The sequence below is a fragment of the Pelobates fuscus genome, chromosome 4 (assembly GCF_036172605.1).
Source record: "Pelobates fuscus isolate aPelFus1 chromosome 4, aPelFus1.pri, whole genome shotgun sequence".
Classification (NCBI taxonomy): domain Eukaryota; kingdom Metazoa; phylum Chordata; class Amphibia; order Anura; family Pelobatidae; genus Pelobates; species Pelobates fuscus.
In genome coordinates, this window is record NC_086320.1 from 151,756,421 (window position 1) to 151,828,509 (window position 72,089).

Genomic DNA, 72,089 nt, shown 5'->3' on the forward strand with positions numbered 1-72,089 from the left:
TAACAGTAAAGCGGCATATTGTAGCAGACATTAGCACAAAATTTTTGTTTTATATGACATCATCCTCAGTAGGTCGCCCCACTGTGTTTATCAAGGACATGAGTGCTCAGGTTGGAGTGTTTGAAGCATTACAATATCCCTTATGTGGATGGTTGTGAGTGTCTGTGGATGAAGGTGTAACAGGAGTTAAGTTTAATTTATAATATAGTGTGAAAGAGTAGTGGAGACTAGACCCGTGGTCCCTAAGGAACCTATGGCGACGTGCAACCGGTAGATGGGGGTAGCACGGGTCACAATCATCTTGCGGTGCATGAGGGTATACTTGTGTGCCTATGGTGAGGCAAGAGGTTGGCACTCACTTCGGTGAAGTATTATTGCTGCAAGTGGGCGTCAAGTGAGTGGAGGGGTTATGGAGGGAGTGTACTCCCTGTGCCAGCGCGTATATGTCTATGGGGACTAGGACGTGTCCCTGGTGGTATGGTATAAGCTTATTTAAAACTAAACATCAAATAATTAGAAAATTAAAAAGAACAACAAGAAGTATAGCGTGGGGAACTACATTATAACGGTGGCCCATAAAAGGCATAGGCTCCGGTTGCAGTTCGTAGCCGTTCAGGGCACTGCAGTGGTGGCAGGATCACCTCGCAGGGCGGCGGGAACAAACGGGCGGATCCTCTCAGGGTCCCAAGTTCTCTGCTGTGTGTCCGGAGCGGAGATCAGTGCTCCCTCTTGGGTGGTTGGTAGCCCGAGTTTCTGTAGAGTGTTGGGTATTTCTTCAGCCTCCATTACTTTCAATGTCCCGGATTCTTGTGTGATTACGAGGCTCCTCGGTGTGCCCCATTTGTAAGGCACCTGGAACTTTGCAAGTGTTGCCGTCAGGGGTTTCAAGGAACTCCTCCAGTCTAAGGTTGTTCTCGAGAGGTCTGGAAAGAAAGTTAGTTGGTGCTCCTCGAAGGAGTAGGGTGATTTATTTCTCGTGGCTGCCATAAACGCCTGCTTGTCAGGGCCGTTTCGGAAGCGGATTATAACATCCCTTTGCCTGGCTGAGGTACCTGCGGGTGGCGCTGGGAGTCTGTAACTGCTATCTAGCTGCATTATTTTAGCTTGTTTGGCTGAGAATAGGTGGGTCAGAAGCCTCCGGATTAAGTGAGGTAGTTCCGCTGCAGTGACTGTGTCTGATAGGCCGCGGATCTTCACATTTTTCCACCGCCTCCTGTCTTCTGCAGCGGCCATGCGGTGCTGTATTTTAGCTTGTTCGCCCTTCACGGCAGTGAGTTCCCGCTCTAGTGCTGCGAGTCTCGTTTCGTGGGCCGTTGTAATGACCTCCGTGTCATGGAGGCGGGCAGAGACCCCTCTGATTTCGTCCCGGAATGTGGAGATATCTGTGGCAATGTTACGCCGCAGTTCGTCCAGGAGGGCCTTTAAGGCGTTTTCTGTCACCGGTGCCCCATGTTGTCGATCGTCCCTTTTGTCGGTTCTGCTATTGTGCGCTGGTGCTTCCAGGTATCTCAGGTCAGTGAGGGAGGTTTCACTGGATGAGCACGACGGCCCATCTGTGAGAGGCGCCATGTTAGGCCTCATGGATCCCTGGGGCCTCCAAAGGAGATCGCCAATATCTGCGGTTGGCAGGGGCTTGTCCGTCCGGTATTTCTTGGACTTGCGTCCCATCGTGGGTGCAAGCTGTAGCCCGGTTTTGGTCAGGTTTTTTGGGTTAAGATAGCGGTTGTGGGCTAGTTAGGCTGCTTGTGGAGTCAGAGCTCCCGCAGGGCACGTCCGTTCGCTTAGGCAGCTGGCTCCGCCCCCCTTGCTCCCATTTTTTAAGTGCCAGAGGAGTTGATTCTTTTTTTAATAGTCTTCTCAATTCTAAGCACTTAGTTACTAAATTGTTATAGTCTTCCTGTTGGAATAGTTTGCTCAAACGTTATAGCTCTTTAGAAGTGTCCTTTTTCTAATGCATACCACCCTTCTGTTTTAGACTTTTTATTTTGTGTTATTATTGCATGGGTTAGTAATGCAGATTGAGAATATTCCTTTTTAATCGGTATCCCTAAGCCTCCTTTTTCTTTTTTTTTCTTTTTTTAAAGGGATTCCAAACTTAATCTTGCTTTTTTTCCTGCCCAAATAAAACGATTAAAAGCTGATTGTATGAAGTCTAGCCAAGCTGGCGGTACCATTAGGGGTATCATTCTAAAGATATATGTCAGCTTTGGGAGTACGTATGTCTTTACTATGTTTATATTCCCCCACCATGATGTACCTAGGCATTTCCATATCTTCAATGATCTGCTAATTTGTTTAATTAGGAGTAATAGGTTTATCTTCATCCAGTTTTTTGGGTCTAAAGAAATGTTAATTCCCAAATACTTGAGATGTGATTTTGCCCATATAAAACCATACATCCTGTTCAATTGTGTTATTTCTTTTTGTTTTAAATGTTGTGATAATGCAACAGTTTTTACTATATTTAACTTGTAATTTGCTATATTTTGTAATTAGATTCATTGTCTTGAATTGCATTTATTTGAATTGCAGTATCAATAAGATGTTGTCTGCATAAAGTTTAATTTTTTGATGTTCTGAGCCTCTATGTCCTTTAATATCCTTGTTGGCTCTAATCTCTCTAACTAGTGCTTCCAACGACTATATAGGAGGGGAGATAGAGGACACCCCTGCCTTGTTCCATTTTTAATTTGGAACCAGTCAGATTTAACACCTGACCCTACCACTCTTCCTGTTGGCATGGAATATAAGGCCATTATAGCATGAAAAATTCTGCCATTAATCCGAAAAGCCTGCATGGTCTCTCTTATGAAGTCCCAGCTAACCCTGTCAAACGCCTTTTCGGCATCTAATGACAGTGTCAGTTGGGATATCTGTCTTTTCTCTGCATCTTTGTATAAGCTCATTAGACTCCTAATATGGTTTCAAGAGGCTCTCCCATTAATAAAACCTACCTGATCGGTATGAACCAGATCTTTTATATTATTTTTGATCCTTTCGACAATTATGCCTGCATATAGTTTAGAATCTATATTCAATAGTGAAATAGGTCTGTAGTCTACTATGTCAGTAGGGTCTTTCCCTGGTTTAAAAATAGGGGTTATGTTCCTTTTAACATCTCTTCTGGTAAGTCCCCTTTATCTACAATTTCATTGAATGTTTTCATTAAGTGGGGTGCTAACATGGTTTTAAATGTTTTATTTTTAAAAAGGCATTAAAGCCATCTGGTCCAGAGGACTTCTTAATTTTCAGGGTAAAACTGCTGTTTTAGACCAATGGTTCCAGAGAGATATCTGTTTGGTGCAGCCATGCATGCGCAGTAGCCTTCCAATGCTGTCCTACGGCGGAGCTTGATCAAGGAGACAGGCGTAGAGAGGTGAGCTAACTACCTTTTTATCCCTGGTAACGCAGGCTCTGTCACCTAAACAGTGACTAGGGAACTATAGGTTTAGGAATACATATTTTTATTCCTAACGCTATAGTGTTTAACTTTAGTATTTATATTATTATATTAATCAGTTTATGTGATCACTTGAAAAATTGAAATAATTACTGTAGCATTATAATAAAATAAAGCATGTTCAAGATAAGCTTTATGGATTTGTGTGTAAGGTAATTGTTGCAAGAATTGAAATAGAAATAGAAAAGGAACGTCTGGGGTGAATGGAGCTACAAATATCACGAACAGCTCAACGGACGTGCAACAATTCCACTTCAGCATATAGCTAAGGGCAGTCTTGAGATATTTCTTAAATAACGCTTATACGATCCAAAGGATTCCCGGGAACTCCATAACCTTTTTAGAACATTCCATGCAAGATACAATTCTTAAAAATCTACACAGTTCTCTTATTTTGGGTACTGTTAAAGGACCACTCTAGTGCCAGGAAAACATACTCGTTTTCCTGGCACTAGAGTGCCCTGAGGGTGCCCCCACCCTCAGGGACCCACTCCCGCCGGGCTCGGGGGGGAGGAAGGGGTTAAACTTAGCTCTTTCTACAGCGCCGGGCAGGGAGCTTTCCTCCTCCTCTCCTTCTTCTTTGCGACGTCATCGGCTGAATGCGCATGCGCGGCAGGAGCCGCGTTCGCATTCAGCCGGTCGCATAGGAAAGCATTTACAATGCTTTCCTATGGACGCTTGCGTGCTCTCACTGTGATTTTCACAGTGAGAATCACGCAAGCGCCTCTAGCGGCTGTCAGTGAGACAGCCACTAGAGGATTTGGAGGCTGGATTAACCCTCGGTATAAACATAGCAGTTTCTCTGAAACTGCTATGTTTATTAAAAAAAGGGTTAATCCTAGAGGGACCTGGCACCCAGACCACCTCATTAAGCTGAAGTGGTCTGGGTGCCTAGAGTGGTCCTTTAAATATAATTTGTTATTTCTATTACTGTGTTCCTAATTTGTAGCCATTGTTCCTCAAATAGTGTAAACATGAGGAATTTGATAGAATTCAATATAAAAAATAATAAATACAATTATATTCCTAATAACTAGTTAAACAGAATTGAGGCATATTATGTTTTCCTGTAGATTCTCAGGATAAAAGATGTTTTGTTGAATTAATGAAACACTGCAGTTAAAACAAATGAAACGTGGAATCAAATGCAAATAATAGAATCAAACAGTAAAGACTGAGTCATTTTGGAGGCAGAGATTTATGTTTCCCAACCGGTCGTACGCATACCCCAAGTGGTATGTGCACCAAAGTCAGGGGGTATGCCAAGAGCTGACTGCCTGTCCACCATACCGCCCCAAGGAGGCAGCCGGCTGTGTGCTACTGCTAAGTAGGCATCTGCTTTCTGGACGACAAATACCTACTGTGCCCAAATACAGTGTCCGGAGTGAAATGGAGGCAGAAGCAGTGAGGGAGCTGATTCCTTCATGATCTTCCAGAACTGCAGCCCTGCGGTGATGTCAGGAGTCAAGCCAAGCATCACTAAACAGCACACAGGTATACAGTATGATGTCATATCTTGGTGCTCTGTCAGTAAAAAATAAAGATCAGAAATACCCAGCTAAGGAAAACATTGCCAGTAGAGAAACAGATTTCGGTACCTTCACAACTAAAGAAATAGTGGGTAACTAGAGATACACAAAGTATCTGGCTACAAAGGGCACCTCTTTAATTCTGCCCATGTCTGTATGTTTTTCTGCTAAAAATGTATAATAATTTAGATAGCTATTAGAGCATTTTTTAGTATATTTCATTGTGCCCAAGGGTGATGAAAAAAGCAAAACAGTTTAGCATACTGTAACACTATAAGTTTGCTTTAAACTAAGTTCATAGACATACATTGGACATGTTCCACCTACATCTGACCTAGACCATGTCACCTCACAGTTGGTCTTGTGGGCAAGATTTGTCACCTCACCTATATCAAGAAATATGTATTTTAACCCTTTCTTTAAATTTCTTTACTAAAAAATAAATCTACATCACAGTATTTACACACAATATATTACATCAAATAGAGGTATGTGGTAACACTGAATAACACTAGAGGAAAAGTACCACGGGACAGAAAAGTTAGAAGCAGCGTACAATTTTAGGAGATTAAAATGTACGGTGGGGCAGGGGAACTGGATTTTATTATCATAGTTCAACTACATTAACCATGCTTCACTGGTAGAAAGTTAATTTAGCGATATTAAAGTGATACTCTGGTCACCATGACAACCTCATTTCAATTAAGTTGCTATGATGTGTGTAGGTTCATCTTTCTTCTGGAGTTAAGTCATTTCCGAGGGATCCAACCCCAATGTGCCCTCGATGGGGTCCATCCTCTCAGTCGATATGCTTCCTCAATACTCTCAGGTTTCAATAAGGAAGCTCTTCACTTGGGTGGAGGTAATAAGCTGAGAGTGTCAGCTGATGCTCTGAGACTATCATTGACTCTCCATCGGTAGAAATGCTTCAGAACAAAAATTAGATCCTATACATTTCTCAAAAACCTGGTAAACATGTATGGTATTGCTGCCCTCTGGGGATGCAGCAGAATACAAATCTAGGGGCCAATAAAATGAACCATTAATTTTTTGTGAAAAAATATATAGAAACATATACCACTGCTAAATTTGGTAAAAACTGGTTTTAGAAAATGTTATGTTCTATTAAAAATGGTATTGTATAAGTAGGGTAAAGTGCAGTAAAGAGCTACTATTTTGTTCCAAAAGTGACATGTGTTAAATTTGGCATGTCTGTAATTTCACCATTAACTTAAATGTGTTAAAAGTAAATCGGACTACATGGGGAGGTTCTTCTGCTTTTGGAAACAGCAGGATGAACATTGGTAGGACAGTAGTGGGACATGTATGGTATGTAAAATTTCCCATGAAAATGTAACATGTATATGAAAAACACAAGATAGTAAATATAACCATCAAATTTGGCAAAGGTGATAAAATGGTTAAATGAAAAATGCTCTTGTTTAAGTACCCTGATGGTTACAAAATTTTTGAAAAAAATACATACTTTTATGTAGCAGTTTTGGACCACGAGACCACATTTTGCAAAGCTTTAGATTTAGATATACTTTACGCATTGCAATATTTGCCCTACAACGTAAATAAATAATACTTTGAATTATGAAAACATGGGGCATTTTAATAATCAAGAACAATAAACCTATTTTGAGCTCTTTTTTTTAGTTGCATTATTTGCTTATACATTATTATTATAAGCAAAAACGATAAATTATATAGTGTTTTTTAACATTACATATAAATAAATAATAAATGACATAAATAATATAAATTCTATATATCACATAGCATATGTAATAGTACATAGCAAATGTACTAAAAAGGCCTTTGTCACAAAGACATGTTTTTTTTTTGTTTTTTTTTTAGAAAAGCCTGTGTGATTAAAGGGTTACATATTTAACTGTGTCTTGATCACTCTAACAGCCTTGGTAGCCTCTGTAACCCAAATGCAGCTACTCAATATCTCCAAGTGACTGCGGTGTGCTGGAGTGGTGACTCATGAGGTCGTCAGGCGGTGTTATTTGAGGTAACATAACTGTGTCTGTAATGAGACAACCAGTGCTACAGCCAGCTTGTCAGTGACCAGGTGTCTCACAATCACCCATGAGACAGTCAGGGACTAGACTGCTGGTCTCTAATCACATATACAAGTTATTATGACTGAGACTCATATATAATGAATGAGTGACTGCTCTCTAATAAATCACTAGACGGTTTCTAATCGCATAGACTGTGCTTTAATCAATCACCAGGGCGGACGTAGTATATTGCGAGAGGAACATAATGTAAGTATGTGGATGCTGGCTCGAACTGTGAGGTTGTATGTGCCTCTTTTCAAAATGCTGTAACATCTTATCACTCTCAGTCAGGTGAAGCCACATACCAGCCCTAATAACTGTTACATATACAGAACAGAGTACATTCTACAATGTTACACAGCTACATGTACAGCAGTGTATTCCAAGATGTAACAATACAAGTCACTATAGCTTTTCAATGTGACAATAATACAGAATCACTCTAATGACAGCTACGTTTTCAAGCTAATGCTTAAACTTACTCAGGACTGCAAAATATATGTATAATGTGATCTGCCATGTTGTCATACCTTGCATTAAAAAACTTATTTCATGGTGTGACAGACAATGTGTACTAGAGGGCCATGCCCCAGGCAGGACATACATGTCCGATGACGTCCAACATTAATGGAAATTACATTAATTCAGTCCCACTCCAGAAACTGGCATGTCAGAAGAAGAGCAGAGACAAATACAGAGCAAGTACATTATTCCTAACATATCTCCCAATATGAGATTGGGACAAAGGGTTATCGGGGGTGGCCAGTACTATGCTAAAAAGGCCTTGATTTAATATTTTTGGATAACCTTTCAAAATGATTTAATACTTCTGGATACATTTTAAAAATATATATATTTTTAAACATATTAAAATATCAAATTATATATTTCATCCAAAAATATTAAATAATTTCAAAAGCTTATCCAACAATATCAAATCCAGACCTAAAAACACCTCTAAAACAGATATGGAGCTCTGTTATACACGCAGAGAAAATTAGGATGGAAAAAAGGGACAGAGGGACTTGAACCCAAAATAGGGACTGTCCGTCTTAAATAGGGACACTTAGGAGATATGTATTGAAAAGAACTCCACTCTAGTTGAGAAGTTGAGAAGCTCTAGTTGAGAAAAGGGAATAATTACTTTGTGGACATTTTTTGTAATTTTACAAATTTTGAAAAAAAAATCTGATCTTTATAATGGCCAGGCTGAAAACTGGGAAGTGCAAAGCTTTTGATGGACTTTTCAAGAACAATTGATTGAAGGAAGGCATTTTAGTCCAAGACGATAAGGTGCTACCCAAAAAATTACATGAAATTGTGAGTGCCCCGAGAAAAGGGCAATGACTTAGATGCCCCAATAAAAACTACATGCACTTGAGAAGACAAAACCAGTGTGGAGCACATTGGAAAAGCAATGAGCATTACTGATTAAAAAAAGAAATGCCCTAACAATCAGCAGTTTGGTGTGCATGTGTGTTGGGCTAATTAACCCCTTAGTGACCAGACCGTTTTTTACATTTTCTTACCGTTAAGGACCAGGGCTGTTTTTACATTTCTGAAGTGTTTGTGTTTGTGTTTAGCTGCAATTTTCCTCTTACTCATTTACTTTACCCACACATATTATATACAGTTTTTCCATTAAATGGTCTTTCTAAAGATACCATGATTTCCATCATATCATATCATATAATTTGATAAAAATGTTAAAAAAAACACACTTTTTCTAACTTTGACCCCCAAAATCGGCCACACATCTACAACCACCAAAAAACACCCGTGCATAGTTTAAAAATGTTGTCCTGAGTTTAGAAATACCCAATGTTAACATGTTTTTGCAGGTTATATGGCTATTTGTACAAGTAGGACATTGCTGTTTCAAAATTTATATATATTTTTTTAATGTATCAATAGTGACATTGTAACACTGTTATCTGTCATAAATCTCTAAATCACACCTCACATGTACATATTTTTTTTTTTTAAGTAGACAACCCAGGGTATACAATATGGGGTATGTCCAGTCTTTTTAGTAGCCATTTTAGTCACAAACACTGGCCAAATTTAGCATTCATATTTGTTTGTGTGTAAAAAATGCAAAAAACTATTTTGAACGCTAATTTTGGCCAGTGTTTGTGACTAAATGGCTACTAAAAGACTGGACATACCCCATTTAAAATACCTTTGGTTGTCTACTTTTGCAAATGGTTTGCCATCATGGGGCTAATTCTCATTCCTGGCCTACCATATGGTCTCAAAGGCAATTACCAATTTGGTAAATTTCAATGTAAAAAAAAGGAAATGCAAGCCTTATATTTGACTCTGTAACTTTTGAAAACGCCATAAATCCTGTACATGGGGGGTTTGGTTTTACTCGCGAGACTCTGCGGAACACAAATATTAGTGTTTCAAAACAGTAAAACGTATCACAACAATTATATTGTCAGTCAATGTGCCGTTTGTCTGTGAAAAACGGCAATTTCACTGACGATATCATTGTTGTGATATGTTTTACTGTTTTGAAACCCTAATATTAGTGTCCAGCGAAGTCTCGGGAAGTTACAATAAAATAAATATAGGGCTTGTGAACCATATTATCTGGACTTTCTGCCTGGGTTGTCAGGCAGGTCCCTCAAATTGTAATTAATAAAATGACTTAATTATGTAGTAATATTATATAAATATATTTGTAGAATTTAAATATTTATATATATATTTTAAATGATTTTTATTTATATATAGCTATATATATATATATATATATATATATATATATATATATATAGATACTTATATGTATTATATGTATTTATAACGTCATTCTAAATGTATTAAATAAAATTTTATTTTTTTAATGTATTTTTTTCCATTATTTCAATGTATTTATTATTTACATTTTTTATATATATATATATATATATATATATATATATATATATATAATATTAATGTCATTCTAAGTGTTTTTTAATATTAATATATATAATGATATATATATTAAAATACATTTAGAATAATGGGTTGTGTATGTGTATATGCATATAAAAGTATAAATATATATATGATCTAAGTCTTTTATTTACTTTATGAAATTAAACAACTTTATTTTAACTTTAAAAACTTTTTTGTAGGCATGATGGGGACAGCCTGAGAGCTCAGGCACTCCCCCTGCAGGCAGTACACAAGACGGCAATTCCGAGCATGTGATTGCGAGGGCCCCACGATCACAAACAGCCGCAGGGGGATTGCCTGGAATGCCAGCAAGTCCCCACATCGCAATCACAGGCGGGGGATCGCCAGCGATCAGGTAAGTGGATACAATAGGGTGTACAGATGTGCTGGGAGATATGTCACAGTTCATGGGGCAAATCTACAGGATATCCCACCATCCATGCCTCATACAACAATTGTTTCCAGGAAAAAAGCTAAATACTTAGGCTCTACCACTTTTACATGCAGCATATTTTCCACTTCTCTCCTTTTTTCCTTGGTATTTTAAAAAACGTTTGCTTGGCTTTCAATCACCCAAAAGAGAAACTAGAATAAACTGATTATCTTATTCTACTGTCAGTACTTTATAGGTAAAAGCCTGAACTCTTTGAAACACTGCTTATATAACATACATGAATATTTTCTTCTTTAAAATGTTTAGTTTTAAGCAGCTTCCACGCCACCATCTAAAATGACAAAAGCCAGAATTCTGAAAATTCTTCATTAAATTTAAACAGAAGATTTAGCTCTACAAGGTAGCAAATATGTTTACATTAAAATATCCTCAGAGAGTGGAGAGCTACTTAAATATACTTAGCTCCGCACTCTTAAGGCATCAGTGAGCTATTATATATCCCTGCTGGAATATAAACTTTCCCAAAGTCCTGTTAATTAATTTTTATATATTTTTTTGCATCTGGCATGCCTCCTGTGTAATCCCTGAGCTACTTCAGTCCAAGTTAATATAACAGTCTTAAATAAAATTAGCATCAATAATACATTTTGCTTTGTTTCAATGGAAATATTGTGCCTGGATTGCTACTTCAAAACAGAAAATATTGAGCTATGCTTTGTAATATGGATTTCCAACCTATAATAACCTATAATATGGATTTCCAACCAAGAGGTTGTTGGACAACAACTGGCAAATATTTAAAGTAAAAAGTCCAATGCCAAGTTTGGATGCTCCAGCTCTTTGTGCATCCATAGTATATTTCTACAACCATATCACAGGACCTCTTACATATAAACATATATGGGAACATAAAAAACCTAATCAAGAAGTTGAGCGATATTTAGGTGACAAGCCCCATACCACATGCATATAAAGTGAGAATAAAAAAAGCAATTATACGTATACTCCCAGTAGCTGGAAATCACAGAGCCAGGGCAGTATGATACATGGAAAAGAGAAAATGAGAAATGATAATAGTGCAGATCTGTATGGATAATTGGTTGCACTTATATACATTGTACTATAAACACATTCAATATGCTCATTAATAGCATTGATGGTAAAAAGTAACAATTTATTCACAAACAGTAGGTTAAAAAAGGTCACTCAAACAGAATAAAATCTTAAAAGTAACAAATATTTAGGCAACCAGGTTGCTGCTTACAGGAATAAGTGGTGAGTATAACGGTGTGTGTACTTGTTACTCACAAACACGCTTTTCCACATTGGGGGTCTCCCATGCAGAGATTGTAATTCCGGCAAGGTGAGTTGTGGTGGAGTCCCAAATTCAGGCTGTATAGCTGCCGTTTGTACTTCCAGGCTGTGCTTTGCTCCGCCCACCTGGATGCGTAATGACGTCACGTCTACACATTTCGCCATACACAGACGGCTTCGTCAGGATGTTGGAAGCTGAAACAGACCTTGCTTCTAAGGGCTTATATAAGAGCAAATGTCCATTTTTCATTGGGTACACACACTGTTATACTCACCACTTACTGGGAGTATAATTGCTATTTTTATTCACATTTTATATGCATGTGGTATGGGGCTTGTCACCTAAATATCGCTCCACTTCTTGATTAGTTTTTTTAGTTGTATTTGAGATGTGGTAAAGGGTATACAGCGAAGTGTTGTAGCTGGAGTAGCATAACTCCCCCAAATTTGGTGTTCATTAATTCTAAGAGACAAACTACAAGCTCCCCGGGCATCTGTAAATAGTCTATTTTGTCCTTTACCGCTCCGATATTTCAAGAAAGATAAGCCAGGTTTCAGGTCCAGTAAGGACAACGTTCCTCAACCGGAGTACTCTGGTGAATATTGCAAGGATGCACCCGTGGCTAGAGCGGCATCCTAATTGACGGGTTTTTTTTTCGACAGGTTTTCATCCGGTTTTTGGATTTCCTTTATTTATTCTAAGTTGCTGTTGTTTGCAGTGAATTTGCGTTGGGTTTCGATTAAGGAGGAGATCTTGGCAAACAAACTGGAAAAGGAGGTTAGTTTGGGGCGTGTGGTGGGCCCTTTCGACAATCTTCCCTTTCATAACTTGCGGGTGTCCCCCTTGGGTCTAGTCCTTAACAAGGAGCCCAGGGTCTTACCCACCTGGCAGGTTGGTGAATTATGATATTGATAAGGAGATTTGGAGGGTACGCTATGCCTCCTTTGACAGGGCTCTGGTATTGGTTCGGGAGGCTGGGTCGGGGGCACTTATAGCAAGTTGGACATCAAGTCTGAGTTTCGCTTGCTTATGGTTCACCCGGACTGCAACCACCTGCTAGGCTGTCAGTTTCGGGGATGCTATTTCTTTGGTGGTATCACAGGTGTTGGGTTTTTCGTCCTTGACCCACTACCTGGACGATTTTCTTTTTTTATCAATCCCCGGGATACGAAGGTCTGCTCTAAGTTGTTGGAGTCATTTCAGCAGATTACATCGGAGTTTGGAGTCCCAGTAGCAGAGGTAAGACGGTAGAGCCGACACATAAGCTGGTTTATCTTGGCATTGAAATAGACTCAGGCGAGATGGTATTTCGACTGCCGGAAGATAAGCTTGGGCAGTTACTGCGGATGGTTGATCTGGTCAAGGGTTCAAAATAGGTCCAGTTACATCAATTACAGTCGTTGTTGGGACATTTTAACTTTGCTTGTAGGGTTCTTTCTATGGGTAGAGCTTTCTGTCGAGGCTTGTCCCTGTCCATGGTCGGTGTTAAGCAGGCGTTCCACTTTAAACGCATTACAAAACAGCACAGGGAAGATCTTCAGGTCTGGAGTGCCTTTTTGGGTGCATATAATGGGCAGTCTTGCTGGTCGCATTCAGCGGTGGCTAACAGCGAGTTAGATCTGATGCCTCGGGGTCGATTCGGTTTAGTGCTGCGGCGTGGCCCTCCAAGTGGAGAGGCTCCGAGTTAATGGATAACCTTGCGTTTTTGGAGTTGTTCCCCATTGTGGTTGAGCTCGATTTGTGGGGTTTGTATTTTGCAAACAGAAAAGTGATTGTTCACATGCACAACATGTGATCAATCGTTCTACGTCGGGGCACACTCCGGTCTTGGCATTGCGCAGGCGTCTACTGCTACTTAGCCTAAAATGTAATGTGTGGATTGTAGCTCGGCATGTTCTGGGTGTTGTCAATGTCATTGCTGACTCTCTTTCTAGTTTCAGTGGGGCCGGTTTCGGGAGGCTGCTCAGATGAAAACCCCTTGCCTGACTTATTTATGGAACCTGGTTTCAGACATCTGAGGTGCTTGATCTGGGGGTCCTTGTTGGAGTCTACGTGGAAGGCAAATAGTGTGGCCTGAGGTAATTAGGGGGCCCTGAGTAGGAACCAGGATGTTTCGTGGGATTCTGATAGATTGTCGACTATGCTTTCCTTATTGGAATCTTTGCATGATGCAGGTAAGCCTGCTGTGATGGCCAAACAGTGCTTGTCTGCTCTCCTTTGCTTCGTTTTGTAGGATGGTCTGATGTTACTAAGGCATTTTGCATTGTCCGGGTTTTAAAAGGATGGAAAAAAGGTTGTTATCCAGCTGTTGGAGTTCCTGCCGCAGGTTTGCTTTTTTGATTACGAGATTTTACTGTTTCATTTTCTCTGTGCTTTTTTTGTGCCCTTCGGATAGGGTAACTGGTAGTGCCTAGGGCTAGTTCTTCAGCTGCGCTGCTGCTCTCCGACGTCTCGGTATCCTCGGATGTTGGTTCATCAGAATGGCTCGTCATTTAGCCGTTTAAAATTTTCCAGCATCCTGCGAAAATGTATTCTAGGGACGGGTGGGGACCCCATGCAATATTCCACGCATTCGTTTAGGATAGGAGCAGATACTCAGGCCAGCTTGCTGGGACTCCCGTCAGAACCTCTAAAGCGATTGGGTCGCTGGGAATCGGGCCGTTTTCAGCTCTATGTTCGTCCACACTTGATGTAATGTTCTGTATGTATATATGAATGTTCTAACAGATGTAATTTGTCTCATAGGCGATGTCCCCCGTCATGTATGGATTTTGGGTCATTCATATGTGTACTGGGCAACTAGGAGGGCGGAAGATAAAGCCTATGGCCGCAATTTGGGGTTTCTGTATCAAGCGGGGTTTATGTGGGTTGTGTTGGGATCAATTTTATTCAGAGTGCACGCATCTTGGTTGCTGCATTTTAAGACCAGTTACATTAAATTTGCATGCGGGCGGGAATTATATCGTGCAACGGAGGGAGGTCGATCTCATTCATGCAATGCATCATGATATAGTGCACTGTTTCGCGACCTGACTCTGATCTGGTCTGAAATAGTGCCTCGCCCTGTTTGGAGATTAGGTGGGCATGGCAAGGCTCTGGAGCACTGCAGGCATAAGATCAATATGACCATTTCGCGCTTTGTCAAGAGGCTTGGCGGCAGCATAGTTAGGCACTTAAAACTGGAAGGCGAGAACTTGAATGTTGTGCAACAGGATGGGGTACATTTAATGCCCATTGGACTGGATATCTTTAATGTTAGATTGCAGTCTGGCATTGAAGCTGCGCTGTCAGCAGGGGGGGAGCGATAGGGCAGCATCGCGGTAGTCGGGTTCCCTGTACAGCAAAGTCAAAGGAAGGAGTATGATGCAGTGTCACCTTGGGGAGACTACAGTCGGCACACGGCTGATGGCTAGTGACGGCTGTGTTGGGCTTTTGGAGAGTATATGGAGAACTGTCTGTTGGACTTACCAGTCAGCAGGATCAGTTGAGGGCCACTGACTGAGATTCCCACCCTCCCTCCCTGGTTTCTTGGTGTGTTTGTGTGGTCTCTCTTTGTTTTCTTTATTGTCACAGCTGGCGGGTTCCCTGGACAGCTGCCAGGTTTTAACAATATTGTGTTATGGTTTTGTAAAGCTGTGGCCGTTGCCCTTATCCACTTAAGAAGGTGTCCAGTGTGTTATTGAGGGGGGGACGGTTGGATATGGGTCAGCAGTCATGAGTTTCTCTAAATTATTTCTGTGGAGAATAGAGGCAAAGCCAAACGCTGCCCTGGCTAATCAGCATCTCCTCATAGAGAGGCATTAAATCAATGCATCTCTATGAGGAAAGTACAGTGTCTCCATGCAGAGGGTGGAGATGCTGAATGTCAGTGCTGCACAGTCTGAAGCAATGACCCAGGAAGTACCTTTAGCGTCCGTCAGAGGAGTGGCCACTGGAGGTATCCCTAGACTGTAATGTATTGTGTCTGAAAAGGCAGTGTTTACATGAAAATGCTTGCAGGGACTGTCTATACTCAATAAGCTGTAGTTGCTGTGGTGACTATAGTGTCCCTTTATATACAGTTGCAAAAAAAGGATGTGAACCCTTTTAGCTTGAACCATTGTTCATGTATAATTTCAGTTTAAAATATAATGTATTCATACTTGATTGTATAAGTAATCTAAGATCATATTAAATAAGCACCCTCAACTGCCACTATTAAAAATTGTGGGGAAAAAAAACTTTATATGGAATGCAAGCTCAATTCAAATATTTAAACATGAATTTCTGTAATAACAACAAATGCAACAGTGCGAAAAAATTGTTTAGCATTGCAAAATAATTAATTTGGTACTGCTTTATAGCACAAATTTTCATTTTATTTGACACAGGATACTAGCCATACTACTAGAAATGCATTGCTTAAAAATGATTTCTACATTAGTTTACACTCCAGACTTTACTGCTTTCCAAAAATCTTAGCGGTAAACTATTACGAATATGGAACTGGCTGTGTGTACAATTCCTGGGTCCTCAAATGACAAGCCTCATCCCAAAATGCAAAGAGTTCTACTTTGCACTGAGTATTGTAGGATACATCATGTGATTTTGCAGTGTAGCCATTGCACAAGTAGCAACTTTTGCAGTAGCCATGTTTGACGAGAACAAAATCATCAACAAGAAAGAACATTTATTTAAAACATCTGTTGCCAGCTTTGAAATGTACCTCAAAATACCTGAAAGTGAACACGCATTTTGTACATGATAAGTTCACCTTTAGTTTAATATTACTATTAATTTGTTTTAACCTGTCAAAATTTGACATGGCGCTGCACAATTTATAAAATAGGCAGATGTAATGTGGCAAAACAAGTTTGGCTTACAAGAAAATTTAATGAAGATCTCACTCAATGAGCATGACCAAAAAATTAAAAGTGTACTGGATCACAAAGGGACGGGACATTGTGTGTTGTGCCAACAATGTTATTTATTAAAGGACTGGTAACCGGGGCAAGTCAGAAAAGATGAGGAATGGTATTACACTAGAAACCCAAAGAAGATTTCTAAGCAAGAATCGGGGGGTAAGATCGTGAATAAAGAACAGATGACGGTCACTGGCACAGAAATTGAATTTGCTGTTTAGTGAGGATAAGTAGATTTAAGCTTAAAGGATATAAGAAGTCAGTGTAAAGACAAAAGGGCGATGTGTGAGAAAAGCTGAAAAAAAGGAGATAAGCTTGGCAGGAGCATTTATTGTGGACTGTAATGAGATAATCTGGGTATATGTAAAATCAATGAAAAGTGGGTTGCACTAGTCAAGGAGATATTGAGGACCTGGACAAGTGTTTAGATTGCATCTAACGTTAAAAAGGGACAAATACAAGCTATAATTTTAAGATGAAAGTGTTCTCAGACTGGATGGCTGGAAGAGTGAACATGGTCAGAATTAAAAAAAAATACACAGATGCAGAGATCTTGGGAATAAAGGTTGATTGTAGCACAATTGGCATGAAGGGAGACTAACTTATTTTGAAAAGAGATAAGAAGTTCTGTTCTACAAAGATATAGTTTCCTGAATTGTGCACATGTCCAGTTAAAAATGGAGCAGGTGAGTTAGCATTAGAAGAGGGCAATCCAATGGACTCCCAAGAGAGAGTAAACAAAGAAAGGAGACACTTAAATGTGAATTTGAAGTACCCAAATGAAAGAGGTAATGAGGAACAAAAGTTGTAGAAGTGCGAAGAAATAAATTGTTCACAGTCTCAAAACTGGTAAACAAAAAAAAAAGTCAAGAAGAAATAGCAGAGAGTAGCAGCATTGATGATGCATCACGATATATATATATATATATATATATATATATATATATATATATGTATATATATATATATATATATATATATATATATATATATATATATATATACAGTAGTAGAGAAGTAGAGGCTGCACTCACGGTCTTTAAATTCAAAATTGAAAAATAGGTTTTAATTCCATGTGTCACAATCAACGTTTCGGTCCACACAGGGACCTTCCTCAGGATAGAGATTCACTCTATCCTGAGGAAGGTCCCTGTGTGGACCGAAACGTTGATTGTGACACATGGAATAAAACCTATTTTTCAATTTAGAATTTAAAGACCGTGAGTGCAGCCTCTACTTATCTACTACTGTATACAACTTCTTAATCCCTATAGGGACGGGCACCCGGCAATTTAACCCACTGGATACCAGTAAGGGATTCTACAAGCGTGAGTGCAAGGAAATTGTTTAATGTGGATATATATATATATATATACATATACATATTCTCTTGTGATACATCATCTTGCTGCTTTTTGCTTATTCTTCTACTTCTACCATCGACATGTATGTGTAAGTATACATTTTGATATTAGTTAGTCTGCTGGTGCCTGACCCTCATTCTTGGACCTTTTAAAGAGGCATTGCCAGTGATGCAACTTGCATTAATGGTGACACCCATAATGGACGAGCTCATCTAGGAGGTGAGTGTGCCCACCCACTGAAGGGGCATGTCAGCTTGGCATTACGCACATCAGGCTGACTCAGTGTAAGACCATTGCTGTGGTAATCTGCCGCAACTGATACTTCAAGTTGCTGGAGCATGCAAAACCTCCATGGTCTGCATCCAGTGGAGCTGTAGACAGGATAGCAAGGCCACTGGTCCACCAGGGAGGGAGACCACTGGACTACCATGGAATTGATTACTGCAGGAAAAAAAATATTTCAGTGTAGGGAGACTGGTCACTAAAACACAGCCTCTCCACACAATATCAGCAATCCCACACACGTTGTCACCCCTACACGCACTGTCCCCACCTCCCACAGATCATCACCGTGCACAGAGTCACCATCTGCACACTGTCACCCCCACATTCTGTCATCCCCCCCCAACACCACCCCACACACTGTCACCCTCATACACACACACACACACGCTGTCACCCTCACTGGGGCAGCGTAATAGCAAAGAGATGCTGAAAGCAGAGCGACATCACAGAGATGCTTTAGGCAGAGAGATGGCACTGGCAGGTTGTTTGGGGGCACAGATGGCACTAACAAGCTTTTTGGTGGCACATATGGCTCATTGGAATGACATACAAATGTTATGAATGTACTGCTCTTTGGCATGATATATAGGGCTTATGCATTTACTGTTTATTGGCATGATATATCAGGTTTATGCATTTACTGCTGTTTGGCATGATATACCAGGTTTATGCATTTAATGTTAATTGACATGATGTACCAAGTTTATGGATTTACTTTTCATTGGCATAATATATTAAGTTTATGTATGTATTGCTCATCAGCATGATATATCAAGTCAATGCATGTACTGCTCATTGAGTTTATTTACCAGGTTTATGAATTTAATGCATTAATAGCATTCCCTTGCTGGAAAATCCTTCAGAGCTCCAATTACTAGATGTTTGCCTGGTTGGGAAGATCCTAATTGATTAGTGATGTCCAAGTGTCTAGTGGGCAGGGCAGGTGCTCCCCAGGATGCTCTCTAACAGCTTTTCACATCTAAATGCCCAAGTGCTTATCACTTTAATTCTTTCTATTCAGTTATCATGTATGTCTATCAACACATCTATTTTCTTTGTGTACTTGTGTCCATCGCTGATGTTAATGTGTGGGTTGGTAAAATTGCACTATAGGCTACTAAATTGTTTTTGCCCCCCAGGGTGTGACTCTGTTGCTGTGCTTGTGTGTGCATGCATAACAGTGGGTGAGGGGGCAGCATTTAAGTATTGGACCCAGGCAGGATAATGTCTTGGGCCAGCCCTGTGTGGAGTCGGAAACATATGAGTGAGAACTGGTTACTAAAATGTTTGAATCCCACTACTGGATAGAATGCACCCGAATGTTACATTTTACCAGCTTATTTTGTAACTCAGAATAAAAACAACAATCAATGAAAATGAGCAGAGAGGCCAAAATAAAAAAAATAAAAATCCATTAGGTTAAATATGAGATTCATAAAATGATGTGGTTTTGATTGTTGCAGACAAACACATTTCCTAGATTATACCTATAATTGTAACAACTGAAATTCACATGTCTTTGTAAAAATCACACTGTATAGTGCTGCAGATCAAGTTAGCACTTTAGTAATCAATAATGAAATAACTTGTGTGACCGTAACATATCGCAAAACTAGAAAATGTACAGATCTATACTTAGAAAGTATAATGTACTTTTTTTTCTCAATGACTTGCATTGAGAAATCACAAAGTACTCCCAGTGTGATGTTCATTTATTCATAAAATTCCAGTGCAGAAGCACAACATTCTACCAGGACAGAGTACATTCTCCTTACAGACTTACATTAAAAAACTACAAACAACTACAAGGAAAAAAGATATTTCCCTTACACAGACATGTACAAAGTCCCAGTTTTGAGTCTGATACCGAGCCCTATAACCCTAGAGCTCTCACAGAGTTAGGCTTTTCCCAGGGCAATTTCAATTTAGTAGTTCTCTGTGAATGGGCAGCCCTGTTAGCTTCCAGGCATGTATGTCATCTTGGCAAGCATGTGTGGTGGGTCCCAGAGAGTTTGGACGTCTACAGCCAATTAACATCTGCAATCTTTTGAGTAGCTCCCAGCTTTCCAGTGTCCAGGAAATAACACATGCTTCTACTTTGTACTATGTGGAATAGCAACTATGCCAAAGGAAATAAAAGGGTTACCTAGAACTATTTTACTCTACACTGACCAGATATATATATTTTTTTAAATGAAAAACACAGGTGTATACAGTTCTTATGGTGCTCTCTGATGTCACATGTACTAGCATTTAAAATGTCCACTTGCCACTAGCAATTGGCCATTGAAAATGTAGCCCTGGCAAGTAGAAACTCACCGCTTGTGGGGATGCCATGGACCCTCCAGGCTTGCAGTGGAAAGTTAATTTAAGGCCTGGCTACAAACATAGGGCTTGAAATTTTAGGCACTGCATATACAATGTATGATTATTTGGATACTTACAAGTAGTGTGAATCAACTTTGGGAAAAATCGTTTTTGCTTCAATTAAAGACAAATGAACTACAAAGACACCAGAAGTTGCCAGCACTAATTGAAATAGTTAACAATAAAAATATAGAAAGGTATTGGAATGAAGGCCACATATTGGCCTCACAATCTGCCATGGTTTCTCTCAAAGTCTACATAAAGAGAGCCCAATATCCAACATGCGGTAGTAACACTGGAAGAAGGAAAAAAGCAAAATCACAACGTTCCTCTACGAGAAAATATCTTCTCCGCATAGACTTATAATGAGAATGCACAATACTTGACATTCGTCCATAGATTATATAACAACACTCCACCGCTTTCACTGATAAAGCACCACTTTCACCCATCTGCCTACACAGCCATATAGTTTTTATCCAACATCAAGCTATTTTGTTTCACCCATACACCCGTACCTAATTATCACCCATACCTAATTATCAATTCATATGCATACCCAATTATCAATTTATATGTATTGCATCGGTAAGAAGAACCTTTACTATGAGGGATGGAAATCTGAAAAATAACAGTGTTGTCTGGTTGTATTGCCATACCTCACATTCAGCAAAGAGAGCAATATGTGGGGAATTTTCTCCTTTCAACATGCATCGTGATATGTAAATGCTGTACTGCAATTTATTGTAGAACCATTGTTATTATTAGCATCAACATCTGCTTTTATAGCTGTTATATATATTACAAACAATCTCTGTTAGAGGCATTCTGATATAATGCACATATAGAACATATTGATCAGGGCTGTCCAACATTGGTCTCCAGCTGATACTGGACTACATTTCCTATAATTCTCTGCCAGTCGGTCCTGATTAGTATGCATAGCACACACTCCCTTTGCCTGGCCTGCATTGTATTCTTTATTACACAGGTCTACTGAACTCTACAATGTGACTATGTTGGGTCAATATACAAATAACTCTGAATATAAAACACTGCATGCAAGGACTACAAGAATAAAAATCATATAGAAACTATACGCAGCATAAAAAAATGTATGCCCTACACATATACATCATGACATCATTAATATGTCTGTTTCAGTATGTGTGTGTGTGTATATATATATATATATATATATATATATATATATATATCCAGTTTACTATAGCAGAGTCATGAGGAAAACCCTTTGGGAGGAACTGCCGCTTGTTCTGTAAATCGCCATCTGTTGGCAGACAAACTGTACAGCAGACAGCAGTTCGTTGAATGTTACGAGTATCTGTCAACACTCCCCAGAGAGTAGCCAGTCCGTCATTCAGCATCTCCTTCAATTTATGATAACCGTCCCCTGAAAAGGAAATTTGTGTATAACCAAAAACTAGTGCTTTAATTAACTGGTATTGCTTGTTTGCCTGCTATTAAGAAAAGAATGATAATTACCTATAGATACTCCATTTTTATATGTGTTTTGCAAACATAGAGGATCTTTTTATATCACATTTTATTGCACCTACTGTATGGCAAAAACAGTATTTCTGCTTCTGTGCTAATATTACTATAGACTATAATATTTTTTAATTAACTTTTAAAATTCTTTAATATTTTTGGATAAACTTTTAAAATTAACTATCTACAGAAGTGTCCATTAAAGTCCAAGGGAATTTTTGTAGATACAATATTTGAAAAATGTGTAAACAAATATTAAATAATTTCAAAAGCTTATTCAAAAATATTAGATCAAGGTCTATGTCTGAAATATTACAGGATAAGGGATACCATCTAATCTCTAAAACATTTTCTCACACAATATTTATTTGAAAAGATGAACAATTACATTTTTAAATGTATGCTCGTAGAGCAGGGCTGCCCAACAGATAGATCCCCAGATGTTGTAGAACTACAACTCCCATGGTGCATTGTCATTCTCAAAGCATTCTAAAGGCATGCAAAGCATCATGGGAGTTGTAGTTCTACAATATCTGTGAATCTACATGTTGGGCAGCCCTGTCGTAGAGTAATCTACCTACAAAAACACTGGCTTACCTTATTTTTGTAGCTTGAGTAGCTACTAAGTTTCTAAATTCATAAATAGTCACCAAATCTACAGTTTGTTTTGCCAAATTACAATTGTAATTGTGGATTCTCAGTGCTCAAACCCAAGTTGTCCATCCTATCTCAGGAGGGTATCACGGTAAAGGAGTAGGTTCTGACAGATGCTCAGGCCGTAGCTACCATGTGAGTCTCCAAAATGACATTTCCAATAGGACATACCAGAAATATTTTTATTAAATTCTTGTTCAGACAAGATTGTCTTGAAGACCAGTGTCATGTTAATAATATTTAGAGAACACACATATTGTGCAGTGCTTTAGCATGGTCAGACATAATTTACAATAATTTCACAAATGAATCAGAAGTAACTTATCAGGTTTGAGTTTAAGTGCCTTATAAATGAATATTTCCTGTGGTCTCCAAGGCTTTCTTTTTTCATATGCAACGTTACAAATTTATAGAGACAAGCTACAAGAGATGTTCTGCAGTCTTCAAACAAAGTAAAGAGAACTGACAGCATGATATGAAATAAAAGTGATCCTTAAACATAGCAGCCTTTTCTACTATTTAAGGAAATAGATGACATATTGTGAAGCAAATGCACTTCATGTGTTAAGACAATTTTGGAAGGCAATGGTGACATATTAGGTAATATTCACTTGTTTGGCATATTAAGGTACATCAAAATGCAATTAATAAGTCTGGGAACAATGGAAATATTTTGGAAACATATGACATCCAAGGTATATAATTGTATTTATTATATAGCATATTATAATACTTTATCTTCCTAACCAATATTTTCATTACTTAGCAAATCCATTTATAATACTGAAGCTAATATTATGACTGCATTAATTCAAGTGGGTTTCTAATTCACCTAGCTTATATTTTGTTTGGATCATATATTTTACCAAATAAGGAAGATTTGAATGGAACTATACTTGAATGGTATTGTCTACAGACTCTGTCACAGATCTATCTATGGGTAATTCTATATCCCAGTATGGTACAAAACATCTTTGTCTCTTGACCACATACTCGAATGTTTACATAATTTGAGCTTGCTGGGCAGGCTACTGGCTAATGAAATGCACCAGGCATACGACTGTGATGTTATTAACACATTGCCAATTCAAAATAAACACATAATACAGAAACTGTTGTTACCTGAGAAGCAGAAGTGCCAATCAAATTTCTGTTTTCCAAGAATGAGGCAAGATCACATTAAAATTGCTCTCTAGTCCATCAGTGTCAAAACCTCTCAGCTTATCCCAATATCAATTAAAAATATGCACTGAAAATTTACCTTGATGGCAAAAAATATATATTTTTTACATGAGAAAATAGTGTTCCCTGATTAAAGGAAAACTGAATATAAGCCAATTTTTTTTAATAAGTGTATCTACTCCTTCATAAAACCTCGACAGAAGCAGAAATTGTTATGGCTACGGCATATGTCCAGGTAGAAGACAAAGTGATCTTTACGGGTTCCACAATGTCAGACATTATTTTTGGACATTATTAACGAGTGTCTCTCTCCACTGCTTAAACAGGGTGTTTAGCATTGATTTTGATCATATAACACGGGCCTTAAAGCTGATATTCTTTGTTCATCCAAAATAATTTTAATATGCCAATTAACAAACGAATGCTGACTCATGTCTATTTTAAATCATTTGATTTCTAGATTTCACCATTTAAAAATAAATTCAATGTCTTCAAAATATAAAATGAAATATGAAACCAGAAACTTAACATATTGTAGAAGACATCTTACATACAGTCTGCACTGTTCAAGCCTAGATTGTGTGTAGCACGTTAGAAGTTACTGTATCATGATGTGTTTAGAGGACTCCAGAGGGTAAATAAGTCCATGATACTTATTTTGTGAACCTTAAAAGAGATAACACAAACACTGATTAATAGTGTGATTAATTTTAATTTTCAATACTCAGGGTTTTTGAAAAAGAAACAAAAAAACTGAAGAAGGTCAGTGAATATGCAAGTCCATCAATGGCCTGAATTTTGTTGGGAAATGTATTAGATGCCCTTGATTGTATTTTCTTATCTCCACTAATAAAAAGTTTCTATATGTGTCACTTGTAATGTGAGTTGTTGTGTGCAGAGACTAGTTAATACCCAAGAAGTATCAGAAAATACTCTGCCAGAATATATTAGGAAAATCACATCTACTGTTGCATACAGATTTGCCACCTAGTGATTCAGGCCTTGTGTGGCACACAATACCTCTGAAATCCCTCACTGTGGCAAGGCAGTCCATTGGCATAATGGGGCTTTCTCTCTCCCTCACATTAATGCATTGAGTCTAAAAAGAGTGTCAGAAAGGCAACAAAGGACAGAGAGTTCTAGAAAAGAATGATGGACGTCTTTTCTAACAAAGGATGAATGTGCAACCCATATACTGGAATTTAAAGTTATATTTGCCAGGCAAAGTTATTCCATAAGACAATTTTTTTTTTTAGCTTTCATTGTTTAATTATATCTGAGGAATGTTTCCATAACCCGCACGGTAGTTACGGATTAGCATGAAACGTGCCTCAATGTCTCCTGAATCTTTGGAGAAACCAGGGTTAAATGAACGCTCACTGGCATTTTATGGATAAATGAATTGTCAACAATTCAAAGTGCAAATATTTTGTTTGAAAAGTTTTTGTCCATGCTTACATTTAAAAAAAAAAAAGAAAAAAAAATTATATGGATATTGATGATTCTTTTAACCAATTTTAATCCATTTTTTAATTATTTATCTTCTATGCTAGAGATATTCACACATTTTGCTAAATTTAATTCCAAATCACCTTAAATCTGTGTATATACATATATATGCTTATACATATATACTACAATATTGTATTTCAATGCTCAACATGAATTTTATTGTTATGGGTTATTATATTAAACCTATTTCTTTAGTGGCATTGTGTCAAAAAGTAGCCATTGCTTCTGTAGATAACTTAATAAATACAATCATAATGGCATTGTACCTTGCCTATAAAACAGATCAAGAAATTGTCAAAAGGCTTCTCCTATTAATACGTATGTATCCTGAAATAATACAGTTACTTCAATCTCAACACATAAACATTTCTAATAAAATAAATAGGCTCATCAGCTCATTAATAAGACTTCATATAGGCTATTGCACTCCATTTGGAAGTAATCTGGAAGAGGCATTAACAAGTAATGCTGAATATTGGGATATGATCCAATAATATAGCCATGGATAATTTGAGTGGCATAAACTGTTATAACAGACATCAGGAATGGGGGCATTAACTAATCAAACACTCCCTGTGATTCTGAATTGGTATGACTCCAAAAAAGACAAACACATGCAGAAATTAAGTATAATTCAAACAACAGTCTTCATGTATTTATTGTAAATATACCTTTGCACTTGCAATACATACAATTATGGGGTATTACAGTATAATGTTATGAGTAAAAGCTTTTATTGGCAAAAACAAGCAAGCTTTTGTGAGTTTTTATCTTTGTGAAGAAGTATATATATGAAGAAGTATATATATACATATATATATATATATTTATATATATATATATATATATATATATATATATATATCAGAAATAATGAGAGAATTAGCAGAAATTCATCAAAGAATGAAAGAGCATGTTTCAGGACGAAAGAAAGAGAGAACGCCCTGGGTGATGTGAAAATAAATCACTATAAAGAAAGGATGGCAGGTACATTAAATGTCCTCACAGTAAACGTGATCAAGAACAATGCTGTAATTAAATTAAAATTATGCATGTGATGCACTTAAGGCTAAGTACAACATGAAAGAAAGCCCAAACTTATAGAGGGATTAAAGTCCCATGGCTTTAATACGTGTGCAAAACTAGTGCACACTAATTACGCCACATGATTCAAAAGGAAATAAGCCATTATTTGGTTTCTATGGAATTATATTTCTTTAATAGACATAGTTTGGTTTTACCTTGTAGCATCCATAATAGGGTTATGTATCAGAGTGGATATATCATGCAAAAGAAACTGTAAAATGTATTATGTAAATATAAATTTCAACAGAACTGATTTGTATTCTGTTGCCCAGAGATGTTTTATTTGACTTTAATTTTTTAAAAGTCCATATTCCATATGGCATTACTCAATTGCAAGTCCTTCATTCCAAGTCCCCTGTGTCTTAGCTGTCATCACCACGATCAGGTGCTGAGTGGAGCCTGTGTGACATCACAATCATCTCCTCAAAAGATAAATATGGTGTCGCCAATGCCAAGTGACACTGGGGACCTGTTTAGCTGGTGAATGACATCAGTGGGAGTAGGAAGGAAAAAACTAAAAAATACAGAAAAAAACATCTCCTAGCAACATAATATAGTTAAGCTTCAACAATTCTGTATCCGAGAAAGGCGTGTGATTTGTCATATATCTTTAGATACTCATGCATTGTCCTTACTTGTATTAAGAAAATTATGTTATCTACTAAAATCTATAGAGGTCTCAGGCAGGCCAAGGCCCAAGAAAGATCATTCAACGTGCACAAATTAAGCAGCACTTCGACACGGTATGAAATATTGGTACACAGACATTAAAATTGTTTAAATTTAACTTTTCATAAAATCTGAACTGCAAATAAGATGTCAGCACCACCAGTGATAGGCAGCCACTGTCGTAACCCCTTGAGCACTAATGAAATGCTAAGACCATCACAAACAATAGAGGAACTGTTAGGCATTTTTCCAAGTGCAACACATTTTCTAAATTAGCCACTCTTTGTGTTTGTTGCTTTTTAAACCATTCATATCAGAAGACATGTCATAGTGGTCATGATGTAAATGGATGTGGACCAGTGGACCAGCGATGGTTGGGTGACACTCTGGGATTATTATCTGTTCAGGAGGGCAGTAAAGCGGTTTGGTGCTGATGTTCTAGCACTAATCTTCAAAGGCCACCAACACTCCAGGATTTAGCATTATATCCACTGGTCGTCTTGAGAAACACTGAAAAACTGGATTTCTGAATGCTCCAGGACAACAGGAATCATAACACAGCAATACCTAGCATTAACACACAAGCATTTACTATTTCACTGAATCAGGTGTATATCCACACACGTTACAAAGCAAATGTCACTTGAAAACATATTTGCCTGTTTTCTATGCCTCCCACTACATATTGTAATCATGAGCCAGAGAAACACAGACAAGTATTAGTGGAGAATTACCTGGATCTAGACTTCAAAGCAGCACTCATGGCACCAGGGAAAATTTAATGCATATTTAAACAAATTGTAAATTATCTTACATAGCTTCAAATGCATGTTCATATTCTCCAGATTTTGATAGCCAAATCTACAAAACATAGCACTTCCAATCTCCACCCTTCTTGTCTCACAAATCTAAAGTGAAGTTAGCAATTTGGATCACACATTTGGTCATTTGTCCCATTCAAGAAACCATTACACTCTAGTTCTTCAGAGTAATCAACGTAATGCCACATGCAATACAACAAAACCTAGAGTGGCATCTCATTCACTGAAAACAAAAATAAAAGGAAATACTTGTATAATTGATTGGAAGCTGGCTGTTCGTTTTCAATGATATGCCACACATAGCTGTGTTCCATTTGCATTGAATTACATTTCTGGAAGAAATTAGTGAGCTCGAGCACATGATCACTGATTGTCTCCTGGGAAGCTAAGGGTGGCCATGGATTGGCTGGGAGATCTCAGCTAGTAACTAAATTCATTGAATATAAGAGGAGGCCAAAGAAAGCTTTTGTAAGATGGAAAAATTGGTTTATATACAAAATATTGAATCGTAAAGACTATGCAACTGGCTTAAACATCTAGTTGGATAGTTGGAAAAAGGATTTGATTTTAATTCTGCTATGAGGAACCAAGATTTACAAGTTGATTGTCAACCTATCACCATGTGGAGTTGGGTAAAAAAATAAAACTTAGCTTAACTAGAGATTACTTTGTACAATTTCAACACATTGGCCCACAATTTGAACGTTGACTGGCAAACAACCAGTTTGACAAATGCAACTTTAGCGAAAAATAATAATGTTTTGTTTAAACTATATTAAAACTGGATGGTAAACTCCATGTGCTTATTACATAATTAATAAGTAGTAGTAATAGAAGTAATGTTGTCAATTACTATGTTGCATTATACAATTCAGAAGCATTATGGTAGAGAAAAAGAATAGGTTTTTGGTATTGCCTGCATGACCTCCAGAATAGTAAGGATATAACAATTTGAAACAATATAAAAACATCTGCAATGAGTAATTTGAATTGGTAGACTGTGTAACTGGCCAGAAATTAAACAGGTTTTTAAAGAATGGCTTTGCATTTGCACACCATACGTTTTGTCCCTGTAATTCTCCAAAAACATAAGAAGACTAGGCATTGGCTCACTGCTCATTTGAAGGATTAGCTGAAAATAAATTCATTTCAGGAAAAATGTTTTTATTTTAATCATCACTCTTTATTAATTATATGAAATAAAGCACTGCATGCATATGGGGCATCACAAGAAAAACCATAAACAATATATAATATGTGCGGGTACACTAAATAAGATTGAAAGAAATTAAGTTTGAACAAACATAAGGATCTATCCACAAAAAAACGAGTTATGTAAAATTGACTTTCAAAATAAGGTTAAAAGAGAAGATTGGGATAATAATCTGCAATACAGTCCATTGGGACGTATGTTTCTTGCTATATTTGCTGTATCTTGCAAGTCTGATCATCACACCCTGTTTTTAGAATAGATGACAAAGCTAAAATGTCATATTAATTTTTTAGCGTACAAAATAGCAGTTTCTTATAGGGTTACATGACGAGAAAGTCAGATTTTGGAACTTGTTTTAGATAATATTAAACATTCAGGTAATTTGATACATTCAGAACAAAGGAATATGGCATCTCCAAGATTCCTTATTGTAAATTATATTGAAAGGTAAGCATGATATGATGCAGGAGGTGGAATTGCTGGACCTCATTGAGTTACCTATAGATTCACTTATGGACAAAGCTAGCAAATAAACCTCTTTATAGCAGAGAAAAATAACTGGAAAAAAAACCCTCAAATGCATTAGACAACGTTTATATAATACACTTGAACACATACTCTAAAACAATAAAACAAAACATAATGTATGTTCTTATTTTTATTTACCCTATATCTAACTTCTAATTCTCTAGAAGAGGGTAAGCTTCTTTGTGTCCTGTCGTTGGCAGCTATCAAGGCCTTCTTTTTGTCACTATAACGCCTGTGTGTTCCACAGACCATCTGTTCCTTCTGAGTGTACATAGAGAACTGCTCCTTTGATCGGCCATGGTTGTGTAGGCTTTTACCATCTCAAAATACTCCCAACAATGTATAATATCATAGGGGATAAAAATAAATAATAAGAACAAACTGCAACGTGCTCTTATTATTCTACATTCAAATATTTTTGTATGATTTTTATATCATTATGAACATATTATATGTGAATTCATGCAGGAACCCAGATTTAGCTTTTTGGGTTTCACACAAAGGCATTTATTGCATTCTCTTCAGTTTTAGCCAGGTCCATTTGAATTGCTAATAGAGCCTTCATTCATCCTCAATTATGACAGGTTTGTAATTAAAAAGGTAAACAATGAAAGTAATATTTCCATTCAATAAAACCAATACGTTTTCCATTGTTAACAAAATCACTTATAGTATAGTCCTTATACTTGAATACGTGTTATTCTTTTGTCATCTCACTTTTTTGTTATATTACTGTTTTTTTTTAATTTGTTAAAAATCTATTGCCCATATCATTCTGTGTATTTGTGATATAATATAGAGAACATTTAAGTGGTAATCAACGTAAGATAAGAGCATGGATATGCCAACAGTAAGTGCATTTACAAACAGGTACGCATCCACAGAAGACTACGATTGGAAGCAATGCGTATTGTGATAACAATATATACACCTTGAAACAGAAGGTGGAAAAAGGTGCTTCTTGTTCAAAGCTAGTAAAACTAAATTAAGGAATCCACATCTCTATAAACCCGATTTTCTAAACACCGCAAACAAATTATCTAACATTACTGAGAGCATTCTAGGACACTTCTTCTACAGTTTGATTAGTGAGTTAAAAGAAAGAAGCAAGAAGAAAAAACAGTGCGGCCATTCACATACAGTACAAAAGCGGGTTGCATTTTACATAACTGTAGAAACACAAAAGCTAAGTGGTGTGCAGACTTAGGCATTGGTTCTTTCAAACTCATTCAAAATAGCATCTTTTAAAATAGGGGAAAGTCATTTGTAATGCCGCCTGCTTGGTATATAATTCTACGGCATTCCTAGAAGGAATTTAGGTAAAAGGTGATGAAAATATTGGCTGATGTATTAAAAACGCATTGTTGGTATGAGATTGGCACAGCGTGCCTTATATTCAGTTAAAAAGATAAACAAAAAAAGCCATGAAAAGCCATAACGGTCAAACAAAGAGCATTCCGTAGAGAACATTATTTTATGTAGTGCCAAATTTTATGGTAAGATCGGTTGCCCTTTATATGAACAGAAGAAAAACCAAATTGCACATAACTACAGTTGCAGAAAGCCCCATGCAATGCTTGTTATATAGAAACGGTGCCAAAAAAGGCTTGCCACATTTTTTCGCTGAGTAATGATGTGGGAAAAAACTCATACAATTGCTGGTTGACAATAAGAAAAAAAAAAAAAATCACTTCGCTCAGTTAACTCTCCATGTGCTATAGACACAATACTTTAAGATGCCAAGGGTTAAAAATATTTCATTACAAATAGGAAAAAAGGATCAAGATATATATTAGAATGCCTATTTCAGTTATATTGCAAAAAAAAAAATCATGACACAGCATTATACATTTACCCAGTTCTTTTTTATTTATTAAATAACACACACATACTGTAACGAATCTTGTCTCACCTATTCTAGATATAAGCCTATAGAAACACCTAAATGAGCTATAGGGGCAATCAGCCAGTTAGTCAATTATTCAGTTCTTCATTCAATGAAATGAGGTTAGATATAAGTGAAACCTATGGTTTCGACATTATAACTACGGAGTTTAAACATCTACCCAATACCTTTTGATCCATTTTGCTATAACACCATCGTGAATTATATTGTAGATCTAAAATATTGTCGACTTTGTGTATTTGGCAACTGTGAAAACTGTCATTGCTCAACATTCTATTTATTTTACAGGTTCTGAGTCTTCTATTGAAAAGACCATTGTGAAAATCCTTCCGTCGTGAATGAAAAATAAACATAGTGCATTGTTGTCTCTTGCAAATTTATCTCTGCATTTAATCCAAATTTTTGGCATACTACCTTCTCTGATAGGCTTGCATCATGGATGGAATTACTGATGCACAGTTACAAGGGTTTTTGCTCCACCCATGTGTTCTTCTTTATTAATTATCTTATTCTGAGTATCGTCTTAGAACAATTATCGTTTGTGATCTAATGAGGTGTTTCTCAGACAGAGCTTTGTAGCCATTATACAAAACAACTGAGAAGGAGTAGCGATATATACTGCTTCAGAATTTACTGCACATCGAAAATTCCTCTTCAGACAAATGAAAGATTCTGTTAAGGAGAAGTATCTCATGGCATCCATCAGCCTTAGATCTGCTACTAACAATTTAAGGTTGTTTCCACAAATAAAAAGGGACAAGGCTAGAACGGAAGAGGAAAATGTTTTCAACACAAAAGGGCTAGTGTCTTTGCATCGCACTTAATGTGACCAACAAAAATATGTTTCAGTTCCTCATTGCCTGCTATTAATATTATTTCTATATATAGTAATACAATTACCATTTTCCTGTATATTATGTAATCCATGGCTAGTGAGTCACCAAAAGCTAATCAAACAGAAGGATGCATTCTGTCCACAATATCACTAGGCAGTGTAAGGCACAAACACAGTTTAGAGGCAGAAAACAGTCTAGGGCAAACAGCTTCTGTAAAGCACCCAGCAAGCACCCTGTAAAGCTTCTGTAAAGCACCCATCAACCAGAATCTAAAATTAGTTCAGGTTTTTCAATTCATTTTCGAAGCACAAACTGCCAATAGCTGTCTGGCTGAGCATTTTGGGAAATGTGGTACAAAAGAGCTAGATTGGCAAAGATTAGCAATGAACACTCATTGAAGAACTATCAGTAGAAAATGTATGGCCACTTGACTATCCAAAGTCAGCATAGATTAAAAGGCAGTGTAGAATAAATGATTGGTGGGGTACACAAGGGTGGAATAATGCTGGGCCAAGTGGGATTGTCATTTCACTGTCTTAGGCGGCAGTGGTGTCTCCATTGCGGCATACAGGGGATAAAACATAGTCCAGGCAGAACCGCCAGGGGGCACACTATTTATTGGCAAGAATAAAACAGTTATATATGTATAACAGCATTTGAGTGCATAAAAACATACATAAATATGTTGGGAGGGATTCCCCCTGTTTAAACCTGCCCCTTCTGCTACATACAGTTTGTGAAGAACACAAAGCTAATCTAAAATATGAAAGGAGATGAAAACGTGGTCCGTGTAGGCTAGTCTGTCAGTTAGGAATAAATGTCCTGTCTTGAATGTGCCTTCACTGTAGAATATTAATGAACACGAAGATGCACCCTCAATGCAGAATTAGAGAGACTCTAGAACGTACAGATTTTTAACAATACACTAATTCAGGACACATACACAGTCATATTGTCCTGCACAAGTTTTGAAGAGGATGCACAGCAAGTATAATGAGCATAATTCAAAGCAATTCTGCAAAACCCAAGCTGATCACAAAAGGTGATCGTATTTGACCACAGACCAACTAACAATGGTACAAATGAAATCAAAGATGCCTGATGTTTAACCCGTGAAGGACCAATGGGATTTTATGCAATCAAAGATATATTTTCTGTAACGTTCCCATTCCAAAATCAAATACCCCACCAATTTAGTGTCATGAGTGTTGTATGGAAATATGTTAAGCAGGATATAATGTATTGGCATCAGGCCCAGAAAGGCTCCACTTTGATGACGGCAAGGAATACCATTGGTTCTTAAGGGGTTAAAGGTGGAAAGCAGCAATATTATATTAAGAAACCATGGTACAGCCATAGTACAGCCATAAATTCACGTTTATGAGTAACCAGAAACATTGTCATACTAAAAGTCAAGGTTTCCACACACTTAGCATTTCTAATTAATGAAACCCTGAATTAAAAAAAAAAAAATAAAACTGAAATTACGTATTCACTTTCTAAAAAGATCCAGTATATAATACGAATTATTCAACTTCCATGTTGCTGGTGGAATTATGCTAAATATATTAAGATAAACTATTCCCAAATCTTCAATAAAGACATTTTTATTAATTGATGATGTCTCACCTACAGTAGAAAATAAATACAAAATGAAAACTATTTGGTAAAATGTTAGGAAAAATGTAATTAACCATTATTCAGTTACCTTTACGTTGTATCATAGATGTGACGATATGGTCTTTCATTAATTCCATTAATTGTTATTGATGTTCTTCAAAACTCCCCAAAAATAACAATTTTGTAAATCCAAATATTCTCGCAAAAAAGTTTAATCCGAAAGTGATAGGGCATGAAAATATAAAAAATAGCATGGTAAAAGTATGTTATCCGAGGAATTGTCCCTTCGTTTATCAAATCTTTGCGTTAAACCCCAAACTGCGAATCCCATTTCCATAATAAGTGTATCCATTATAATTACACTATATTAAAAAAACAAATAAAAAAATGCAAGTTACAAACAAAATCATCGGAGGCAGTAATTGTGTAAACATACTGGGTTATACAAATTATATTAGCACTTTTTGCTTCGTTTTTTTTAAGTATATATCTTCTATTTTAAACAATTGGAAATATTTCTAAATTTTTTAACCATTTACTTTGAACATCTTTTTACTTATACTTTAAGAAAGAAAAATAAACATAAATGAATGGTGCAAGTGTATAACAGCAGAGCTGCATTAAACATATACCCAAAATAAGATTATTTAAAAAAAAAAAAGAGACCGTCTATATCTCCACCTTGATATAACCGCATTAGGGAAGATAAAAAAATGAATAAGTAAAAATAGTTATTGCTATGCTTGATACATGTGCTTTAGAGGTGCATAATACTGAAGTTGATATAAGAATAAATTAGCTCAAAACTTTCAGCCAATAGCATTTCATTGTCTGCCGTATCCACTGGTGCCATTTCAAAGACTGGTAGAAATTCCACATACGGAATTAAGAAGTAACCACTGAGGATGCATATATAATTAAATGGTGTCTGGAAAATATTAGAACACTTCATTGTAATGTGTACACTGTTATTAGTTATAAAAAAAAAATGTTCTCTTGGTCAGATATATTTTATTGAGATGGTTGAATACATGTGCTTTTGTTGAACTCAACAGTCTTCACATGTAACATCTGGAGAGGTTCCTTTAATGTGGTATCAAAAACTCTGAACCACAAAGATGATGTCCAAATATAATACCTACATGCAAAAATAAATAAAAAAAAAACGTTCACAGCCAAAAATTTAGATTTTTAACTATTTCCGTGTTCCTCTTCAAAAACAATAGAGATCTCGCCCTATAAAAGGACTGTTGTAACTTTCTGACCTAAGTGCGTCAATCACTGAGAACAATGGGATCTATTAAGAGATATATTGGTATATACAGTCAACAGGGACCTTGTTTGCCTCTTTAACTTATTCACTATGGCAGATTTAGAGTTTCCCATCTGGCAACTGAGAGCTCTCACAGTTACTATATTAACTTATTTTTTAATTAAGAAAAAAAAATATTTAAAAAAAAAACCAAAAAAAAACTATTGTGATACACAATAAGTGATTTATTTCTTATTACGAAACTTTTCAAATGTTTTTGTTAAGAATTTACCACTTTGTCAAAATCTTAGGTCAACTTTTCAAAAGATAATTTCCATAAAAACCAAAAAAATAAATAATAAAAAAAAAAAGTATGGTGCTAAAAGTACAAGTGCGCACAAAGGAAAATATTTTAATAGAAACAAAATGCAAAAAGAAATTCAGAAAATTCATAGTCACTCTGCGCATAACAAAAGCTTACAGGAAGGTCAAACTTTAACAAAAGTTTATGAACTTTACATACTCTCAAACCAATATTGAGACAATGTAATATATATATATATATATATATATATATATATATATATATATAAATAAATTAATATATATATATGTTTTCTTTTAACCCCCCCCCCCCAGCTATTGTTTCTAGACAATGCATAGATTTCAGAGTTAATTTCATATATCCCTCATAAGATCTATCCTCAGTGTGTATGTCAGTCCAATGTAACCTTAAATACCCTAGAAAGTTTTTAAACATACTGTAAACCCCATTCATTGCAATGTAAACAGACAAAGCATGCAGGCATTTTACTAGCAAAAAAAAAGGCTCCGATCCACAAGCCCCCTGTTACCTTTCACACATCCACCTGATCTCATCCCACACCCACATCCCACTTTTCAAAAATTGCAACTTACCTCGGAAAAGGAAAACTTGCAAAACCTTTGTTTGTGACTTATCCAGGTAACAATGAGCCTGGGGTGTGAGAGCTGCTGGGGTTCCTGAAAAAGACGAGCACAGCAAAGCATGTGAGAGATGGAGTGACTGTTAGATATGCAGATAAAGAGTTCTTCAGAGTTTTCCTTTTGTTCAACTTCTCGGAGCAGACAAAGAGCTGGAGAACTGCAGGTTTCTCCCTGTGCTCCCTCCCTCGCCCTCCTCCCTTGTCTCCTCCAAACAGAAGCACACAACATCACCCACCAATTGCACTGCTGTCCCTTCTACTTCAGAACACTCAACTTTTTGCCCCATTCCAGAAACAACTCCATCTTAACACTGCAAACTAAAATAATATTAATAATGGAAAATCATTGGTAATAATAATAATACAACTTTACTAAATCTAGCTGGAGCTCTGATGACTCACTCACTCTGTAGCTGCCCTTTGTCTGCCTACTCATCTTCTGGACTGTCCTACCCCATTGTTGACCTTGATCCACCCCTAGTAAATATATGCCTAGGGCTTATGACAAGGAGATTAGTACATAAAGGCAGCACAGCGTGATGGAGATGTTAGTTAAGGTGTGATAGAGGCAGTCACCCTACTGTCCCGTCCCTCCCCTCTCACAGATCACTGTGCTTGGACCTAAGTTCACAAACAAAGGGATGATCTGGGCGGTCCACCCTCCTACCTGTTGCACAAACGGCAGCAGCCTCAGCAGCAGCTGCATGAGTGGGGACCCTCAGGAGAGAAGGTGCTCCCTTAAGCCCAGCGAAGTTTCCCTCACTCACTCCAAAGAACAACTATTTAAAAACAAAAACAGGCACCTCCCACTAAACTAGAAGTGCTGGGCAATGATGAGGATGGGTATCCACAGCAACTGTGCACTTTTCCATTTTCACTGTACTTTGCTCTGTTTAGCTACACACGCCATCTGCATCATGCAAGGTGAAGGACAGGGTTTAACCTCAGGTAGGACAGAGGACCAAAAATACAAAGTTGCTTTTGCTTTTGGTAGTGAGCTTGTGGAGTCCTTTCTGCTTACAAACTGCACGTTCCAGCACTAGAGAGAGAGGAGGAGTGAATTCAAAACAAACACTCAGCCTTTAAAGGCATAGCCCTTAAACTACAGTTCCTGTGGTCCCTCTGGCTTTTGTTTCATCCTAAAAGTAATACAGCCATAGCAGGAATAGGGTCTGTGGTGTTTTCTTTTAAGTCATATTATTTATTGTTACTTGATACCTACTTTGTTTGTTTAAAGTACTAGAGAGATTGGAGCTAAGAAGTTTGTATTCACTTTTGAACTTTTTTTTTAAAAATGAACTTGGCATTTTACTTTGTTGACTATATATTTAATACAGACAGTTTGAGTTGTTTGTTATGTTTCTGATTAAAAAATATATATTATACATCTAGATTTGAATACATATAGTTTATGTTCTGTGAAAATAACCCGCTTAGATCACACAAGGAACATAGCACTAAAATGAAACAATGGAAGACAACAAAGAAGAGAATTGTGTCACTTACCTAAAACAAGCTGGATGGTGATCTTTTTTTTTTCCTGGTGGCTTTTTTTCTTCTTAAGAAATATTTTGGACTGGTAACAGACACGAAGCTCTAAAGTTAACAAGTTATTCTCAAACTGAGATCAGTGCTCTACTATCATCACTTTGGAGAGAGTTATAAAGACTGTAAGTCCTGCAGGTACCCAATGGGGCTGCAACCTCCAGCGCTGAAGGAGTTCATTGTTGGCTCATGTCCTCTCCCTCCCTTTCTCTTTGGGCTCTTCCCAGCAGAACAAAGAAACTAAGCTCACAGCTTGGTTTGCAAGTTTAACACATGCTGACGTACAGAGCAAAAGCTACTTCACAACTTTGCAAACTACAACTCTTTAAGGATGTGAGCTAAATGATAATAAGGCAATGTTTTCTAATGATTAGAGCCACAAAACACCCATTTCTTTGTAGACTACTCCCTCGCTGTCTCTGTGGGTAAGAGTAATCACTCCACACAAAGCAGCACTCTGGTCAGTTCTGGAGGGAGAATTGGACAGGGATTTTTTTTTTTTTTTTCAGGGACCGTTGGCGATTTTGTATTTCTCAAATGTTCGCTTGTAGCAAGCATTAATTTAACAAGTAAAAAGAAAAAACAGTTCCTGACAATTTTTTATACAATACAAAGTTTGTTAGAAGTTAAAAAGCAATAATAATGTTTGTCTAAAGTGCATTGTGATTAGCACTAACGTGTTTGAAATCACAGCATTTTCTAAGAGCAGCATTTGTGAGAGTACATGAAATATAATTTAACTTATACAAAGTATGTGATGTGCTGCTCTATTATACTAAGTGCATACTGTGGCACTTATGGCCAATAATGGTAGGTCATATAGGTCCTAACGTAAAACGGTAGATGGTTAAATTAAGATCGTTCTTTCATATCCAACATTTATTTTCCCCCCAAATATAACATATCACCGAAGGCAAAAAGTTCTACCTTTGGCTTTCCTCTCCAGAGACCATTATCCCCGAAGGCTTGAAGATAATCTATGGGCTTTTTACAAAACTCTAAATGGACAGCATTTTTCATTTTTAGAGAGCAGTGGGTCTCCATCTATTATCTCCTGAAGTTATAACAAATTATAGTTACTTAGCACTTACATTGCTTCGCAGCTGGATATGAAGTTCAAGGGTGCAGAAAATAAACAACAGTCCAGTACAGAATGAATGCAAAAAAAAAAAAAAAAAAATTATAAAAACCAAAGTCCATGAAACTGGAAAATAAAATTGACCAACATCCATTCAATAATGTATACGAAGACATTATTAGCTATGTGATCTTTAACGTTATGTTTCATTTTGATCTCCAATTATTGAGAATGCCAAAGGAGTTATGTAAAAGTTACATTTAATTCACAGAATCGTTGAAAGTGTAAATAAAGAGGGTACAGCATCCCATCTTAACAAATGTTATCTCTATCTGTGTTCAAAATTACCACAGAAAGTAAAAAAATAGTGATGACTCCTCCTGTTGTAACCTTTGTAGAGTCATAGCCAAATGGAGTCTCAAGTATAAAGTTAATATCTTCAATTGCTAAAGACAAAAGGTTGTCATACTTCCATAATAATCTTCTATTTTCTTTTTATATTGCCGCTATTGGTATCCTCATAATTTCCTTTGAGTTTGAGTGTTGTCTATTTACTGACAACACCCAGGTTTACCACTACAAGTCTGAACTCTCTCCTGCCCATTTGGAACGTGTCATTAGTTCTGTCTCTAAATAGATATCTTCTGTCTATAAATAGACGTGTACCCAATTTCTTAATTTTAATTCTCCAAAAAAAAGAGTATCTTATCTTCTCAATTGTGAATGCTAACCCTTCTTTGTCTCTCTTCCCGTGGGCCAATAGTAGGCCCATTAACTTGACTTTGCAAGTTTTGCAAGTTGTCTCAGTGTCCTTTGTTCTCTAGCCTATATTCTGTCTCCAAATCCTTTTATTTAATGTCCCTGAAAAAACTGTTCATATTAGTCCCTTTCTAAAGCAAGATGAAACCAAAGCACATCTTCATTGTTCATTTCCTGCCTCTACTACTGTAACTCACTTCTAATTCTTTTTTCTTTTCAAAGCCCATGCTACAGACTATTATAATTACTGCTGTCAGATCAATCTTGCTTGTCAGTTACTCTTCACAAACTTCATCATTTTCCAATCCTTATATTGGCTTTCTAATCCCATCCCAATTCAAAACACCAATCTTCCAAGCTCTTAACAACTGTACACCTCATTATATTGCCTCAGTAATTCACATGAACACGCATTGGCTATACACTCCGCCAATGACCTTCTATTGTCCACTCTTAACATCCACACTACAAATCTTTGTATGCGGCATATTTGTAGGCAGCACCTTTCCTATGCACTAATCATCATTTTGGGCAAGCTTATCAACTCCCTGGATATCCTTAATGGAGCCTGTTCTGTTAGTACAAACAGTCAGTTGTCTCGTACAGCTGTAATGCTGATAAAGCATGAGGAGAGATGTAGTCCAAAACATCCGGAGTACCGAAGATTGCCTACCCCTGATCTAGGAGTCAGTCAGGAGCGGAAGCAGTAACATGATAGAAACACACAGGGAATATGATAGAGTGTTATATTTCCTGTGTGTACCTCTATCACTGCTCTTCTTCTACTTCTGAGATGTTCTCTCTTTAATTGTACAAGTAAGTAAAAACTATTTTGAGACCTGAGCAAGGATTTACAGAAGGGCAAGCTACGGAGTTTCTCTAGGCTTTTGTCCGTTGTCAGAGTTCTTGTATTCTTTGTTTTTGTTGCAATGCATTAACTTAGCTCTCCCCAAGTTAAATGGGTAATCCAGACGTGGAGCCTGTGCTCACTGTGCCTATAGGCATATCAGATACACCTCACTAATGAGGCCCAAATGATTCCCAAAGAAGGCCAAAACGATCGTCTGGGGTTTCTGTATCTCTCGTGCAGTGAGAACTCACTGGCATTGTGGTTCTCGAATGCCCTTACGGGTGGGATTAGTCTGATATGCTTTAAATATATTCTTTCTGTAATGGCACAAGTGAGCAAAACAATATTTTGAGATCTGAGTGGAGATTTACTGAAGAGCAAGCTACTGAGTTTCTCTAAGCTTTTGTCCCTTCTCAGAGTTCTCATATTCTTTGTCTGTGTTCCACTCACCGCTGAGTCTCACTGAGGTGACCAGTGTAGGCAGGGAGAGAAGAGCGGCAGCATGAGGAGCATATGAGATGACTGGCAGGCAATGAAATGCTGAGCTGGCGGCTCCTGAATGCTCTCCCAACAGTGGGCTTGTGACCAGCTGAAATAGTGATTTTGAGGGCAGGGTACAGAAACATCCTTTTATTGTGTACAGTATATAAATATGTATAAATGCTTGTGTGTATGTCTGTTTGTGCCTTTCTGTGTCTCTGTGTTCCTGTCTATGCTTGACAGTAACTATGTGTACCTGTATTTGCTTGTTCTGTATGTGTGTGGCTGTGTGTGCCTGCCTGTGTCTGTATGTGAATGTGTGCACCTGACTGTGTCTGTCTATGTCATCTCTCTGTGACTGTGTGTGCCTGTCTGTGCTTGTATGTGCCTGTGTGTGCCTGTGTGTGCCTGTGTGTACCTTTCTGTACCTCTATGTGCCTGTCATGCCTGTGTATGCTTGTGCATGTCTTTGTGTATGTATATGTATTAGCATGTGTATATAAGTAGCTGTGAGTTATCCAAGAGGCATATTAAGTGGTGAAATTGGGGAGGAACAGGGGTGAGGCTTTAGGTAGGTGTCATCAATTTATTATTGTGTGTGACACCATACTCACAGTCAAACACTGACACTCAGTAACAAACATACAGACACCAAACTCTCAGCCAAACAAGGCCACTCACTCTCACTTACAATCACACACAGACTCTCACACACAGATACACAGATATGCACAGAAACACAGATACACATATATAAACACACATTCACATGTATACACGGCACACATTTCATAAAGTCTGGATCTGGATCTCATGTTTTAGTTTAGATGAGGAGTTGTACCAAGCAAGCAGCAGACCCCTGGTAAGAAGTCAAACTATCCTACGATGGTTAGACTACTTAGATTGGGAGTGGGATGGGGGCAGCAAGTGGTAGTGGTTATGGTGCTTGAAGTATTCCTTTAAATCTACTATTAATTAATAAATTAATCTTGATTTTGAGAAAACATATATATAGTTAACAAAATAACATAGTAATTTAAGTTTAAAAAAGACTTGTGTTCATCTAGTTCAAGGATAGGCAACCTATGACACTGCAGATTCTTCCATAATTCTTCCATAATTTACTTACATCCATAATGCTGGCAATGCAACAGGGGAGATGAAGTCCACAACATCTGGAGTGCCAACGATTGCCTACCCGTTAAACATTTTGCATATCTTTGTATGTTGTCATAGATCTCCCTCACTGGTCCGCAGGCACATTGCTGGGCAGCCGGCACAGGAGGGAGAGGAGAGCCGGGAGCTCTAGCTTGCGAGCACGGAGTGTTGCCGCAGTTACCATGGCAATGCTCTGTTCTTGCGAGAGTGAACTCTAGCCTCAGGAGCTGCCTCCCCACTAGAACCGCCAGGGATTCCACCGGACCACCAGGGATTCACAATCCCCCCTCCCTGGGCAAAGGTAAGAAGGGAGGGGGGAAATAAAGAATATTTTTTTTTATTTAAAAAAAAACACATTTGTTTTAATCTGCCCTCAACACACATTGTCCCCATAGTCCCCCATATACACACATCCCCCCATATACACACTGCCCCACAGCCCCCCATATACACACTGCCCCCCATATACACACTGCCCCCATATACAGACAGCCCCATATACAAACTGCCTCCACATCCCCCCATATACACACAGCTCCCCATATACACACTGCCTCCACAGCCCCCCATATACACACTGCCCCCTATATACAGACAACCCCCATATACACACTGCCCCCACAGCCCCCCATATACACACGGCCTTCCATATGCACACTGCCCCCATTTACAGACAGACCACCATATACACACTGCCCCCATAGCCTCCCATCTACACACTGCCCCCCATAGACACAATGCCCCCACAACCCCCCATATACACACTGCCCCACCACACACACTGGCCCCACTGCACCCCCATACATAATCTATCACACACTGCCCCCCACTGCACCCACATACACACACTTCTCCTCCATACACACGCTGCCCCTATTGTACCCCCATACACACATTGCACCCCCACACACACTTCTCCCCCATACACACAGTGCTCCCCCATACCAACACTGCACCCCCACACACACTTCCCCCCCCACACACACTACACCCCTATACACACAGTGCTCCCTCACACAAACACTGCACCCCCATACACAAAGTGCTCCCACTGCACCCCACATATACATACTGCACTCCCATGCACACACTACACCCGTCATACAAACACACACTGCCCCTCCTACACACAGTGCTCCCACTGCACCCCCAGACACACACTGTACCACATACACACACTGCACCCCTCGCACATGCACTGCTTCCTGTACATACACACACTCTCTACACCCCTCACACACACTGCCTCCCATACCCACCCTGCATCCCTCACAGACTGAATGCCTTCCGTACACATACACACACAAACACACACACACACTTAACTAGAGGCCCTATCCCCTACGTCAGCCCCTATCTTGGCAGACCCCAGGTAAATTGTCAAGCAGTTTGACTATCTACTCTGGGAGGGGTCCACGGCACTCCTGGCACCATAACCACTACAGAGAGCTGTAGTGGTTATTGTGCCTAGATTGTTTCTTTAGATAATGTGTGCCCCACCCAAAATAAGGCTCTGGATCCGCCAGTGGCACACACAAACTATATATTTGTTTCATTTATTCAAAGACATTCATGATCTTAAAGAAATAGTCAAGTACCGGCTTCAGTATAGCCCGCTGCCGTAGTTATGAGGCTTGAGTGCCCTGGTGTCCTTCCAGTATTTTGCACAGGCTGCTTGAAAGCCTAAGGCTGGCCTCCAATCTGATAGGGCTGTGCTTCCTCTTAGGGTACCCCCAGGTCTCAAGCCACTAAGTCCAGCCTAGTCGAGCCAATAAATAATCTGGGTCATTGCTTATTTTAATACAGCTCACACTATGAGCTGGGATGGTTGCAGTTATGGGGTTTTGGGAGACAGTGGAGGGATTGGTAGGTAATTATGCCAAGCACAGACTTTTCCTAATCTAGCAATAGTTGAGCAGATAGTTGAATTCGACTAAGTGGGATTCTGTGCCCTTTCCTATTAGGATCCTACGACATATCTGCATTATTGAATTTTCACTTTAAGGTTTACTGGTTACTTGTGTTGCACTTGCAACACTGTATTCATATCTCTCTATATATGTGCTTTTGCTTAATTGCCCCTGTATCAAATACTAGATGTTGATATCCCTGTTTGTATGTTGGGATTGGGAGGAAGTTCTTCTCTTGGGCACTAAGGGGTTAACAGCATTCTTTAGAACGTTATCTAGTGATTATATTACGTTGTATTATTTGATTAGTTGGGCCTAAAACATCATGTTCCCTGTAATTTCTATTTTGTGTTGGTATGAAATTGTACCACAGTGCATTCAGTCATATAGTGAATGGTGGAAGGTAAAGGAACAGGGCAGGAAAACGCATTGATTGAGCAGATCTGTGCTCCCTGTTCTACCGATGTTTTAGATTTGTAGTGGCAGGAGGTTTGTTTCTATTTGTTTTTGCTATTGTTATTAAACCCTTAAGGAGGAAGCCAATTGTACAAGTTATGAACTAAAACAAACCCTAGAATTTGTCTGTTTAACCATAATTTACCTCTTTCATGTCACCCACACTTATATATCATGTAAGTTCAGGAGAAACTGGGATTACGTTTTACATCAAATATTTATATATTAAATATAATTTGATGTGAATAAAATCTAACAAAATGTTGTGATATTAAGAAATATTATTTTTTCAAGTTCTGCATGGCTTTTTTAAAATTTATTTTTTATATTCTTTATTTTTGCAGCGCACACATACATGTATGTCATGCCACAAGAGAATGACTGGCAATTGAGTACTCAAAGGTGTAACATTGTAGGCAAGAATAAACAGGCACTATTTTACAATATGGTGGTAGCATCACGTTAAACTGGCATATCTAGAAAGACATTTCTTATTGGTTCCTTGATTTAAGCATACTATTTATGCATGTAGAGTGAGCGAGGAAAAACATAAAGGGTCAAGCTAGGCATACACGTTAAAATGAAAGGTCCAAAATTAAGCGTGTGGACCATGAGCGTCCTCCAGATAAGCATGAGAGTAATTGAATGTAAGGGGAGTTCGGCTTGCCGAACCAATACTGGCACAACAGCTGGGTAACAAGAAATACACATAATCCCACAAGAAGGCACGTTTAAATATCAGGCTAGGCAATGGCACTGCCGGACATGGTGATTAATAGATCATGAAAATTGCTTGACAACATGCTAGGACAAATTAAGGAGAATTATACCACTGGTACCTAAGCTAGTTAGAGTCATGTAGAGACATACAGTAAAAAGTAACTGGTTGCATGTGTTACTCAATGGATATATCCTCTTCAAATGGCTGACATAGAAAAGGGCATTTAGGGAGAACATGCTCAATTTTTAGGTGTATAACGAAAGGCATAAGACCATGCAAAGAAAACAAAAGACATAAAACATTTCTAGCTAAGCTTAGTGATGATAAGAGAGGCAACCAACATTTGGATCAAGCATCTCGCAGAAGTAAGTAGCAGCTGTGGGAGTTCATATGCGTTGTTGTAGGTCCCTTCAGCCAATGCCCATGAGTGGGGGGTCAGTGATCCGGTAGTACAAGAGTATCGGGTGTAGTGGCCCTTGCTTGAACCAGTGTAGCTGGCTGGGGAGGTGGAGAAGCGGAACAGGTGGTTGCATACCTTGCTCCTCTGGGCCTGCAGTGCTGGGCCCACACGCATGGAGGTTAGTAGGTTTCTTTAGCCCCTTGGTCCGCTGTCTGTTTCTTGCGCAGTTCGGTCGTGGAGGCCAACGCTGAGTCGCAGCATATCGGTGGGGTAGGCTCAGGCGTACTCGCGGAGCTTCTGCAGGGGCTCGGCGTATCGGCAGTGGTGGTGATTTCTGCCTTGCTGCTCGGGGCTCCCCTTGGCTTTGCCTGCTTGTAGCATCCTGTGTGGGGAATGCTTGTGGTGTACCAGAAGGGGAGTCAGGGCTTTGTATTTTCACCGTCTCGGAGTTCCCCTGCTTCCACGTTGGAGAGGGGGTAGCCGGGTGTCCCAGCTGGATCTGAAAGGAAACCAGAGTCCGTGATTTTGTTTTGTCCGGTGTCGGTGCAGGAGGCTTCAGAATCGCCTGCATATGGCGTAGAATTTTGCCTTAAAAGCCGCTGCCCAGTCGCTTGCATTTTGTTGCTTATTGAGAGCTGCGGTGCTGTCGGCTATCTTGCCGTCGGCCTCGTGGCTCCTGGTCCGAGATGCACCCTGGAGCGTCTCATAGGTGAGTGCTCTCTGTGTGAAGGCAAACCGGGATAACCCCACCGGTCCGGGGGGGGAGAAGAATGTAGACCCATGTATGCAGAGTCGGCTTAGTGTGGAGTTGGGAAAGCGACCGTTTGACCTTTACCGAGTGGATTTTGCTCGTAATGTTGCTTGGGTGGTATCATATTGTTCCTCTCTGTGTCATGTTTGGTGGCTTTTTGTCACAATTGTTTGCAGTTTTGGCTGTGAAAATCTGCTTTATTCTTTGATAGCTGCCGGAGCTGCTGAGGCTAGCGTCCTCTCAGCTCTGCGGTCAGGCCCCGTCCCCCTGCATGGATTTTTAACTGTGACTGTCATAATACTGTTAGTTTTTACTGCAACAAAATACACATATTTGCACAAGTACAACAGTACCCCCATATACAGATTTTATGGAAAGTTACAGGGTTAAATATAAGACCTGCCCATTTCTGTTTTTCCACATTGAAATTTGCCTGATTGGTAATGTTGCCTTTGAGACTGTATGGCAGCCCAAGCATGATAATTACCCCCATCATGGCAAACCATTTGAAAATGTAGCCAACCCAGGATATTAGAAATGGGGCATGTCCAGTCTTTTTTAGAATCCATTTTGTCACAAACGCTGGCCAGAGTTAGCGTTCATATTTGTTTTTTGCATTTTTCACAGAAAAACTGAACTTTCACTGATTGTATCATCATTGTGATATGTTTTCATGTTTTAAAAGCTAAAATTTGTGTTCAGTGAAGTCTCCCAAGTACAACAGTATCCCCCATGTACAAGTTGTCTGATGTTTTGGAAAGTTACAGGGTTAAATATAGGGTTTGCTAATTAAATTCTCTGGACTTTCTGCCTAGGTTGTCAAGCAGGTTCCTCAAATTGTAGTTAATATAATTACATAATTATGTAAAAAGATTACATAAATATACACGTAGAATTAAATTATATATATATATATATATATATATATATATATATATATATCTATTTAAATTCAGCAAATTCTATAAATTCTACATAGTAATTGATTATTTCTCTCTATTTATATATAAATAAATATATATAGAGAGAGAGACAGAGATAGAGCGAGAGAGAGATACAGAATTTAATATATATATATATATATATATAAATTTTTTTTATTTTTTATGTGTATATATAGTAATATAAAAATACATTATAGTACATTCCGAGGGAGCCAGAGGGAATAGAGGAAGTTAGTTAGATGGTAACACATTCCATTGGTGACTCCACCCTTTTTTAATTTTTGCACCACTTTTTAGATCAGATCTGTTTGAGAAATACACCCCAATAAGTATGTGAAAATTGGAAGCAATTTGTGTATTTCATTAGTACATGCATTCAGAGATAGATGTATTTTTTTTTCCACAAGAGACTACTGAATGAAATGAGAACCTTAATGCAGGTGGTATAATTAATATATACAATAGCTTAATACAGGTAGTGTAAATAATATCTAAATTTATACCATAGCTAGATATTTGGCAAGCCCAGTACATATATTAAACACTGAGCACATGAAAGTGAGACTTATAAGAAAGTTATTTTAAGGATCATTGGTTATACTCTTGGAAGATAGAGAATGTTCAGTATGTCATATTCAATAAGACTAGATATTTAAAAATACTGTATACTATGGGAATTATTTTTTGCCAAAGAGAATGAAAAGAAACCTGAAATATGATCATTTTTTTTATCCACATCAGGTACTTGAGTTTTAGTATGTCTCTGTCTCATTAGCTTTTCAGTAGTATATACCTCATCTTTGTGTAATGTTTTAATAGAGGGAAACACTTATAGTTCAGTTTCATTTGGTGCACTGAATTGTATTTTAAAGTAATACAATAATTATAAATGGAATAAATCAAGAATCAGTTATTAACAGATGCAACATTATCAACATATTGGTGTACAAATTTAGGGGTGTTGCTGGGTGACTGACAGGAGCTTGAATCCAAAGTGGGGTCCTGAAAAGCCCCAGGTCTAATTTTGTTACAATTTCATTGCTAACCCTAGCCTCCTGAAATATGGAGAGAGAAGTAATATCATTAATGACAGTGCTACTTAAATGCACCATATTTGGAGTTAATTATGTGGCACATTGTGCACATATAGCTATGGTGTCTTAATATAGTGGGGTTGAAGGGTTAATACAGTTTAACTTCGGGTTAAAAGAGCAGATGTGGAGTTTAGTAACACAGGTTCATGTAATACTCTCAATTTTCTATTACAGAATTCTATAAAATTCTACAAATATTATAATTCTGATATATAGAACACAGTATTTAGCCCTAGTCTTGGTGTGTGGTAGAAGGCTCATTTTAGGAGGGGCTCAAGTCAATATATATGGGAGTGGCTACAAAATTTACCCTTGGACTAAAGCCCCTGGTCTTTTTGCCACTTAGAAACCTAGAAATGCAATGGAACAATTTAATTTACCATATTGTATGAAATAATTAAAAAATGCTGTTGAACGTATATGCTTAACTTTCTGTAAAATTACAATAAAAAAATATTTATAAAAAAAAAAGAAACTCCTATAATAAAACTAAAGATACAAAATATAATCTTGTGCAATAATGTACAATATATGATGTTTTAAAACACAGATTAGCATATAAAAAATAACCAAATTTGTGATCCTCTGCTAGTGCTAACATACAGATCAATCAGATGCTTAAGTTCAGATAACCAGCGTGTGCCTGATCTTTGACTTCTTTGAGTTTATTCAGTGTCATTCTCTAATATAGAAATGATCAGGAATTCACTTTTAATTCATGATGAACGATCCTGGAAATTGCAATTTGTCAGGGATCTAAAATGAATTCATTGAGTGAATCTAAACAATTTGGTGAAAACAGGCAAATTGAAAATTAATCTTCACAAGATGAATGTTTCCAGTTCAGTTAATTTGTCCTAAAAATTGAAGTTCACTTTGAATTCCTAACAGTTCACTTAGGAATTCAATGTGAATTTCAAAGTTAGGGACAAATTAACTGAAGTGGAAACATGACTATTTTATCCTTACATTTGAAATTCACTTTGAATTCACAATTCTTTTCACTTTAGTAAATAACCCTAAATAACTGGAAAGAGCTCTTTAAATCTAAAGACTTAAATTTTGACCTTTATTAGGATATGATGTTTAATGATAGAAATAAAAATCGCCTACTTAAAAGATAGCATAGACTTTTACTGTTGATAAACCCAAATCCTTTATGAGGACTTGGCTCATGGCAGAGAGAATTGAAGATCGAGGTGGAATTAGATGCTTGTAGAAGTAGGTGGTTTTAAGTTGGGAAAACAACTAATTGTCTTAATTTTCAGGAATTACATTTTAAAGTACTAAATAGATGGTATTTAGTTCCCCTTACAATATCTAAATCTGCTATTAAATTTCCATCAATTTGATGAGGCAATAAAGACCAGGAGAGATCCTTTTTATACATATGGTGGTCTTGCAGTGTGATTGGTAACGTGGCAGAAACTGTTTGTATTTTGAAACATACTTAAACGGAGGTCTCTTCCAAGGTGGAAAGAGCTCTTCTTCATTTCGTCTTAGACATGCTGTCGTCTAAAAGTAGAGATAAAAATTATCATTGCCTGGAAATAGAAGCAAGACGTCGAAATATTGTGGACTGAGGTTATTAATCAGATTGGTTATAAATCCTTAATAAAAAAAAGGGATATTATACCGCAAACCAAATAATGGATACATTTTGGTTGATTTGGACACCCTGGCTGGAAACCAACTCTAGAGTTGAGAGTATTTAAACAATTATCTGAATAATTATCAAATGAAGAATACTGTTAGAATAGGTGCCATGTAAGCGGAGATTTAGGCACCATAAATGTGATGCTTTGTGTTTGTGTTTCATGTATTTGAGGATTGTATTGTAAATTACAAGTAAATACTGTCATTTTGTATAATGAAGAAAAAGTAACAATAAAAAAAACAAAAAACTTTACAAAGAACAAGAAACAGAAGAAGAAATGTCCAGTCCATGTACACTGCAACATATGTAAGTAAGGCTTCAGCAAACCGTCCTTATTATAAACATCAGCGTTAAAAATCACTCCATGCATTGACATCTACTAAACTGAGAAGGGGCTACCATTATCTGCATAAAAGTAATCCTCAAATTTGAGATCAATAGCAAAACATGCCAATTGATCTCTTTGTTCTAGCCATATGGTACTTGGAAATAGGTTTCTGCAACATTGAACTATTTCCGCAGAACCGCAAAATAGGATAATGTAATTCGACAAGGTCATATTCAATCACCTGTGGGCTGAAACTTCTATTCCGTCTGTTGGCATATACGTTCACCAAATGGCTTGGAAAAAGAAAGGAATATGAAAGGAAAGGAAAGGAATATGAAACAAATTCTAGTCAAGTGTCCTACTTCACGATACTTTATATCGTCATTATTAGAAGTTGTAGCCTGGTGCAGGATTTGGCTGGGGGACAGGAATAATTACTAAGAGTTAAGAAGATGAGCTCTAGAGGCTGATTTGGACAGATTTTTTTGTAAGTATTGGCTTTAGCTGCTGCCGTTGTGAAAACATCTTTAAGTATTTACCAACTTTAAGTCTATTAAGTCCCTGGAATGCTGAATACCATATTGTCAGCAATCTATATCGTTTCACGGCATGTGGGCTGCATATGAACTATCCCAGCTTAACATTGTGCATGATTCTAGTTAACTTTTCCAGGACGATAGAATTTCCATGTGAAATGTAGGCTGTTAGCCAAGTAACCAATATCGCAAATCACAGTCTTGTCTAACACTGGAGTTTTATTTATTGCTAATAATGGAGAATGAGCACATATTAAAGTATCGATCTTTCTTAAGCCTTGAACGTAGAAAGTGTGTTGTAATTTGGCTAACAAATATGAATGTAGAGTGACATGTAGAAAAATGCAGGTCTCAAGATTTGGAATGGCAAATGATGGTGAAATTACATTTGTTTGGGCAAATGCATGTGTAACAGGGTTTTTATTTGGATAAATGTTCTGAGTGAATAAACGTTTCCTCCAATCTTTCTTCAATGTGTTTCAATTGGGGCATCTGCAATAAATGTATTAAAGGAGCACTCCAACCACCATAACCACTACAGTACATTTGACCTCTTACCTGGGGTGTGTCGGACACTGCTCTTCGCCACCCTGCAAGTTGAAGTGAGAGCCAGAAGCTCATGTTAGGAGTTTCACTTTCAGCCAACGAGCTAAGCCCTGCACTACAAGGCTTTGCTTGCTTTAAAGGAACACTATAGGGTCAGGAACACACACATGTATTCCTGATCCTACAGTTTTAAAACCAACATCTAGCCCCCGTGATCTCCCTTGCCTCCCTAAAAATATTAAAATCTAGACATGTGCACCAGTGAAATTTTTGTTTCGTACAAATGAATTCGTACTAAATAAAATGTAATTCATCCATTCTGATTTTCGTCCGTAAAACATTCGTTTTTGGACGAGATTCAGTAAAAAATATATTTTTTTCTAAAATAACATGTGCATGTGCAAAAAAACAAAAAGCAAGAAGGGAGCCGGCAGCACTACCAGCTCCCTCCTTGTAATTAAAAATATTAACAATTCCTACCCCCCCTTCCCCCGCATTGAAACCTATGGGGGTCACTGTGACCTCCATATTAATAAAAGGGAGTTAAATCCTCCCACATGCCCCTACTCGCGGCATGTTGCCCACTAGCTACACATTGTCATTTAATACTACGAGTGACTGGGCAGCTATTGCTGTCCAGTTGCTAGTGCAATAAGGGGGGACCTGGCACAGTCCTCCCTGTTCCCCCATGGTGGGGAACCCAAATAACTAAAATTGGGGGGAGCTATTGTCTGCTAATGGGTGGGGGCCAAAGTGAGAGAGAGACAATAGGTCCCCCGCCTATTGATACTTAGGGCCCCCACCCGCCACGCATGGGTGGGGGCCGGGGGGAGACAATAGTTTCCCCCCCTTTGTTACTCAGGGCCCCCACCCGCCGCTCATGGGTGGGGGCCGGGAGGAGACAATAGGTCCCCCCCTATTAATACTTAGGGCCCTCACCTGCCACTCATGGGTGGGGGCCAAAGGGAGTGAAGACAATAGGTTCCCCCCTTTTGTTACTTAGGGCCCTCACCCACCGTTCATTGGTGAAGGCCGAGGGGAGACAATAGGTCCCCCCATTGATACTTAGGGCCCCCACCCTCCGCTCATAGATTGGGGCCAGGAGGGAGAGACAATAGGTCACCCCCCTTTTGTTACTTAGGGCCCCCACCCACCGCTCATGGATTGGGGCCAAAAGGGGGGAGACATAGGTCCCCCCTTTTGTTACTAAGGGCCCCCACCCGCCGCTCATGGGTAGAGGCAGTGGGAGACATTAGGTCCCCCCCTATTGACACTTAGGGCAGCCACCAGCCGCTCATGGATGGGGGCCAAAGGGGGGGGAAGACAATAGGTCCCTTTTGTTACTTAGGGCCCCTACCTGCCGCTCATGGGTGGGGGCCGGGGGAGGCAGTATGCCTCCCCTCTTTTGTTCTTTAGGGAAGCAGATCAGGGGCAGAGCCAGCACAAGTCAAACATGAAGAAAGTTCAGTGTCTGCATGCAGAGGGTGGAGACAGTGTGCGGCACTGCCGCAGGAAGCACCACCATCTGAGGAGTGGCCATTGGAGTTATCACTAGGTTGTAATGTAAACACTGCATTTTCTCTGAAAAGACAATGTTTACTGCAAAAAGCCTGAAGGGAATGATTCTACTCACCAGAACAAGTACAATAAGCTGTAGTTGTTCTGGTGACTATAATGTCCCTTTAACTATTTAGAATTGGGGGGAGCACCAGGGCACTCTAGGCACGGTAACCACTACAGCACGTGCTAGTGGTTATCATGCTTGGACTTTTTCTTAAAGACTTGGGAACTGGGAATTGTCTGGCCCTTTTTTATGGGGATTGTCACTTAATTTAAGACAGTCATAATACCATTTACCCCTACCTCAACTGCACCAAGGAAATGGTGGTTGTAAAATGAATGCCTAGTATGTTACCCAGTGGTGTATCTTGGATTTGTGCTGCCCTAGGCATAATGGAACTCGGGCACCCCCTAATTTGAATTTGCCCCAACCCTTCCTGTCAATACCGCACCTCTTCCTGTTGACACACTTTGACTAACAGACACAAACTGACACACACACACACACACACACACTGACAGGCACACACTCACAGATACACTAACATACACACACACTCACTGATTTGACACAATCTGACAGACACACTAACTCACTGACAGGCACACGCACACACACTCACTAATAGACACACACTGACATACACACGCAATCACTCAGACACACACATTCATTGACAGACACACACACTCAGACACACATACACACACTCACAGACACACAATCACTGACAGACACACACATCACTCAGACACACACACTCACTCACGGACACACACTGACAGACAAACACTAACTCACTCACAGACACCCACCCACCCACATTTTCTGACAGACACACACTCACTCACTCACTCACTCAAAAGACACCCACTAATAAGCATTCACACTGCAACGGAGCTTCCTGTACCCCGGTCGGGTACCTCTGCCGCCGGATGCTCCTAGTGATGACTGAGGAATCAGAGCACTCCTCCAGACACCATAAGCATTGCAGACCCCACAACCACCGCAGTTTGGTTGGGGTCTTGCCGTCTCCTACCCACCCTAGACCTACGATAAGGCTACAGGTTCCAGTGGGTGAACCTCTCTTCCTCCAGAGAGTCAAGCAGGAATAGCTCTTACAAGAGCTCAGAGAATCCAAGGGAGTATAATGATTATAGCAATCCCTTGTAATGATGATATAGCTGTCCCCTCCACACAAGAGACAAGACTCAAGTTAAGGGTGAAGAAGAACTCAATTTTAATGGTGCCACACTGGCCTTTTATGCAAGTTTCCCAACAAGGGGGACACCCACGTGGACCTTGTTGGGCACAGGGACACAAGTTAACAAACCAATGAAAACAGCGTTATACAGTGAGACACTCCCATACAGTATACACAATCCCTCCCCTCTGCCTGGGAGATAAATAAGGAAGATAATGCATTAACTTAATTATCTCCAGGCAGAAAAAAACACATGTTTTTAAAAAGTCCCATAAGTACCCCAAAATACAACATATCCCCATAAACAACCCCTGATAGCCCTGATCTGTGTGAACAACATATCCAAAAATCACCCAGATCAGATCAGGGGTTCAGAAATGTTATAGTGTTGCCCAAGCAGGCATGGTCCCATGCCCAAAACAGTTCCATAGAATAGCGGCTAAGTGCTGCTGGAAGACTGACCGGGAACCACAAGGTTTTCATGATGAAAATAGTTCCAGGGCATTCGCGGCTAAGTCCCAATGAAGTCTATTTGCGGTTTTGGTCCATGCGAACAAGATGTGAATGTCGAATGGCTGCCAATTCGACTGTTCGGGAGTTTGAAGTGCCACTTCGACTGTTCAGGAGCTTGAAGTGCCACTTCGAAAGTTCAAACTGTGGCCACAAAAATCCAAAAAGACACGAACAGTGATTTAAACCAAGTTTTATGACAGGGGCCATAGTCACAGGGTACGAGGCTGACAAGTATGCCCCTCCAAGAACCAGTGGCGAAGTTGCTTTTGTCACACATTTTCCCTCCCAGGGGGAGACTAACCAGGTACCTGACCTCCTGACATTCACTAACTGACTCAATCACAGACACATTGACAGATACACACACACATTCACTGACAGACAGACACACTCACTGACAGACACACGCTGACAGACACACACACATTCACTGACAGACACACACTCACTCACAGACACACACTAACAGACACACACATTAACTAACAGACTCACTCACAGACACACTGACAGATATACACACACACATTCACTGACAGACAGACACACACTCACTGACTGACACACACACTGACACAGACACACACAAATTCACTGACAGACACACACACTCACAGATACACACACTAACTCACAGACACACACTGGCAGATACACTTACTGACAAATGCACTCAAAGACACAGACACACTCATTGACAGATACACTTACTGACAGACACACACATCACTCAGACACACACACTCACTCACAGACACACACTGACAGTGTTTGGCCAGGGTGTTGGGCTGCTGGGCAAGCAGAGGGCAGTGATGCCTTGAGCTGGAGTGATGTCATATTCCGGCTCCCGGCATCACTTCGAGGGAGCTGAGCAGGGAGAGCTCACAAATCAGTGCTGCCTTGCAGAAGACCTGGAACATGAATAGCTGCCCTCCACAGGGGGGGGGGGGGGGGGGCAAAGGTGGCCAGCTACTGGCCCCCCAGAAAACAATGCTAACAAGGCGTTTGCCTGAGCATATAGGGACAGTGTTTTTTGCCATCCCCTGGAAAGTGCTGCCCAAGGCAAATGCCTTGTTAGCCTCACAGTAAAGAATTGATTTTACCCCAAAACGCATACACAGGTGAAGGAAAGACAACCAGTTAACCCTTGTTAACTATTAGATTCTTGGCACTCCCCCCCTCCCCCCCTTGATTTCCATGGTTCTCTCTACTACTGGTATACTTGCCAACATTTGAAAAAATGTTTCAGGGACACTTTTCACATGACATTTTTATGTCTATTTTAAGTGAATATCTGGTGCAATGATAAAATCTGTATGTTTTTTCATATTTTCCTTCTTTTTCACCATAACAGTCAGTTTTGAGTATATGCCATTTTTTTTACATAACAGGTCTATACATTTTTCACCTGGTGAATCCTTACCCATAGCCACAATATTTCTCCAGTACGTTTCTCCCACAGCAACATTATTGCCCCAGTACATCCTGCCCCACAACCACTTTCTTTCCCTGGTACTTCCTGCCTCACAACTACCATTTCCACAATACATCCCTTCCCACAAACACATTTTTCCCAGCACACGTCTCCCAGCAGCAACAGTCTTCCCCAATACACACCATTCCACAATCACATTTGTCCGCAGTACACATCTCTAAACAGCCAGATTCTTCTGTCTCTACAGTTTACAGAAGACAGCGCAGGATCTTAACTGTTCTTGGGCCTGCAGCTCTTTCATCCAAGCCATTCAATTCACTTTTATTCACTGAGGGAGAGAAAAAGTTATAAAATGCCAGTCCTATCACATTTCTGTTGGTATTTCTATTTAGTGGTGTAACTAATGAACAGTGGATCCAGGTGCAAGAGTGGGCAAAAGGTAGAGTTTTAAAAGGTTTTCTTTATGCAATTTTGGTGTATGAACGAAGTGTTGTTTTCACATATGAACACAAAGATGGGCAAAGACACACACAGAGATTTACTCACACACAATATGTTTAATTTTAGTGTATGTAATTTTAGTGGATGTGTGTACATGCTTAGTGAGAGTTTAGAAGACATGTTTTTAGCTGGTGGGAGAAGTGCTGCACAAATGAATACAGACTCAGTATAGGTGGGAATTATTTGGGGGTTTTGAAATTACTATTCTTGTTTTTAGACGTCAACACAGCACGGTGAGTGGAGTGTTATCTTTTATCTTTCCTAGCTGTTTCTGTGTGTGTAATATCTGTGGTCATAAGATGTTTCTAAACAGCAGTAAAGTAGTGCTGAACGACACAACTCAATATTATTGTCAATTGTTTTTTTTTTCTCCCAGTAGTAGCCTTAAAATACATCCCTGGAGGCTAGTAATACCTAATCCCCCATAAATAATCCTATCTCCTGTTGCTAATAACATCTTGCAACATATTTGTTTTTCTAACTAAATAATCCATGGACATGAAATGTGCAACAGTAAAGAATTGAAACTATATAACATACTGTATAGAGTTCTTATTTAGTAGTAGTGGAAGATGGCAAGTTGACGTTAACAACAGGATCTATTCAGAATGAGCAGTTTATTTAGTTTTTTTTTCTTTTTTTTCTTTTAAATAAAAATATCAATATGACTTTATTGGGAACTTGGTAAGAGACTGAAAACCTCTAATCTGCTGATTTAGTGAGAAGCAGCTAAAGGATCACTCCTTGCACCATAACCACTACAGAACACTGTAATAGTTCCGGTGCCCGGAGTGGTGTCTCCATCATAAGGAGTTAAACTATTTTTGAATGCGGTCTGCCAGACAGGAACTTCTCCTTGCCTCCACTAGATGTTTCTCAACAGGAACGTTTGCGAGCTGTCCTGAGCTAAGCCTCTCCATGGTATTAAGCAGCCCTGGGACATCATTCTTAGGGTCACAAGGATCACAATTACGTTTAAGCACTAGTGAGTGTAAAACCGCTAATGTACTCATTTGCAAATGGTTCTAATCCTGCAAGAAAAATATGGTTAGTGATCAGGGGCTGAAAATATCCTCCCACTGAAATCTTCTTTTTACACTGAAAAGTCATTTAAAAAGCCTTCCAATTACTGTTTTTTTTTATTAATGAACAATTAGAATTTAAACCTCTTTTAACTCATGCATCCTCCATAAGGCCTAGAATGTTAGAGTTTATGTGAGAACTTGCTTGATAACTGTCAATGTTTTCTGTAAAATCTTTTCTATAAATTATCTAGACCTTGATATTTTCAAGGTCAGCTTATTCCGAATATCCCTAGATGTTTGCTTTTTCCAAAGGGTGCGTCACGAAAGGCAGATTGTTGATTTAAATTTTACGGAAAGATTTCCAGCTTACAAAAACCGTAGTTCATCTTCACAAGTTTAGTTTATAAAGCAAGCAGTTAAAATAGATAAAACATAAATCTAAATAAGTCAATAGCTAAGTTGTACTAAGTCAACAAAAAAGCGTACTGGGCACAATCTGACAGTGGGACACCATACAAGAGAAATAACTAATCTCCTGTCTGACAGTAGTAGTTTCTGACTTACACGGATAGTTTGTGATAAAATCCTGGCACTGGGTTAAGCCAGTGTGAGCAACAAGAAGGCAGCTTGTGTGTCCCATGGAAGGTGTTGTATTTTTTGGCTCAAGGAAGTTCCTTACTGAAGTCACAAATTCAGCAGTTTCATAGTCTGTTTATTTTGGAAATACAGAAAGCGGTAGATCTCCAAATGAAACGTATTGCATTTCTTTACAAAATGGCAAAGCACTAGGCCTTCTGAAATCCATACTTAAGAATCCCCCAAGGTGGTCCAAATCTGTAAAAGGCATCAACATTTATTTATTGGCTACTTCTAATTGCAGAAGTGTAACATACTTTTTTATACATTTCTAATGTATTTGTCAATCTCATTTTACATATATACATACGCAAACAAGAATGCATATGAATCGATTTGATACGTTATATCTTGTCTTGTATGGAAAAATAATTCAAGCTTGATTTGGGTCTTGAAAATATGCCATATGGAATTGATATATGCAGTGGAGGCTGATCTATTGGGGCACTTCAGGCAGCCCCTTACCTGTTTTTATGTGGGGGAAAAAAAATTTGCTGTTGTTTAGGACCACTAAAAGGGAATGGAGGTAAAGCAATAAAAAATATTTGGAAAAGTAGATTAACATACTCCACACATTGACTACGTTTGTATCTAAATAAAAATACAAAATACGTGTCTCTTTCATTCTGTCAGGTTTTAGTACTGCAGGTCTGCTCCCCCTGATTAGTGGCTGGTTGGAGAAGATATTTTGAGAGCAACAAGGCATGTTGAATCTGCCCTGTTTTAACAGGTTTTGCACATGACTAGTCTCATTTAAGAAGGAATTCCAGGGATCCTCCCATTGAGCTGTCATTTGGGCAGCTATTGGACTCTCTATTCAGGGACAATAATTGGCTCATAGCACAAGGGGGTGGGGTGACAGCAATGAAGAAAGAAACCATCTTGGAAGTAGCACGTAGAGAGCAGAGTAGCAACTCCTGGCTCCTGCCCATCATTACATCAGTAAATGATTAAACAAAATAATTTGGTAAAATATATTATATATATATAATTGGGTACTTTAGGTTGTGACAGGCTTAATCAATGTACAGTATATATAAATATATATATATATACTTAACAAAATTATAAAACAAAACAAATTAGTTTATGCCCCAATTTTACATGAGCTCAACTCACAGATCTAAGACTTTTTCTATGTACACAACAGGCCTATTTCTCTCAAATACCACCTCACAGGTGTGGCATATCAAGATGCTGATTAGACAGCATGATTATTCGCATAGAGTTGATCAGGTTGTTGATTGTGGCCTGTGGAATGTTGGTCCACTCCTCTTCAATGGCTGTGAAAAGTTGCTGGATATTGGCAGGACCTGGAACACACTGTCATAGATGGCGATCCAGAGCATCCATGACATGTCCAGTGAGTATGCTGGCCACGCAAGAACTGGGATGTTTTCAGCTTCCAGGAATTGTGTACAGATCCTTGCAACATGGGGCCGTGCATTATCATGCTGCAACATGAGGTGATGGTTGTGGAAAATGGCACAACCCCCTACCTCAGGATCTCATCACAGTATCTCTGTGCATTCAAAATACACCTGTGTTCATTGTCCATAACATACGCCTGCCCATACCATAACCCCACCACCACCATGGGCCACTCGATCCACAACATTGACATCAGCAAACTGCTCACCCACACAATGCTATACACACTGTCTGCCATCTGCCCTGTACAGTGAAACCGTGATTCATCCATGAAGAGAACACCTCTCCAAAGTGCCAGACGCCATTGAATGTGAACATTTGCCCACTCAAGTCATTTACGACAACAAACTGCAGTCAGGTTGAGACCCCGATGAGGACGACGAGCATGCAGATTAGCTTCCCTGAGACAATTTCTGAGAGTTTGCACAGAAATTCTTTGGTTATGCAAACCGATTGTTGCAGCAACTGTCCGGGTGGCTGGTCTCAGACAAACTTGGAGGTGAAGATGCAGGATGTGGAGGTCCTGGGCTGGTTTGGTTACACGCGGTCTGTGAGGCCGGTTGGATGTACTGCCAAATTCTCTGAAACGCCTTAGGAGACAGTTTATGGTAGAGAAATTAACATTCAATTCACGGGCAACAGCTCTGGTGGACAATTCTGCAGTAAGCATGCCAATTGCACGCTCTTTCAAAACATGCGACATCTGTGGCATTGTGCTGTGTGATAAAACTGCACATTTCAGAGTGGCCTTTTATTGTGGCCAGCCTAAGGCACACCTGTGCAATAATCAAGCTGTCTAATCAGCATCTTGATATGCCACACCTGTGAGGTGGATGGATTATCTCGGCAAAGGAGAAGTGCTCACTAACACAGATTTAGACAGATTTGTGAACAATATTTGATGGAAATAGGCCTTTTGTGTACATAGAAAAGTCTTAGATCTTTGAGTTTGAGAAAAATTGGGGCAAAAAAAAAAGTGTTGCGTTTAAAATTTTGTTCAGTGTATGTATATATATATATATATAAAATATATTACAATCTCTAAGATTTGAAATCATTGTTTAGTGCATAAGCGAGTGCGCTGGATTCTGTATGTTGTATATTTTGGCCCCAGCAGCACCCTATAATGTATGCATGTTCAGGTGAGTGCAGCCCTCTTGGTTTCTTTTATATATTTGGGAGTCCAGTGCAACTCCTTGGTTTTGCACCCCTCCCTGTCACAGGTGTCTCATTTCAGGACCCTATTTAGTCTTGACTTGCAGAGAGTCAGGGTAAGAAAGTATTTCCCAAGTAAGTGGATTAATCTAATAAGAGCAAGCATTAGGCTGCTAGAGTAGGACCTGCTAAGAATGGGGTACATTGACGTGTGGCAGGCTTATGCAATATATTATCATATAATGTAACTAAACCCCCATTATTTTTTGCCTAGGTGAGGTGTATAAAACTATTACAATCTCTAAGATTTTAAATCATTGTTTAGTGAATAAGCGAGTGCGCTGGATTCTGTATTTTGTATATTTTGGCCCCAGCAGCACCCTATAATGTATGCATGTTCAGGTGAGTGCAGCCCTCTTAGTTTATATATATATATATAAGGGTGAGTGCCAAGATTTTCCATATATATATATATATATATATATATATATATATATACACACATGGTGCTAAACTGATCCTGATGAAAGCCACGTGAGATGGCTGAAACGTTGATGATGACTAGAATTATGTTTTAAGAATATTGGAATAAAGAAGAAATATTTTACCAAGATACAGACCGTGAGTGCAAGCCTTTTTTCAGTATACTTTATACACACATATGTATATATTAGCCAGTGAAGCCCAGGGCGGACAAGGGAAGGGAATGAAAATTACTGACATTTTATGAAAGACAGCCACGTTCTGTCTGTCACTAATAGTTTTAATAACTCTTATTGCAGATTATATAGAGTAGGCTAAGCCCAGTGTCAACCATAATTTTTAAAGTGCTTAGTCACTCTGTAACTTACTCCTGACACACTCATACTGTAGCTAAGAGAAAAATTGTGAAGTTTCATACTGCAGAACTGGGGCTGTGACTCTGAGGACTGAGCTGATTCTGATAGTTTCAATGCTGCTTCTTGGCTCCCCATTACCACTGCAGCTGCAAAGGTAATACGGAGTTTAACTGTATCCTGCTGATGTAACCATCTGTACACTGTGTGTTCAGATCTAAAAGTGAGTCAGGAATAGCTGACATGTTTCATAGCAGCAGCAACATTTAGTAGAAAGCCAAAGTTGTCATAGCAGGAGTACTACTGAAGATAAGATCCGAAAAGGGCTAAGAGAGTCTTAGAGAGGGCTAAATAGCTAGAGTTAGACAGAAAGAGCTGTCACATTATACAGAGACATTGTACTGTGAGTATTGTATGGATATCCCCATATTATACCCTGCTCTGAATATTTTGTGGGTGACTCTCTGTTGTATGGAACTATTTGTATTGTATAGGGACTTACTACCATTAGTGGCTGAGTTTATGAGGTTAAGTTGACAGAGGCCACAGGTCAGAAGATGGTGGCTAAAAAGTTAAAGAGCTGTGTCAAATTCTTGTTTTTTTCTTAATACTTCACCAGCCGCCATTTGGTAGATATGAAGAGTGTAGCATTGGTTCATACATTGGAAACAGACACTGAAATAAGTAAGTCTTTGTGCTGGGCAAGTTTGAACCAGCTTAGATTTACTACAAATGTCCAGCTTACTGTGTCTCCTTTATCACTGATGTATTTTCCCTCACCCTACTGTATTGTCAAATTCAAAAAGAAAGATGAAAGCAATTTACAAACTTGTACAAATGTATGTACTAAGTATGATGACATACATACAATGATGACATACTTACTATGTGTCTGCCTGTGTGTCGGTTTCTTCTGAGGAAGTTCAGCTCAGTCAGTGCTGTCAGTAACTGAGCTGTACGTACCCTGGTAAATAAGAAGGGATAACATAGACAAGTTGTGCTAAAGTTCCAGAATGTCTCCTACAGTTCACGTAAAGCGGCTTTGTACTCTATTTTTTATGTCTCCCTTCCCCAATTCCTTATCTCCTCAATGTCCCCAATGATTATTTATTTTCTCCTTAATCACCTCCATGTACCTTACATTTTGCCATTTTCGTAGCGCTGGATAATCATCTCAGGTGCTGCCATCTTCTAATTGCTGGTAGTGACGTAAGGCCCCTGCCGTCTCTTACACAGAGTATGCAATGGGGGAACACTTAAGAGACAGTTGAGGCCGCAGTGCTTGAAAAAAATGGAAAGGATATTGTGGGAAAGTTCGCTTGGCAAAGGAAGTGTAGCTTGCCTTAAGCTCCAACCTTTTGTAACAATTGTCAAGCGTAGGAAAAAATACCTAAGACAAAGCAGTCCTTACTTTGACTTATGTTTTAAAGGGAAATAGAGCATAAATAAAGAAAAGAAGAGCTGATTGGAAAAGAGAAAGAGGAAACAATAGGAGAAAGGTAAGATTGAGGTGACAGAGCCACTTTAATACAAATAACATGAAGATTATTGTAATTCACATAATATAACAAACAGCTGAGAGAAACTAATATATGTTCTGTCATGTATCTTGTTCTTGGAAAAGTTGGAGGCCATTAGATACTGTAATTTTAGATTGTTCTAAAAGAATGCACTGGAACTCAAACTTGTCCAATATGTCTTTGTGTTAATGTCATTAAGAACCAGCAGATTATACTCTACTGTGCAATTGGTATATCATACTTCTTTATTACGTATCAGGATCCTCAAACACGGTCCATTTGCCTGTCAGACATTTAACGTTTCTCAGATGAACAGCTTTTTAAATAATTATCACTGAATATGAACTATGTTTTGCATTACTCATGGATATGGTGAGTGTAAAGGAGTCAGGTAATGTGTAGCGAACCTCTGAGTGATGGAAAATAGATATAAAGGTTTGTGTGGAAATATTTAAGAACTTTTAACCTATTGTCTAAATTCAAGTCTATTTGAAATTGAAGGGACCATTACATAATGTTGACTTTTTTTTAAATATACCCACCTCTAGATTGTAAGCTCGTTTGAGCAGGGTCCTCATCAACCTATTGTTCCTGTAATATTTTGTAATTGTCTAATTTATTTTTCAATTCCCCCCTTTATAATATTATAAAGCACTGTGGAATAAGTTGGCACTATATAAATGTCAAAAATAATAAGGAATAATAATATCTTGTATTAACAAATTTTGAGTTTAAACAATAACACCTTACAATATTTTGTTCCTAAATTGTCTTGTGGGAAGACCATCTTGGAGCTAGCTGATTTGGTAGTGTCCATTTTCTATAACTTACTATAAATGCATATGTTGTTGTACATAACACAGTTCCCAGTAATGTGACCTTAAAGGACCACTATAGTCACCCAGACAACTTCAGCTCAATGAAGTGGTCTGGGTGCCAGGTCCCCCAGGTTTTAACCCTGCAGCTGTAAACATAGTAGTTTCAGAAAAAACTGCTATGTTTACATTGCAGGGTTAATCAAGCCTCTAGTGGCTATCTTCCTGACAGCCGCTAGAAGCGCTTCTGCAACGCTCAATGTAAAAATCGCAGTGAGCATGCAGAACGTTAATAGGAAAGCATTGAGAAATGCTTTCCTATGTGCGTTTTAATTGCACGCGTGGCTCTGGCCATGCATGTGCATTCGGCTTCACTCGGGAGCTGATGTCGGAGGGGGAGGAGAGGTCACCAGTGCCGAGGGAGCCTGGTGCTGGATAAAGGTAAGTGGCTGAAGGGGTTTTAACCCCTTCAGCCCAGCAGGAGGGGGGCCCTGAGGGTGGGGGGACCCTGAGGGTGGGGGGACCCTGAGGGTGGGGGGAAACTAAGGATTACATAGTGTCAGGAAAACAAGATTGTTTTCCTGATACTATAGTGATCCTTTAAACGACAATAAATTTATTTAGAAATCAGTCTTTGTAAATAAGATACATTGTTCATTTTTTAAATCACTTTCAGTTCCATAAATTAGTAAGCCACCTAAATTTACTCAGAACCATCCCACCCCTGGCCACACCACTGCTCACACCAAGGGCCAGAGTGGTAAAAACACTTGGCTTGGACATTTCTGTTTATCACTGCGGCCTACATGGAAGAGGCAGAGCCAGAGAGGGTTGTGTCATCACAAATGACAAGCGCATTCCCTTTAAAACTGAACATGTTGTTCAATGTTATTTCGGGGCAGCCCAAACACAGAGGTCTGCTGGAAAGCTCTCACATAAGAAAATGACAGGTTTGCATTGTGTTTGCTTGTGACTTGTCTCTGGTGTCTCCATAAGTGGAAAATCTGTGGATAAAAGGGCGAGGATAGTGTATTGAACATGTGTTTGAAGGCTACTTTTGGGATTGTGTGTAGAGTGAGCTGATTGTGGTGCTGTGTTTTGTGTAAATAGGTTGGTTTCAGTGGTGTTGTGTTTATGGTGTAGTATGTGTGGCTGGGGGCTGTAGTGTGTAGAGAGTGTGTGTGTATAGGTACTGTAGTGTGTGTATAGAGGGCATATTGTGTGTATGGGGAATGCAGCGATGTAATGTGTGTGGGGGCTGTAGAGAGTGTGTGTTTCGAAAATATATTATGTGTTTGGATACAGGAAACCTAGTGTGGGCATAGGGTAACCAGAGTGTGCATAGTGGATGTGATGTGTATTTCAGGAATGTAGTGTGTATTTAGGTGGTGCAGTGTGTGTCTATAGGGGATCTATTGTGTTTGGGGGATCCAAAGTTTGTATAGGGGATGTAGTATGTGTGTGGGTGGTGTGGTGTGTTTAGGATGCAGTAAGTGTGAGGGGTGCAACGTGAGTATGTGTGTGAGGGCCGCAATATGTGTTGTGTGAGGGCTTCAGCGTGTTAGGGGTGTGATGTGTGTGTGTCAGTGTGTGTGGGATGCAATCTGTGTATGTGTCAAGGCTGTAGTGTATGTGTGGGGTACAGTTTTACTTTTTAACAAATGTATTTGTATTCTTTAGCTTATTTTTTTAATGTTAACCACTGTTTGTTGCTTTTCATTTGTGAATTCTTTGCCTTTCCTTACTGCAATAACAAACTGATTTCACATGTTTGTTCCCTCAATATTTTGCTGAAGAAGGACTTTAACCCCTTAAGGACCAAACTTCTGGAATAAAAGGGAATCATGACATGTCACACACGTCATGTGTCCTTAAGGGGTTAAGGGAGACCACATTACAGTTTTACAAAAGTGGTACGTTAATGAAGATTGTAATAGCAGATAATATGAGCAAAAGGGAACATACCCAATATATCAAGTGAGCTCAAAAAAGGACATCCGTTCACAGACAAAAAAATAAATAAAAATGAATTATAAAGTGTAACTCGGCATGCAGTGTTTATACTCTTTAATATATATTCAGCATATAAAAGGTGCCTCAACTTCAATTAATCTTATAGTACAAGAACAAAACATTTTCATAAATTGTAATAATAGTTCATAGTGAATACTCGGTGAACTATGTAATAGGTATTTAAACTCTCCTTAAAATGATGCAATGTAAAATTATTAACTGATATAAACAGAGGTGTGCTTGTAAGATAATATAAAACAATATAACACAAGAAAGAAAATATACAGATAAATATGTTTGAAACAATGATACCAAAAAGCAGTTTGAGCTATGAAGCATTTACAAACCCAGGTGACTATAGTAATTGATCAATTAGTTTAGCTGTAAATATGAAATGTGTTGCATTTTGTCCTTGCTCCATAGTCCCCCATTTGCCCATGCTTTGTTTTTGCTTGGATTGGATTAATTAAGCAGTTTACATTTTCCTACTTATTTCTATTGGTGAAAGAGCCCTGTGACTGTTTTATTTATTCTTTGTATGAAGGATTGAACAGAATGCAAAACACAGTACATATGTGTAGCGGATTGGTACCGGGCTGTCCCACGACATGTATGAGAATAAGTGTATTTGGTCATATGGCTGGTTTAATGTGTATGTACATGTATAGAAAGCATGGTATCCGGGTATAATGTTAAATGTATGTAAAGAATTGTATTCCTCTAGTTGTTCGGTAGAATCATTCAAATAAAACAAGGGAATGAAACTACCGAACAACCAGACCACCCAGGAATGAGTGTGCCTCCAATTACCGTTTGCAACAATGTTGCAAACAGGTAATTGGCAATCAGTGCAGTGTGGTCTTTGTCCTCTGGGTGGCCGCCATTCGGGAAACAAACACGTGGCGGCGGCCATCTTAAACTACCGAACAGCGGTGTTTTGCCGTCGAGTGTCTAGAACTAAAATCGGACACTTGACTAGGCAAACACCGCTGAGACCTCCATACTTCCAGAAATTCGTATGGAAACTACCGAATGACCCGCCGTTCGGTAGAAAGAGCCCCATAAACAAGGGAATTCATTCAAACCCTCTCCAGGCTCTATAACACAGGCAATTCGCCTGTTTTCATTCCCTTGTTTGTGACCGACCGCAGGGCCAAAATGCATGGAACTGTTTTCGGATACTTTACCCATGCGGTCGGTCAAATCTTTGGAACCCCATATCTCACGAACCATTCATCCGAATGGGCTAATTTTTAAGTATGTTGGTCCCCCAGAATAGAGCTATCTGGGGATGTTGGATTTGTGGATGTACCCCAAGTATTTAGGGTACATCCAAAACTCGGGGAAAACTGTGTACACAATAAGGGGATTATGATGCTAGAGGAGGGGAGGAGATCTGTGGGAGGTTACTACTTAGAGATTGGATAATGTCTTAAGTGATAGAACCTCCTCCCTTGCATGGGAGAGCGCTTTATAAGGAACTGTGGAATAAAGCTTGTCAGTCTACTCCTGAAACTGTGTGTCGTCCAGTTATTGGGATTGCGATGGGGATACTGCTGTATTACTTTACCTGCTGGAAACCTTGCCTATGGACTTAACATCACCTTGTTCCTGAGCCTCACTGGAATCTCTAGTGGAGAATAGCTGTGCAAGATCGGCTCTCCGCTACATTGGTTGGCAGCGCTGGGATCCAAACTCACAGAGGAACAAGCGTAAATGGAGTACGGATGGAGATTGATTTTTCTGCGCTAAAACGCTCCACGCTAAAGGACCTCCTAGAGGCAAGGGGTATACAAGCCAGCAATAAGAAGAAAGCAGTACTTGTTACAGAACTCATGGCAGAGTACAGAATGGAGGGCGATTCAGTTCCGGCACAGAGGGAGCCGGGAGGAACACCACAAGGATCGGAATTCCAGAGGCAGGTTCAGTTCAGGCTATCCTTTTATGGGGAAAACCCCCCAACAGAAATTGTTACCAGGACAATGGCCGAGGTACAAGAATTCATCCTAAGGACACAGGCACCAGAACAAAGCTCTGCAATTAATGTGCCACAGGAAGGTAAGCCTAAAATACCATACCAGGCTTTTAAAACATATGTGGAGGCAGAGGAAGATATAGACGCTTTCCTGCAAGACTTTGAAAGACTGTGTGCACTGCATAAAATTAACGCAGAGGACTGGGTACCTATTTTGGCCGGAAGGTTAACCGGGAGGGCAGCAGAGGCATATCGGACTGTACCTAATGACGAAATAAGGAATTACAGTAAAGTGAAAGAAATTATACTCGCCAGGTATGCTATAACACCCGAGGCATACCGGCGGAGGTTCCGGGATCTAAAGAAAACAGAGAAGGACTCGCACGCAGAGTGGGCATGCCGATTACAGGGGGCAGCGCTCGGGTGGGTGCAAGCTAGCAAGGCACGTTCTATGGAGGATGTAATACAAATGTTGCTGATGGAGCAGTTCTATGAGGGAGTAACCAATGAGGTCCAGGAATGGGTAAGGGACAGAAACCCTACTTCCCTTACCGAGGCGGCTAGGAAAGCGGATGACTACCTGGATGCACGCAGGTCACAAAAACCTGCAGCTCCAAAAGCAACTTTTAAAACATTCGGGGGAAACAACTACACCCCAGCTCCACCGAGACCGCTACCACCACCTCCACCACCCGCTGCACAGCCCCGGTTCCGACAACCCACCGCTGGCCCCTGTCATCACTGCCAGAAGTGGGGACATTATAAAAGGGAATGCCCACAGCTACGGGACCGTTCCACCTGGATTCGTCCAGGCCCACCTCCACCCAGGGCGGCCGCAGCCCACCACTACCAGGACCTAGTCACCACCCCATATGGTTCCGCAGTCCCCATTACTACTGTGGAACAATGGGAGGTACTGCACGAGGCAGATCCGGTCCAGGCCAATGTGGATAATCTACGGCACCATCGACAGATGGTATATCTGAATGGTACAGCAGTCCGGGGATTACGAGATTCGGGAGCCACCATCACTTTGGTACAGAGCCACCTGATTTCAGATCAGGCAAAACTGAACAAAACTGTTGCCGTCCGGGTAGCTGGGGGAGCAGTGTACCGGCTACCTACAGCAAGGGTACATTTACATTGGGGAGCGGGGGCAGGGGAAGTGGAGGTGGGGTTGATGCCACATTTACCGGCGGAGGTTTTATTGGGGAACGATCTGGGGAGGCTCACTTCTGCTTTTGAGCCCCAGTCACCCACCACAGGAGAGGTCAACCCTGTAGTCACCCGACAACAGGCCCGCACCCAGGACCACAACACACTGCCGGAGGTCCAGGTAAGCAACCCTACCCCCCCTCTAGAATGTGTCCCCTGGGCTCCACCTAATGAATTTGTAGCTGAAGTCGCAACAGACCCCACGCTTCAGGTGTATAGGGACAAGGTTGGCACGGGTTCCCCCGGGGCGGAGGGAGAGAAGTTTATCTGGGATAAACAACTTTTATACAGGGAAACAACCAAACAGATTACGGGGTTAGACCCGATAGCGAGGAGACAATTAGTGGTACCACAGCGGTACCGGGCTGAATTACTCCGGATAGCGCATGATATTCCGCTATCCGGACATCTAGGGGTTAGTCGCACCAGGTACAGACTAACCCAGAGTTTCTTCTGGCCAGGGATTAGCCAGGAAGTACGCAGATATTGCACGACTTGCGATACCTGCCAGAGAGTGGGAAAAAGGGGGGATCGCAGGAAGGCTAAACTTCACCCCTTACCCATAATAGAGGAACCTTTTAGCCGAATAGCGGTGGATCTGATAGGCCCCCTCAATAAAGTTAGCCCGTCAGGAAAACGGTATATTTTAACGGTCGTAGATTATGCCACCAGGTATCCAGAAGCAGTGGCTCTGACCAACATCCACGCTGAGACGGTCGCGGATGCCCTCATGCGGATATTCTCCCGGATGGGATTACCCAGGGAGATTATCTCGGATCAGGGTACCCAGTTTACCGCAGAATTCACCCAACACCTCTGGAGGATCTGTGGCATTAAGCCTATTATCAGCGCCCCTTACCACCCCCAGACGAGCGGGCTCTGCGAACGATTCAATGGTACCTTGAAGCAGATGCTCCGAACCTTCGCAGAGACCCACAAGGACTGGGAACGATTCCTGCCGCACCTCCTATTTGCATACCGGGAGGTGCCGCAGGAATCCACAGGGTTCTCCCCGTTTGAATTATTGTTTGGAAGGAGGGTCCGAGGCCCATTGGATCTTATTAGAGAGCATTGGGAGGGAGACCGGAGCACAGATGGCACTCCCATCCTACCATATGTGTTGGCCTTTCGGGACCGCCTAGAAGCGTTGACCAAGACGGTACGGGAAAACCTTCAGGAGGCCCAGACCCGCCAGCGTACATGGTATGATCGGGGAGCCAGGGACCGTAGCTTTCAGGTCGGGCAGAAGGTACTAATTTTAAAACCTGTCCGACATGATAAGTTACAGGCCGCCTGGCAGGGCCCATATAAGGTGGTGGAGCAAAGATGCGATACCACCTATATTATCGGCCCCTGCACAGGGACTGGGGGGCGACGCATGCTCCATGTGAACATGCTGAAGCCCTACCACGAGCGTACTGAGGAGGTAACCGCCATCTGTGCCCCTAACACGGAAGAGTTTGACAGCTTACCCCTCCCCGATTTGCTGGGGGATGGGCAGCTGTCCGGAGATTTAGGGGAGGTTATGCTGGGAGATCGGCTGAGCCCACAGGAGCGGATCGAGGTACAGCAACTATTGGAAGAGAAACGCGACACGTTCTCTAATGTACCTGGATACACGCCTCTGGCAACTCACCGGGTCGAGACCCCAGGGCAACTACCCATGCGCCAGACGCCATACCGCATTCCAGAAGCGGTACGGGCAAACATGCGTAAGGAGATCGACGAAATGCTCCAACTGGGGGTGATTGAACCCTCAGACAGTCCTTGGGCATCTCCTGTAGTCCTCGTACCAAAGCGAGACGGTACGACCCGCTTCTGCGTGGACTATAGGAGATTGAACGAGAAGACTGTATCTGACGCCTATCCGATGCCCCGGATAGACGAGTTACTGGACAGAATGGCCAGGGGCCAATACCTCACCACTATTGACTTGTGTAAAGGGTATTGGCAAATCCCCCTGGCCCCAGACGCCATCCCGAAGTCGGCCTTTGTCACCCCATTTGGCTTGTACCAGTTTAAGGTCATGCCATTTGGGATGAAAAACGCCCCAGCCACCTTCCAAAGGATGGTGGATTGACTCCTAGATGGATTCCAGGACTATACATGTGCCTACCTGGACGATATTGCTATTTTTAGCAATACGTGGCAGGAACACTTAGCTCACATCGGAGCTGTACTAGATAGGATAAGGGAAGCAGGTCTGACCTTGAAGCCGGCCAAGTGTAGTATCGGCATGGCTGAGGTACAATACCTGGGACATAGAGTAGGGTGCGGTAAACAAAAACCCGAACCCGCCAAAGTAGAGGCTGTAGCCCAGTGGCCCACCCCTAGGACTAAGACCCAGGTTTTAGCGTTTCTAGGGACAGCAGGGTATTACCGGAAGTTTGTTCCCAATTATAGCGCCCTGGCCAAACCCCTCACTGACCTGACCCGTAAGAACCTTCCCCGCCAAGTAAACTGGACCCCGGAGTGTGAGCAGGCATTCCAACAATTGAAAAATGCACTGATAAATGCCCCTGTCTTGGCAGCTCCCAATCCAACTAAACGTTTTCTTGTTCACACAGACGCTTCTATGTTTGGATTGGGGGCAGTACTGAGTCAAGTCGGGGCCGATGGCGGGGAACATCCAGTGGCTTACATCAG

General features: G+C 39.6%; 1 long non-coding RNA gene across 1 annotated transcript; it reads right to left on the bottom strand.

The window, feature by feature from the left end:
* Window positions 1-34,272: 34,272 nt before the first annotated feature.
* On the bottom strand, window positions 34,273-37,424 carry LOC134607913 (uncharacterized). The gene is made up of 3 exons (XR_010090700.1): window positions 37,063-37,424; window positions 36,349-36,432; window positions 34,273-34,540 (listed from the first exon to the last, which is right to left on the bottom strand). It is a non-coding gene; the product is annotated as an uncharacterized LOC134607913 (long non-coding RNA).
* Between the last annotated feature and the right edge of the window lie 34,665 nt (window positions 37,425-72,089).